At 43.9% G+C, this 72,089-nt stretch overlaps 1 pseudogene across 1 annotated transcript; it reads left to right on the forward strand.

Moving 5' to 3' along the window:
* The first annotated feature begins 25,163 nt into the window (after window positions 1-25,163).
* On the forward strand, window positions 25,164-53,283 carry LOC306777507 (protein arginine N-methyltransferase 8-B-like; annotated as a pseudogene). Its single transcript has 9 exons — window positions 25,164-25,229; window positions 29,976-30,216; window positions 31,875-32,103; window positions 42,581-42,723; window positions 43,372-43,459; window positions 44,651-44,766; window positions 47,721-47,871; window positions 50,715-50,836; window positions 51,334-53,283. The product of its transcript is annotated as a protein arginine N-methyltransferase 8-B-like (transcript).
* The last annotated feature ends 18,806 nt before the right edge of the window (window positions 53,284-72,089 follow it).

A 72,089-nucleotide genomic window follows, 5' to 3' on the forward strand; every position in this document is an offset into this window, starting at 1 on the left:
GCTCTTGAATTCTGGGTGCTGAGCCGTGAAAAAGGTGTAGGCATTCAAGGTGGCGATGTCAATTATGTTGTACCACAGCACCATGGGCCACCACAAACCCAGAAGATCTTTAGGCCGTACTTGGCGGGCTTGCTTGGCATGTACTGTAGAAACTTGCACCTACCCCTGAATGGCACAAGCTGTTCGTCCACAGTGACACAATCACTGGGGATGAATCGCTGTCTGCAGTTGACCAGGAACAGGTCCCATACATAGCGGAAGGCTGCCATATGGTCTGTTTCCAGTCGGAAGGCTCTGGTCCTCTTATCATCGAAGCGCAAGGTACGGCGAATGTCTTCAAATCTTCCAACAGCCATAGTGGCCTTGTACATGGGATTATGTAGAGGACTCCCAAACAGCTCACAGACTGATACATCCCAGTTCTTCTCACTTCCTGCAAGCAGGGTCAATCCAATGAAGGCCATGAATTCATCTTTGGTGACATTTTTCCATTATTTTCCTCTAGCTGTTGCTACTCTACGTCCTTCCAAGTTTGTGCACTTCATCACCTCTTGTATTATATCATCGGTGATAAAGAGCTCCCATGCATCTTTTGGTGAGACAGTGGTGCTAAGCCCTTGTGCAGGCCCTGACCAACTTCTGAGGATATTGTGACTCTGTGTTCTGCCCGCGGTGGGAGGTAACTCGCTCCAGTAAGAGCCCTTCCGACTCATTCTGTTGGACATGATTTGGACACTTTCTTCTTCAGAGGACACAGAAGAGGACTCTTCTGAGTCAGATGGATCCTGTTCAGTTGGATTTCCAGGTGGACGACTGCCACTGCCACTGCCACCTGGACAATAGTCTTGGTCCTCATCATCAGAAATTTCAGACTCTGAGTCCAACCCCATTACTGCCTCTCCATCATCCAGCATCTGTAGGACTATTTCAGCTGTGTATCTAGCAGCCATGACACCTTGGATGAGGAAACATAAGAGTAATGTTTTCAATAGATCAATATGTAGCGATATAAATAAATACACACACACACACTACATATAGGAATGTTAGCTAACTTAGTTAGCTAGCTAGTGTTAGCTAGTTATAAAGTATGCTAATTTGTTGATAAATAATAATAACAGTCACGAAAGACACACACAATATTATATGAAGATAATACTTACACGTATCAGCTCTTGCTGTGTAAAATAATCTTCCTGAGGGGTGACACTTCTGATATAGTCTGTGTGGTCCACAGTTAATTTATTCCTGACAGAAACAGTTGATAAGAATCAAAGGTTCCCATTGGATTCCATAGAAAATGCATGCGGGTCATTTTTGACCCACTTATGGAAGCTTGGGGTAGTAATACAAAAACTACAATTTCTTAAAATGTATAAAAGGTAAGTTAAAAATGTAAATGGAATTATATCAAAAACATGTTTTTTGAGGAATACCTGGAATATGAAATAACAATTTTTCATTACGAAGATATTTCAAGAAAACAACCTCACCGGGTCATTTTTGACCCACTTATGCATCTAAGGGTTAAAAAACATGCCAACAACCGCGTGCAACATGTAACGTTAAACATGATGCAGTAGAAGAGTTCCAGTTTCACATAACACGTGTAATAAGATAAAAGTCAAAAGTCCACTAATTCCCTGTATTGACACTTTCCTTTACTGTGAAACTTCCTGTGACAGATAAAGCCTCATTGAAACTGTAGTAAGTAAACATTTTAGATAAACTAAGCTAAGAAGGACCTTCCTTCAACGTTAACATTACCATTTGATAACTTAATGGTTAACAAATCTCGTAACGTTGAGTCCCGGTTTAGTGCTACTGAAGGCTCGTGAGCGGCTGTTGGGGAACAAAAGTGAACTTTACGTACCGGTGAGTGAAAAGTCAAATTCAAGGCGGAGGAATTCATTGACTTGGTTTGTGTCAACCTCATCCGCGCTTAGTTTTAACAAGCCCAGACTCATTAGGCTGTGATTAGGAAGTGACGAGTTGCTGACGCTGTGCTGCTGTTTTCCCTCCAATTTGCCTGTCACCTGATCCAGCTCACTTGTGCATAGTGTCTGCTTCACCCTCTTTTTTCTAGTTTTAATTGATCTACTAATAGTACGATGTCAGCCAACACGTACTAGAAGTTTTTTAGAACTTTTTTATAACTAGATCTGTTTTTGCATTGATCTGCTATGGCTTCACCCACCCCTCCATCCGACTGTGTCAGCTGCGCCCGCCTGGCGGATAAAATCACAGAGTTGGAGGGAAGAATATCCACGCTCTACAGCAGGGGTCCCCAAACTTTTTCCTGTGAGGGCCACATAACTTTTCCCTTCTCTGATGGGGGGCCGGTGTCAGTTTGTAACAGAAAAAGTGTGACGATCGTAGGGGAACTTAAAAAATGTATTGTTTTCCAGAAAGCCACACATCACCAAATAACCCTTTCCAGGTTCTTTACAGAAAAAAAGTCAGGAAACAAATAATAACACTATTAATGAAATAAATAATAACTAAATAACCCTCTCTGAGTTCTTCACAGAAAAAACAGGAAATAAATAACACTATTTATGAAATAAATAATAACTAAATAACTCTCTCTGGGTTCTTCATAGAAAAAAAAGCCATGGAACATTAACTTTCTGTTGTGCCATGCACAATCTTAACAGATAAAAGTTCAGCTCAGTTGTCAGAGCAGAATCTCTCTGACACATATGAGCAGTCTCTTAAAGTTCTTGTGTTCCTTCCTTATAATCCTTTTGTAGGTTCCAGTAGGCTTGTAGACACGGCTGGTTGCAGCTCTCTCTCATCAACTTCCCTGTGAAAACCACAAAGGAAGCAGGTTGAGAAACTGAACTAAGTGATACAGCACCTACACAGCACAATACATTTCACTACCAGTATGGTTGTAAAGATGGATTTTATCCCAGTAGATTTTATTATGATTATATTTGTTTATGCTCAGAATGACTCATTCAAGTCAGAAAAGTGAGCTTACCTATGTATGTTCATCAGTGTGAACTGTGGGCCTGCATCTGGCTGGTGAGAAGTTGAATATCAGGTTCCATTCTAGTTACAGCCAGTCTCAAGCACTGATGCAAATGTTCATCTGTCAATCTTGATCTCATCGGAGTTTTCAGCAGTTTCATGCGAGAAAAGGTTTTCTCGCAGATATACGTGCTGCCAAAAACTGTGGACATTTTCATTGCGTGTTTTTTGATGTTTGGATATGTGTCGTTTGGGAGGGCGGCATAGAAGTCAATGAGACTGTTGGGCTTGAATGCGTCTTTCAGAACATCACAGTTCTGTAACTCAGCCAACTCAAACTGATATGAAGGCTGGGCTTCATCAATGTCGGCAACAAAGGGGTTCTGAAAAAGACGGATTTCTTTTGCATGAACATGTAGTTCACGGAATCGCACACCGAACTCCGCCTTCAGCATTTCCAGTGCTTCCACGCACTTTTCAGCTGGGAACGGGACCGCTGGGTTCTCTGTCGACAGGTTTTGGGTAGCAGGAAGATGGACGAAGTTGCGCTTTTTCACTTGTTCCAAAAGCAGCGCTAATTTCACCTCAAATGTTTTTATGTGTGAATACATGTCGCAAATGAGTTTCCCCTCGCCTTGTAGCTGCAAGTTAAGGCTGTTAAGTATTTCTGTCACGTCTGTTAAAAATGCGAGGTGCCATTTCCATTCTGGGTCGATCAGCTCTGGGACCGTTTTGTCTTTTGAAAGAAGAAATGCGTTAATTTCGGGTAGCAGCTCGTAAAAACGCCTCAAAACTCTGCCCCGGCTCAGCCATCGGACCTCTGTGTAGTACAGCACATCTCCGTGCGTAGACTCCAGTTCAGACAGGAATTCTTGGAACTGCCTGTGTTTAAGTCCCTTTGCTCTGATGAAGTTTATGCACGACACCACAACCTTCATTACAGAATCCCACGTCAACACTTTGCAGCACAGTGCTTGCTGGTGAATTAGGCAGTGGACTCGTAGCGGGGCGGTGAGACCCCTTTTTTCCAACTCCCGGTTCATGCGTCCTATTAGACCGCGAGTTTCGCCCACCATGCTAGGAGCCCCGTCAGTCGTGATGCTAGCCAGCTTTGACCAGTCCAGGTCCAACTCTTCCATGGTTTGGCACACTTTGTCAAAAATATCCTCTCCCGTTGTAGTCCCTTTGAGACTTTGGAGGGCTGCCAGCTCCTCGCATATCTCAAAGTTTGCGCTAACTCCACGAATAAAAATGAGCAGTTGCGCTGTGTCTTGCACGTCCGTGCTCTCATCCAGTGCTAATGAAAAAAAGTCAAATTCTTTCGTCTTCTGCTGCAGCTGGGCATATACATTACTCCCGATTTCTTCAACGCGTCTGGTGATTGTACTCGCCGACAGACTTACGGCATTAAATGCATCTTTCTTCTCGGGACACACCACCTCCGCGACAGCATCCATACATTTCTTAACAAACTCTCCGTCAGTGAAAGGCTTACCGCTGCTTGCTATCAGTTTAGCAACCCGAAAGCTGGCCCGAACGGATGCCTGGTTCAGCTGAGCTTGGCGTACAAATGTATTCTGCTGAGATAGTAGTCCACTTTTTAGCTTTGAGAGTTTGTCTGCTCGTATTTGGCCTTGCAAGCTATCGTACTTGTCTTTGTGACGGGATTCATAGTGTCGGCGAAGATTGTATTCTTTGAATACCGCCACCGCCTCTTGACAGATGAGACAAACAGCCTTTTCTTTGCATTGAACAAAAAAATAATCGTTTGTCCACTGCAGGTTAAATACCCTGCATTCTGAATCAATTTTTCTCTTACCTAACCTTTTCGCCATTATTCCGTTCTCTCTTTGACAGGGCCGGGCCTAGGATTTTTTTTCTGAAGGCCAAATAGGAAAAAAATCCGATAGCGTCTCTGGTATTGTTCAGAGGGCCGGGCCAAATGTGCTGACGGGCCGTATCCGGCCCGCGGGCCGTAGTTTGGTGACCACTGCTCTACAGGATCCAGTATGCCGAGAGCCTCATGGACACCATCATTTTCGGTCCATCACAGACTGACACAGCCAGCGACCGCGTGCATGAGTCCATCGCTTCCAGTCCTGCTGCCGCGGCACCTCCTCCGGTCGCAGCTCCTGAGGCCTCCTGGCTACGGCTCGGAGCTAAGCCCAAAGCCCTGGTCAGCTCTACTCCATCACATCACGAGCCCTGGTCCCTGGTCTGTGCTCGCGGCAGCCGGAGAGGGAGACGCTCATCTCCTACACCCCATGGCTTCGATGTCCAGCTGAAGAATGGATTTAACGCCCTTGCCCTGCGCGAGTTCCCTCCTCTGACTACGGACTCCCAGCTTCCTACATCATCCCAGCTGCCGCCTCGGGGGACCCACAGCCCCGGGTCCACCGACATCCCTACGCCAGTCATTCCTGAGCCCTCCTCTCGCCCCAGGACACGCCGCTCCATACCGTGCTTTACACCAGCACCGCGGCGAGCTTCGGTCGCCCGTTCTCTCAGTCCTTGCTTGTCTGCTCCGCCACCACTGGTTGAATCCTCGCCTCCATCCACGCGTATTACACGCGCAGTGTTGCCGCCTCGTCCCCTCTTCGCCCCGACGACGCTGATAGTCGGGGACTCAATCATCAGGAACACCCGTTTCTTCAACGCGGAGACACACTGCTTCCCCGGAGCAACGGCTCCAGACATCCTGCTGACACTGCCTGGCCTGATGCGCGCCCTCCCGTCTTCCATTCGGCGAATTATCGTTCATGTGGGAATCAACGATACAGCCCTCCACCAGTCCGAGTTGACCAAGATGGATTTTACAAATCTTTTAAGCTTTTTAAACAGCTGTGGACTGTCTGTTTTTATCAGTGGTCCAAGTCCAACACTCGGCCGTGGATCACAGCGGTTCAGCAGAGTCCTCAGCCTCCACACCTGGCTCCAGGCCGCCTGCAGGACCAACAACGTGAGCTTCATTGACAATTTTAATCTGTTTTGGGGCCGCTCTTCCGCTTTTAAGAAGGATGGTATTCATTTTAACAAGCTGGGTAGCCGCCTGCTAGCGGCTAATTTACAGTATGCTGTTCACTCCCATTCACATGATTGACTGTTTACACCTGGATCCCCTGTCCGCTGCCACTCTTCCTCTACGATAATTCATCAGCCGCATTCATCCCCTACAAGCAACACCAGCTCCCCCTGGCGGCATGGAGGATCTCCAGCCTCTAATGTAACTTCCACTCCACGACCCATGAGCATTCCCGTGAGAATCACAGACTCGCGCTCACGCCCTAGTTATGGTCGGTTTCGAGGTGCTGCACGAGTGATCCGTCCTATTGCACATACCCCCAAAGCTTCCTGTGCTGATGACGACACAGTGTCTTCCCCCATCAAAATGTGTCTGATTAATGCACGCTCTATAACAAACAAGGCTCACATTTTAAATGACTTGTTCACAAGTCATAATTTGGCTTTTTTATTTCTGACCGAGACCTGGCAACGGAATATGGAATGCATCCATTTCAATGAACTCTGCCCTGTGGACTGTTCTTATGTTGGGACACCGCGTCTGACAGGCCGCGGTGGAGGCCTCGCCGTGGTCTGGAAGAATCAGTTTTCCTGCCACTTGGGGAGCACAGAATCCTATGCTACTTTTGAACTACAGCTGACTAAAGTGGGCCGGCAAAAGCCGTTTTACTGTTTTTTAATTTACCGACCTCCAGGTCCTGCAGGTCAGTTTTTATCAGAATTCACAGACTTTCTGACCTCTATTATCAAGCTAGACAAAGTGCTTCTGGTTGGTGATTTTAATCTGCATGTCAATGATACCACAGACTGTATAGCTACTGAGTTTCTCAATATTACTGAATCTTTTAATTTCACGCAACATGTTTCTGGCGCCACTCACAGGGGTGGTCACACCTTGGACCTTGTGTTTTCTCTGGGTCTTGATATTGATAATACCCGTTGTGAGGACCTATTGATCAGTGACCATAAATGTATTTTCTTTGATCTTTCTGTCAATGCTGACCCCTTGTGTCTGAAACAAACATTCCACTCACGCATTATTACTCAGAGTACAGCTGATCAGTTCTCGATGCACTTCTGCTGTGACTTTTACACAAATCTCAATGATGTTGAACACTTGATACAGTCATTTAATGAACATTGCACCACTTTGCTGGATAAAGTGGCACCTCTTAAGGAAAGGACCAGGGCTGCCTATAACACTACTCCGTGGATGACAGAAGCTGTGTGCAGCGTGAGACAGAAGTGTCGCAGGGCAGAGCGGCTCTGGAAAGCTACTGGGCTAGAAGTGCATCGTTTATATCTCAAAGACCTAAGAGTTTCTTTTAATACCACAGTAAAGGAAGCTAGAACTGCTTATTTTGCCAACCTAATCTCTTCTTCAAAGAAAAATCCCAAGATTCTGTTTGACACAATTAGAGGAATTGTTTCACCACCTGTCTCCACTGTACCATGCTATTCTGTTGACGATTGCAACAAATTCCTGATCTATTTTAATGATAAGGTAACAGGTATTAGGTCTGGCATTTGGCCTGGGATCTGTTCGGCTACTTGTAGCTCCTCGCAATCTCCTTCTGTTATGGGCTCTTTCCAGCCTATCAGCCTTCAAGACCTGATGGACTTAATTAACAAAACAAAGCCATCATCTTGCCCTCTGGATATAATTCCATCCTCTCTATTTAAGAACGTTCTGTTAACTATTGGCCCTGCAGTAACATCTATTGTCAATTCCTCATTGTCTACAGGAATTGTCCCTTCCTATTTCAAACATGCCACTATCCAGCCCATATTAAAGAAACCTAACTTTGCCCATGAACTACAGGCCCATATCAAAACTGCCTTTCCTGTCCAAACTTTTAGAGAAAGTGGTGGCCAAACAACTTACTGCTGCACTGGAGAGGCACAACATGTACGACAAGTTCCAGTCTGGGTTTCGTAAGCAACACTCTACTGAAACCGCTCTCCTGAGGGTTTCAAATGACATTCTCATGTGTGCTGATGCAGGTGACTGCTCTGTGTTAGTTCTTCTGGACCTCAGTTCTGCATTTGACACTGTAGACCATGACATCCTGATTAAGAGGCTACGTGATTGGGTGGGCATAACTGGCACAGCGTTAGACTGGTTTACATCTTACCTCAGTGACAGAAGTTTCAATGTCTCTGTGGGTGCTTTTGTGTCTGTTACCTCTCCACTGTCTTGTGGTGTACCGCAGGGCTCGGTTCTGGGGCCTCTGTTATTTTCCCTTTATCTGTTACCTTTGGGACCGATCATAACTAGCTATAATGTGTCCTATCACTTATATGCAGACGACATCCAACTTCATCTGTCATTCAAACCCAGCGAGGCATTCACATTAACTAGGCTCCTGGACTGTGTCAATGCCATCAGAGACTGGACGGCAGAAAACTGCCTGCAACTCAACGACTCTAAGACGGAGGTCCTAGTTATTGCTCCAGAGGAGTTTGTCCCCATGATCAGGCAGATTATTAGTCCTCTCTCCTCTGCTTCCCATTGCAACCTGCGCAATCTTGGGATTTTCTTTGATCGCTCCATGTCATTTGACCCTCATGTTAAGCAGCTGTCCAGGTCATGTTTCTTCCATCTAAGAAATATCAGTAAACTGAGATCTGTATTATCAACGCCTGAATTAGAAATGATCATACACACATTTATCTCCTCTCGCATTGACTACTGCAACTCACTTTTCACATCACTCAGTGTATCTGCTCTTAACCGTCTGCAGGTCATCCAAAATGCTGCCGCCAGATTACTCACCAGGACAAACCGACGGTCTCACATCACCCCCGTACTCCGATCTCTCCACTGGCTTCCTGTAGCATCTCGTATACACTTCAAAATTCTCACCATCACTTACAGAGCACTTCACGGTCAGGCCCCGACTTATGTAGCTGATCTACTTCGCCCCTATTCACCCGCCCGCACTCTCAGGTCAAATGCTCTAGGTCTTCTGTCAGTCCCACGCACACGATTTAAGACCCGTGGTGACCGAGCCTTTGAGGCAGTGGCCCCGAGGCTCTGGAATGCTCTGCCTGCAACTCTACGCCTCGCAGATACTGTGGATACTTTTAAAAGCCAGCTAAAAACCCACCTGTTTAGGCTGGCGTTTGTGTAAAAGTAAACCCATGTCCTAGACCTGCTCTTAACATTTGTTTTACATTTTTATTTTATTTTAATTTTATTCTTTAACATTTTTTATTCACTCTGTGTATGTAATTTATTGACCCTAGGGTCACATTGTGTTTTTTATGCTTTTAAATGTCTGCTCTGTTAAGCACTTTGTGATAGTACTGTCTGTGAAAAGCGCTATATAAATAAAATTCATTCATTCATTCATTCATTAGTTGCCCTCGCTGTTTACAAGGCAACTTGTGGAGTGCAGGAATTTGACGGAGCACCGACGAGGTAAACCCGAGGGGGAGGGGCTTCAAGAAGTCATCGGTAGTAACCGTAGCAACCATTTACCAGGAAGTCCTTTCTTTTCTTCCCAGTGTCAGAATTCACATGTTAAAAATGGAAAACAAAACTTTGTTTCTTTTATAGACATTTGGACACAATCTTGTTCTGATGACATATTCTTTGTGAGCGCACAGTCACATTTTATGTGACATTGTTTCATTCTTTTCTCAATTAAACACACATGTGACATGTAGAGGCTTTCATTTGTTCGGTTTATTGAGTAAAACATGTTGCACATCTTCCATGACCTTTATCTTTGTTAGTAACACATAAGGAAGTACCAGAACAAATTTCAACATAAAGCCTGTAGATATCAAGTTCTCCCAGTATAAGAACACAGCATGCAAAAACAGATTTTTGCCTGAAATGAAATCACATAAAGGATCCACGGCATTGAGTGGATGAGCCGACTGCACTCTGGTTTTGTACTATACTGTACACTACATATTGTACACTGACATGTAGGCATCATGCAGGACAGTTACTTGGAGTATTCTGAATACAGGCTTCAAACAAGCTGAACCGGATGAACAGGAAGCAAAAATCCAACGATAAGCCCTGTGATACCGGACAAAAACAAGCAGGAAACAGTTTAAGACCACATATGCAACACATCTTTACTCACCATAAAGGCTGCTTCCAGCTTTGGTGGAAGTATTTAGATCCTTTAATTATGTAAAGTAACAATTCATTTTTTTTTTATTAACACCTTTTGGTTCTTCCTACCATGAAAAGTCCAAATATCTGTTGCAAAAACGGTCTAATATCACGTTATTGTTATATCATGCACCGTTTATCATGATACTAAATATGTTTGTAAATGTGTAAGCATCATTTTAACGCTGTAGCTGGTTGAGGTGGAGTTTATCAGATGTTTGTCTATGTGAGGTTGTGTCCTGATCCTCTCTCTGTGCAGAGTGTGCTCATTCAATAAACCAGCTGTGTAAAGTTACTTGTTAGTTCAGTTAGCTTGACAGTGCAAAGTAATAACATCCACCAGTTGCTGTTTTAATGACTCATATTGTTGCACTTTATGATCTGATATCTAAATCATTTTATGGCAATAAAAAATATGTAAATCTGGAATATTTAGTTTTGATTGAATGAGGAAAGTAATCACGTAAAAAGTGATACACTGCGCTGGTAATAGATATAGTGTGCAGTAAATTGTTGTGCAGTTGTAATACCAATGACCGTCAGATGAGGGCAGTAAAGGGCCGTTTATGAGTTCATTGAAATTAAATTAATTTCATTTCCACTTTCCCCCCCCCCCACTATAAAACAGGAAACTCATGTTTAATCAGCTGCTTTTGGAAAAGTCAATATTATACTTATTGAACTTCTAACATGCTGCAACAGGTTTTATGCTGTCCATCTGGACGGATATAGTGTAATAAATGGCACGGATGAGCTTGGACCCTGTCTTGTAACAGTTGGGTTGAATATACAGGGGGAACGGTCTTATAATGTCTCATACAAATTGCGTCTGCTCCATTGCACAGCAGCCAAGCTGGTGTAAAAACTCTCCCATGCCACAGGCAGGCAGGTCTGCTGCAGTTTCCCCTCTTCCTGGACTAAAAACCACATGGATGCTCCACAATGTGTGGCGGCGATGAGGACCCTTGAGCTTCGACTGTCTCCTTGTCAAGTTGTTTTGTAAAGGCTGATTTGCAGCAAACAGATGTATGCGAGGCGATGCTCCAGCTGAGATTTCGGAGCCAGATGTGTTTACACTTTGAGACACTGAGTGATGGTCTTCGGAAAAGCACTCATTTCTTGCATGATTGAAAGCAGACAAGCAGCAAGAAAATTGTTGTGATAATTCTCTTTTTGATCCCACTGATTTTAAATTCCATATTCAGGGATTGTGATATTTTTCGCGGCACAGTCGGTACAGTATCGAGTAGAGTAGCAAGGAAGGGAGAGACATACTGTACCGAGCAGGGTCACCACACTGCTCTGGTCGAAGGCCTTGGAAGGACTGACATCACACTTGGAGAGTTTCGTTCTGCTCTGCATTACAGAGTAGGCTACGGTATGGTTGGGGGCTTGGAGTCATCTGTGGCGCTGCTTCAGACGTCTTTCAGTGCCCTTGGGATCACGCTCTGTGGCTGGGATTTTGTGCCAAGGAAAACTAAGGAACTGGAATGAAAATCTTTATGAGGAGTTGCTAAATGTTTTGTCATTGCACCTCGGCATTCTGGGTAAACAATTAAAAACTTTCATGTAAGTCAGACTTCGAAGGGTTGTTGTCACCGACAAGGTCTCAAAATGTCGGCCATTTCCGACAGCTATGACACAGTGTGTTTGCTCTTATCTTCACCTCGACGTTCCCAATTGGCTATATTTACTTGACTGCCCCTTTTGTTAAGGTTCACCGACAGTTGTTCTGTCGCAGCCTCAGGACGACTTTAGCCTAAATGTCTTTTTATTTTTTGCATATAACCTATTTTTTGTACCTTCGTAAGAAGAGATTTGAATGTGAACTTTAACAAAACTAAGCTAATAAGTTTTTCCATCTATAATTTCCTTTAAAGGAGATTTTTTATTTATTTATTCAATATTCAGATCACTGGTACATGAAACATGATAAAGATAGACTCAGACAGCCTGAGTCTGCAACTTCTTATATTCAGATTTGTATTATTTTACACTGATCTGTGACATTACACTGTAGAGGAGCTACAGTGAAGAAATTCAATCACACTGATTGTCTGCAAGCAGTCCAAGTCCAGACATTCTGAAAACATCCACTCCAAATACGAACACAGCTAAAGGTGCTCTCTGTTGCACTGCTGGGTCTACCAGGTGGCACCGCGAAGAAACTGATCAACTATAAGGTTCAAACCCGCTTTGGGGACGGGTCGGGAGAAGGCTGGAGAGCTTGTGGACAAAATGTTCAAGTAGAAGCAAACCAATCAGGGATATAATATTGAAATTTTTTTTTTTATTTGACTAGATTTCTCTCCTGATGGACGAACCATCTCAGCTGTAGCTCACCAGCCAATGTTCTAATACCAATAACGAATAACAGGGTTTACTAAAGCCCGACCGTGGGGCGACCGTGGCGCACTGGATTAAGAGGGTCGGAAGGTCAACGGTTCAATCCCCGACTGGGACGTGTCACGTGTCGAAGTGTACCTGAGCAATACACTGAATTCCCGGGCGCCGATCAATGGCAGCCCACTGCTCCCTATATCCAGGGATGGGTCAAATGCAGTTGTCAAATTTTGTGTATGTGTAAATGTATATGACAATAAAAATGGTTTCTTTCTTTCAATACTGGATGTTTAGTGCTGAACGGTGTCGATATGAGACATATCAGCTGATACTCATTTTTTTTAAACAAATACAAATGCTTTCATCCATCTATAGCCATGTTTCCATTCAATTGTCCGGCAAACGTTTTGAAATGTTGCAACAACAAAAAAAAGAAATGCAAGAAAGGGTCTATCAAGTGGTTTGGAGCCAATAAACTAGGCTACAGCGTAGTTTGGTCAGACTGTAGGTTACGCAATGCTGTAATCCTCCAGTTACAGAATAGAAGATGTAAAGGTTGGGAACCAGCAACAGAACAAGACACCGTTGTCATCTATGAGAGAACAATGGAAAGAGGTCTTCAGGAATAATGTTGTCAAACCAATAATTCTCCCTCACATTTCTTCTCAGATGGCTTGGTGTCTCACCAGTTTGTGTTGTTGAAGAGAACAACAGCGGCTGATGGCGTTGCTAAGAGCAACAAGGCATCAATTCATCAGTCACAGTGAATTCTACAAACTCGCCCTGCTGGAGTAAAAGAGGTGGGATTGTGGGACTGCACAAGTGTATTCCTTCACTACTTGCTAATTCAATATCGATCAATTGAAAAACTAATTAAGATAAATAAATAAAGATTTAAAAAATATGAACAAGCCAAATAAAAATTCAGAGCAGAGGGATTGCCTCCACAAGGCTCTCAACATGGCGACAGCTGAACCAGTGGCTAGGAGCTAACAGTGCTAACAGCGCTAACAGTGCTAACAACAGCAACATTTTCAGACGAGCTAACAGTGTTTACCTGATGAGGAACCACAGGTTGGGTGCCACGCTTTGGCGACAATGGTGTTCTCAGCTGTAACCGCCGTATGAGAGCAGTGCACAGCGCCGGCCGTGAGCTAACCAGTGGGGAGCGCTCACGTGCACTAACATGCACTTAAAAGCACATGTGACCAGTGGTCCGGCTATGTGAACAAATCAAGGAGAAGCTCTGACAACAGCACACACAGAGGGAGAGAGACTTCATTCTCTGCTCAGGTAGATATTACTACACTATATCTGTACATAGACAATAGTTATTTACTATTGAATGCTCTGATTATCATAGAGAATCTTTAAATTTGGTCATTAAAGACTGATTAAGATATGTGCAGTATAAAGGAACTAAAGTAACCAGTGCTCACTAGAGAGCACTGGTTACTTTAGTTTGGTTTTAAATGACCTGGATGTGTCTTTGGTGTGCCTGTGCTGCAGTTTATTCAGCGATAGAGAACTATCTGGGATAAGCTAAAACCAGCCAATAATATCAACCATGCCATGTATTGGTAGGGCTCTCGGGGTGAATGTCGAGATGCACGTCACGTAGTACTCGGTTGGTTTGGACTAAAAAGATATCAGGTCGGACTTTTATTTTTCCAAGGTTTTGCATGCCATCTTTGTCCAAAGATATCGTAAGGTCAACGTCATATATTGTTGTAGGAACACAGTGCAGTTTGTCTTTTTTCATCAGCTGGGTATGCCCCGCCCATTTACTTCTGCACTCACACATGTTGAATACTGAATCGCAGAGGAAAATGTCACGCTGCGTCCCGTGAGGCTGTCGTCATGCGCAGGACTCGGCCAGCTTGGCTTCCGGTGGGTTTTTTGCCACGGCCCGGAGAGCTGGGGTTGGACGCTGACGTTCGGACACTCCTCGCTCCATGACTCACCATGGTGGGGAGGAGGGAGGAGGATGGGGAAGGAGGGGAAGAGGAGGCGGGGGACAGAGAGGAGGAGGAGGGCGAGGATGAAGAGTAGGAGGATGAGGAGCTGTGTTGGGGTGTGTCTGTGTGTACTTTTGCTGCTGAGTATACTGAATGTCCAATAGTGTTGAGCTGAACAGCAGTTGCTCCATTTGTGAACCAGTCACTCCCCTCCACGCACACCGAGTGTCACACATACAGTTCATCAACCTCCGTAAGTGTATCAGACACAACCATGAATATTCATGTGTCTGTGTGCACCCAAACACACAGGCAAGAAGTCTACACTCTTCAGCAGAGGTTAAAAACAGGAGACAGGCATGGACGGACTACGAGACAATGGCCCCCGGGCACAGACACGCAAAAGGGCCCACCAGCTGTCTTTCATAGGAGCAAGACGCACAGACTTTATAGTTGTTTATCCTCTTTTTGTTGATATATTATGTCTCCATATCGTCGTTGCGTATCTCTCTGTGGTTTTGTGTGTCTTTGTGGGCCTTTTGTGTCTCTTTATAGTTGATTTGTGTCTTTGCAGTCTTTTTGTGTCTCTTTGTAGTTGATTTGTGTCTTTGCAGTCTTTTTGTGTCTCTTTGTAGTCGTCTTATCTTTATTTGTGGTAATTTTGAGTCTCTTCCTGGTTGGCATGTGTCTATTTGACTGGCATTTTGCACTTTGGGTCCCTGGGCCTGTGACCCAATAGGCCCATTCAGTTATCCATCCATGGAGACAGGACATGACATGAAGGGACAGGATAACAAGAAAGCTTCTTCTTTTTTTTAGAGGGAAGGAGAAGCAACGAGACCAGAGGAGATGCTGACATTATATGTCCAGAGACAGAACTGTGCTCATGAAGGCAAGGCGACATGAGAGGAAATGAAAGGAAGGAATGAAGAAGATCAAGCGGGGAAGCTGACAAGGGACAGAGCATTAGACGTTTCGTTACTTCCTCTGAGAGGTAACAAAAAAGTAACAAAAATCTTGAGCATTCAGGTGAATACATCCTACAGACAATCCAGACAGAAAAGCTTGTCACTGATCTAGCAAAATACTTCCATTCATGTTGGACGATTCCTTTAACAAGCAAAGCTGGTGTAACCTTTGCAGTGCCTTTAAGTTGGTCAACAATAGTGCTCAATTCATTAAAGATAACTCCTAATGTTTATTTAGCAGCGATGCACAGTGAAAGGAGGATCACCCTTCTTGGGTCATTTATTTTCAGTTAAAGGATAAATTGCACACTTGGTTTAGAGATATATTTTTATAGTATTTGTTTCATGTTATGTTGTTATTTGATGTTTGATTAAAATTTGTGAAAGACTCTATTTTTGATAAATAAGTCATCGGAAACGTTTATGGACATCTTTTTATTTGGGTGATAGGAGAGCCGTCTAAACCCCCGAACTGCTGCATCGAGGGCAGCACAACGATTGACGTTGAACTTGCAGATTATCAATTTTGTCACTGAACTCTCTCAGAATTTGAGTAATGGGGGATGTGTTCTTTTGGCTGCCTACTAATTTGAATGACAGACCTATCAGTAAGTGTGATATGACAAGATGAGCGTGTCATATCATCATTTTTGATATTGTGCAATGACTCAAATGTTTCAATGCTCTATTGAGGCCAGCAGTATGAACCTGGCAGTACTCTTGTCCCTCTATCTCCGTTTGTTGCAAAAACACAAATGTACCTTGAAGTTATTTTCTATACAGTTCCTTATTTTGTTGTCATCTGTGGCTCTCCACTGTTGGTCAGTTCTCTTTGATCATTTTGAAATAAACTACAGCAGTGTTATAAAAAGTGACAATAATTCATAAAGTTCCCACATTGTTTCGGCCTTATTCATTAACGTCACTGTGACGAAGGACGACCTCAGACGGGTTTCGGAGAAGCAGCGGAGCAGGAACCGCACTACGCCCGTTGCGGAAGAGGACGGCAGTCAGCTGCTCGCGGACTAATATTAACGGCGTGAAGGAAGTGAAAAGGCTTGAACGAGCTAGGCGGCGCGAAATGACGGCTGTGTCTGTAAATAGATTAGTTTAAGTTGCTGTTCGGAGTTTGACTCTCAAGACTGTGTGCGTGCAAACAACCAGTAAGTAGATGTAAAGTTTGGTGTTAGGCTAATGTAGTTATAAGTGTTATATTGTGTAATTTGCACGGCAAGCTATTCTGATAGTTAGTAGCTCGTTCCTTGTTTGCTAATTGGTGGCTGTAGGAGTCCCGGACCTGTTTATCACTGCCTGTATTCTGTCCTTGTATGTCCTAATTAGAAACCAATGTTGTATAGAGGTATTTACTAATTATTATTTCATGTATGTCTGTTTCAGAACCACACACAATTGCTTGTTTGACTATTGTCAGTAAACCTCTCAAAAGGAACATCTTGTCTGGAGTGCATTCTGATCGATGCCCCCTGGTGGCCACAACGTTTAATGAACCACAGTAACAATATACAGTCCTTTCCCAGTCAATACAACAGTCACATCTTGTTCCCTTGCAGCTACAAGTATGTATCATTACGTTTTATGTTATCAGTAAAGATTTCAATTATTTATGGTTTAGTTTGAATTCAATTGGGAAGAATAATGCTGCACGTTGCCTGCCGGCTGTAATCGAAAGCTTTCACCATTTTATTTATATCAACACGTAATATTATGATTATCAATACTTATGCTGCGTTCACACCGGTCGCGTTGATTTTTTGACGCACTGCAAAAAAGCGTCCAACGCACTGCAAAAAAGCGTCCAACGCGCCGCCGGTCGTGTTCACACCGGTCGCCGCAAAATCTCGTAGCGCCGGAGAGGGGGCGTGGTTTATCGTCCTGGAAGCCTCCATCTGGCCGCCATTTATTTCCGCTGTCAACCGTGAAAGGAATAAGGACAATTGCTGCTTTGTACGTGTTGTGGAAGTCCCTCAAACATCGGAATGCCAAACGCCGTCATGTCTGGTTCATAATATTGTTCAGAGGAGCTCCGTGGATTGTATCGAGCTGTATTCACTGTCTAGCAAGCCACCGGTCGCTGTTTACTACAGCTGTAGGAACACTAAATAAACTGATTTGGCTGTGATTCAACGGCAATAAACCGACAAAAAGGGACTCCGAAATAACTACGTAATGATGCCGATTTGTACTTGTCTTCTCCGACAAAAAGGGACTCCGAAATAACTACGTAATGATGCCGATTTGTACTTGTCTTCTCCGACAAAAAGGGACTCCGAAATAACTACGTAATGATGCCGATTTGTACTTGTCTTCTCCGACAAAAAGGGACTCCGAAATAACTACGTAATGATGCCGATTTGTAGGTTACTGGTCTTCTCAATGGAGCTCTGATGGATCGGTGCTAGGCTATGCCAACATCGTAGCAGCTCCACCAGCACTCAATAACGTCACGTAGACGTAAATACGGCAGCGTCTATTCATTGTTTGTACCGTATGGTTTACACACACACATGCATACACATAGTTTGGTCCGGTCTCTATTGATATGAGGTATCGTAGCGCTCTGGGTGAACACAGACGGCGACAGGATTTATTTCCTGATTCAACAACGGCAGGAAGTCAGTGACGACAGGGGGAGCAACTCAACGCTGATAGGCTATCGCGCCACAGCGTCACGCGATTATGTCGCTGAAGTTGAAAAATTTCAACTCGCGCGTTGGCGATTTTGCGGCGTCCAACGCCTCCACCGCGTCCACCGCACTGCAATAACGCGTCCAACGTGCAGCGCCATCGCAAAATCGCGGCGCGCCAGTCTCATCGCGTCTGTGCATAGACTTTGTATGTAATCTCGACGCGCGTCAAAAAATCAACGCGACCGGTGTGAACGCACCATTACAGTACCAACAGTAATGCCTTTGAGTCAAATGAAAATCAAAAAGATATACAATTATCACTTGCAAGATACTTATTGTATTTTAATTGTCATACATTGGCAGATTTTTGAATTACATTAGAAATATCATGTTTACAAAATACAAAGACATATTTTGAATGTAGTTCTCCGTCCTTCTCATCTGGTCCTGTGGTGGTCCTGTGGTCCTGTGGTCCAGAGTGACCACATCCTCTCTGTTGTAGGAGATCCTGGATGTTGCGTCCTGTGTTACAGCCATCGATACCTGAGTAAAAGACTTATTCTCAACATTAGTAATTTTTACCATACCGCTGTCTGGTTCAGCCATCTTCACCTAACTATAAAAAAGAGAGTGAGTAAAATGAACAATCTTTGAATAACTGTTAATTAACTGTGTTAATGTTGTTATTAAGTGTTGACTTACCTTGATCTGGTAAAGACATCTAGACTTTAGAAATAAAAAAAACAACAGAATAACAGGCATTCACTGTTAACTTACCTCCAGTTTCTGCATCTAGCATCGACTATTACTCAAAAGAAAAATCCATAAAAGAGATTTAAAAGCCCTGCTGCAGGATGCTACCTATCGCCAACCCCGCCAGACGCGAGGGAAGGCTGTCTGGTGCTTTATCAGTCCTACCAGACACAAAGGTTTTACAATCCTGCAGCAAACAGGCTGTCGGTCTCAATCTGAGTCGCTGTCTTCAGCCGACTGCCAGTATCTTCTGTGTGAGGGGAAGATGAGGCCTTAAGTGGAGGGTGCTCCGTCCTCTTGGTCATCCTCACCGTTCCTCTGCTTCTTCACACTTACCTGCTCCGTGCGGTCCTCTTCCCTGCTCCTCTTGGTGGACTCTTCTGACCCCTGGAAGACCGGGGGCGGAGCCTCTTCAGGATGCTCCACACCAAAAGGGAGGGAGAGACGATGGCCAGCGGGAAAGGGACCACGAAGCAGCCGTCGCATCTTCTCCAAGCATCAACAATTAGTCAAAAGAAAAATCCATGAAAGAGATATTTAAAAGCCCTGCTGCAGGATGCTACCTATCGCCAACCCCGCCAGACGCAAGGGAAGGCTGTCTGGTGCTTTATCAGTCCTACCAGACACAAAGGTTTCACAATCCTGCAACAAACAGGCTGTCGGTCTCAATCCGAGTCGCTGTCGTCAGCCCACTGCAAGTATCTTCTGTGTGAGGGGAAGCCGATGCCTGAAGTGGAGGGTGGAGACTATCTGTCGTCATCTGTCCGGCTCTTCTTTGTGGAGGGGCCGAGGCCTGAAGTGGAGGCTGCTGCGTCCTCTTGGTCGTCTTCACCGTTCCTCTGCCTCTTCAGACTTACCTGCCCCGTACGATCCTCTTCTGACCCCTGGGAGACCGGGGGCGGTGGACGATGGCCAGCGGAAAGGGACCACGAAGCTCCTCTTCCTCTTCTTCTTCTTCCTCTTCTACATACCTGACGCCTCCGTCCTCCTCGGGCCAAGGCCACTGACCTGCAGGGAAGAGCGCATCCCAATCCCGAAACGCACCTTCCACTACCTCGTCGATGGGGAAGAGCATGAAGACTTCTTCTTCCTCCTCTTCTACATACCTGACGCCTCCTTCCTCCTCGTCAGCAATGTGCCAAGGCCACTGACCTGCAGGGAAGAGCTGATCATCACCAGCCTGGAACTCACCTTCCTCTCCCTCGTCGATGGGGAAGAAGATCCCGATGATCGGTTCTGGTGCAGGATGTTCGAGTGGAGGAAGTGCTGGTATGAAGGCCAAGGGGTCCACATGCGCTGAGAGGGGAAAATTAAAACTGTAAGGATTTCTCATAACATGAAATATTTCTGGATTACATTGAGCATTGATCAAAGATTAAATTAGAAAAAAGACATATATAAACTAACTATGACTGCACTACAAGTGTCACCAACACACAAGAGGCTGTGCCTTTTAATATTTTAACAATAATATCAAACATAGTGCAGATACGCGCAGATGCAGTCCCGTAGTTACTTAACAGATCGCTCTCTTATCCCTCCAAAATAAAATACCACAGCAACGAGCAAAGCGCATCTCAATGTTAAATGTTAAAGAAATAGTTGATGTAATATGATGAAGTAAAAGGAGCAGATGTTTTTTCTACAATAATTCATGTTTCAACAGTGAAAATAAACCCACTCAGGGTCTTGGCCGGTTTGATTACGTAGTTACGTCTTGACGTACGTTACCATGGTGCCCAATGTAAGCATGTATTTAGCATTGTATGAAAACGTTCTATTTTCAGAAATAAACATTTTAATGTTAAAATAACCAAATAAGCTAAAACCAGCCAATAATATCAACCATGCCATGTATTGGTAGGGCTCTCGGGGTGAATGTCGAGATGCACGTCACGTAGTACTCGGTTGGTTTGGACTAAAAAGATATCAGGTCGGACTTTTATTTTTCCAAGGTTTTGCATGCCATCTTTGTCCAAAGATATCGTAAGGTCAACTGCGAGGGGTTAAACACTGTGTATTGCCAATTTACATTATATTCATTTAATTTCTATTTTATTACTGTACACCTCACTCTAGATTCAGAAAGCAGCTATGTTTTAACACAAGATAGTTCAGTTCACTGCAACTTTAGTATGCATATGAATAGCAAAATAAATCCAACATTTGCATAGATATGAAGGAACAAAAAAAACTTTTAAACCAAAGGAAATTGTCCTTAAAAGGAGCTTTGTTTGGTGATCACCTCCAGTCGTAATGTGTATTTCTCCGTATGTGGGGTTTCATAATTATGACTTGGACGTTGACATTAACACCATTCAGAAGCGGAAACTGGTAAATGCAATAACTGTGATACATGACGAGTTTATGCATTTTCCCTAAACATAACACCATGTTCCTTAGCCATTTAATTACTTAATAATGCACATTTTAATGGCATCATTAAGGGACAATATATTACAGAAAGGATTTTCAAGCTTTGATAGGGGACTTACAAATTAGAGAGAGAGAGAGAGAGAGAGAGAGAGAGAGAGAGAGAGAGAGAGAGAGAGAGAGAGAGAGAGAGAGAGAGAGAGAGATACAGTTTGAATATTTATTCAATTTGAACTGAATGAATAAGTGAAGCAGCAAATACAACAGTGCTGATCTTTTTTCAGCTGCCCGAGCTGGAGAATAAACTGTGAGCACATAATTAAACAACATCTGACAGTTGTTCCTGTAGCTCTCGCTGTACATTGGAGTTAATGAAGTCCAAGCCATTTGCTGCCTCTGGATGTTTGTAAGTGTGTAACTGCAATTCAGAAAGTTCATGTTGCAATGAAAGAGGCAGTATTGCCTCATTAAGCTTCGCAAGGCTGCGGTATCTTCTCATGATAATATTGCTATTCATGCACACACGCACACAGAGTCAAAACACATCCCCCAACTACATCAGAGAGGAGGAAGACATTGTTACTCTGGATAATTACCATTGTCAGAAAAAACATTCAATCATTCAATCAGTGTGATGATAAAAGAACAGAAGATACACCTCAGAGGGAAAATTTGGTACATTAATGCAATTTCAGTGCATCTGATCCTCTCACTGCTAGACTGAAGAGGAACTAAGACCGAGTGAGAAATCCAAGCCATCCGCTGCCATTGTCAGAAATGATATACCACAACACATAGCAGAGCAATGACTGAGATCAAACAACTTATCTGGAATATGCTTGATCAATTGTCTGTGTAGTGAAATATTGATCCTCGTGCTCTCGCAAGACCCCGACTTTGTGGGCTTGTCAGGTGTTTTTAGCATGGCTCTAAGGATGGCTATGTCCTCTGTCCATCCCTTTGTTCCACACTAAAATACCTCAACTACTATGGGATGGACTGCCATGACATTTTGTGTAGACATTCATGGTTCCCTAAAGATGAATCCTGCTGACTTTGGCGACCCTCTTGACTTTTCATCCAACGCCACCATGAGTTTAACATTTGTGGTTCGGGTGAAATATCTTCACACCTATTGGATGGATTGTCAGAGTTTTCATCCAGGTACTCAAGGAGTCAAGAAGGGATGCAAGATGACATTTTCTGTGGAGCAACCCCGGAATCTAGCATCACACTGTTCCTCTTGACAACAACCCAAATGGGATTCCACTGGATTATTGCTGAAAATAAGCTATGTGAAAAAGCACAAGTTTGTGATACCGAGTTTTGTTCAGCAAAATGAACACTTTTATGATTTGTTTTTAAGCTTGAATGCAATCACTAGAAGCAAAAAGCTAATGCTGGGATATAAAGAATCTACACCATTGTTGCATGAGTGTGAGGATACACAACGAGGCTGTGGAGGTGGACTAGTCAGCATGATGACGTTGTGTGTGTTCTAATTGAACAGCTTTTTAGCAAATGACATTTTTAAGACGCTTAAAAGCTTTAAAGTCACAAGTGGGGTATTTACTGACGTATTTTATATCGTAAAACAAAGCGTTGAAATGTATTAAGCTTACCGCAGACCTTATTTCAGGCATCTAACTAATGCAAATGTTAGCATGCTACCATGCTAAAATATAATAGTGAGTATGGTGACAAACCTGTACCACAAACTGGCTCAGGGAATGTGATGAGGGAGTTGTGACGGTTCACGGGGTTCACTGTGGGTTTAGGTGTGGAGCAGAGACTCAAGCGCAGACTCAGACACGGGAAACAAGGTGAGGTGAAAAACAAGGCTTTACTGGGCATTTAGCAGTCAAAACAAAAAAACACTCCAACCGGGAGCGCAGGAAATCAAAACTGCAATAAAAGCAAAGTCATAAAAAGGGCTTGGACAGAAAAGACCTAGTCACAAACCGTGAAACGCAGAGGGTCACCACGAGAGATAACCACTGGAGATGTGACGAGTCCACGGGGAGGGAAAAGGAACAAATGATAATCCGGCAACTGGAACAGGGCAAGCAGGGGAGTATAAGTAGGTGAGGGGTGAAGAGCGGATTGCCGGCAGGTGGGTAGAGATGAGTGGGGTTGGCAGAGGGAAAAGCCAGGGGCAGGTGATTGGGCACAGGTAGAGAGAATGAGCATGATCAGGAGACACACACACACACACACACACATGGCAAAGCCCAACCGTGACAGGATTCAACGCAAGAGATTCACTTAAAGTAAAGGATGTATTCAACTAAGGTTAACATAAAGCAACCAATGGAGTGGGTAGATCAGCCTCATCAGGAATGAAAGAATGCATGGATGTGAGCCGTGTGTGCTGTGGAGGTTGTGAAAGTGCTAAACCAAAAAGCAATGCAGGGCGAAGAGTAATCATCTGACGACCCTCCATTGTCCGCCTCTTGACAGCGGCGGTCGGCCAGGACATCCTCCAAGACAGATGGAGGGGCGCCAGCTAATTACCGACATGTGCACATTATCTTTGTGAGCATGTTAGCAAGCTAAGGTTTGCTCAAAGGTCTAAGAATAGCGTTACAGAGCCGCTAATGTGAATGGACACTTTGTCTTGTTTGCTTCGATGCAAAGTACATGACTACCTGCGCAGCTATCATGTTAATTCGCCCAGATTATCTTTACAAAATGTACTTATCCAGGTTTTCTTGCATTTTGCGGGTAACAGGTATTTGTGCGTATAGCTTTATAGGTGTGGGCACCAAAAATAGGATCTTGGCAGGTTCCTGATGCCTACTGGTGCCAGGAGACAGTCTGCATACCCTCTCTACTGAATAATGTAACAAGTGGTGAGTGGTGTGGGTGGCAGCGAGGGATGGCCTCTCCTCAAATAAATTCCGGGGCAAAAGCAGAAGACTTCAGAGAGAAGATAGCTCACGCTTCGTTATGAAACAGCTCTGACTGCAATGCCATCCTGCAGCCATTAAGAAAACCACTGCAGTTTAGCCAGAATCATGTTTTTTTTTAAATTCTGACAAAATATCTCAAGAGAACAGCTGTTAGGCACATGTGTCTAACAGCTGAGAGAGGAAAGAGAGGCATCAGAGGGGAATGATGTCACGTGAATGTGTGTTTGTTGGGGACGTTCTGCTGCATCCCCGGACAGAGCAGCAAGTGAAGCATGTAAACAGCAAACAGCAGCCAGCACTGTCACTGCCCCTCTGGTCAATCAGACAGGAGTGGTCACTTCCTCACACTATCCGTGTGTGTGTGTGTGTGTGTGTGTGTGTGTGACCTGAGTACAGAGCGTCCTCGCTCTTCAACAGGGAGTGAACCAAACTCCAACTTTCTCTGGGCAGGCAGCGTTCAGCACTTTGCGAGGATGGAGAGCAAAAGCTTCCAGAGGGGTTCCATGTAAGATAAGATAACAATAAGAAACCCGTGGACACGTTTTAAGAGTCATCAGATTTCCGTGCATGTAGGCTCTCTGTGGCACTCTTGCGAGGCAGCAGCGGACGAGGCGCTATTTTTAGAAACGCGGTAGAGGAATCAATCAAACTGCGACTTAACCGGTGTTTTCATGCCAATCTGCTGCTTTTAGTGGCGCACTCTTCTGGGACTCATGTCTGCGCTCGCAGGGTCAAGGGGAGGGGACTGTGCATTTCCATCAGTCTGATCTCTGATGCCAATTGATGCTTTTTTTCTCTCGTGCTCTCCAGGAATGCACACCGGTGGACCTCAAACTTTTGCACCATGGAATCCGCTACACATGACGGCAACAGCGGCGGCACTGCTTTTGGGACCTCGCGTAGTTTCGTGTCTTTTCCCAGTCTTAGAATGTCTAAAGAACACTGCAGTTTGGGATGTGAATGACAATTGTTGTTGAACGACACAGAACTAAGGAGAACATCGTTGAGGCGCATACTATTTCCTCATCCTCTTTACTTCTATCAAGTGTTGAGCGCAGTCTTTTTTTCTGGCTCCTATGGGAATCAAACACTCCCGCTGCACGCTCCTCAGGAGAAAAATGGCGGAGTCTGAGAGCATTGAGGTAAGTGTGAGAGAGACACCTTATTATAAAAAAAAGGTATATGATAAGGCTCTGTCAGAGTCCTGCCAAATGTTTACCTTTAGTAGAAGTTGCATCCCGGACAAAATGCAGATTCCGTCCGGATAGTGAGACAGCAGCCTGAGTGATCAAATACAGGCTGCATCTCTGCAAGGATGTTGAAATAAAACATTTTGTGCAGAGCAGGCTTGATGCAAATTTGTATTTCCAACATCGAGTACAAAAAAAAAAAAAATCAAAGCATATTTTTACTGGTCTAGCTTTTTTTAACCGTGTAGCTCCCAATGTTGCGGTGTGATTTCACTTATGTTTCAGAAGATGGGACAGTGGCAGGACGTTAGATCCCCCCCCATGCCCACTCGTTTTGTTGGATAGGAGAAATAAATCTAAATATATTACAATGGATTTGCATGAAGACAACCCGTTTAAATCAGGAAGACGCTGTGAGGATGATGAGGCTGAGCGGGGCAGAGTGTGCTGCTGAGATCAGGATGACTTGCGCTGTCCAAGGTGCTGCAGCACCCCGCAGACCAGACGACAGGGAGAACGCTGCGACTTGTATGGAGCAGCTTTTATTTGGGGGGGGGGGGGGGGAGCCAAGCTGAAGACGTGATGAATCCACTTTATTGGCTTCCTGGTCGCCTTATAGGGCCCTCAATAGGGATCCCCAGGATGCAGGAAATAGTTTAGGTCAATGCATTTTCCCAAATGCACATTATATGATCGACATTATTTCACGTTTCATTGAAGAATTCATCCAATGTAGCTTTTTTTTGTTATAAATTCAGAGCAACACCACATGGGCCCAATTTTGTATTAAGTGCACTGCTGAGGGATAACTAATGCTGAAGAGATACAAACACCTTGTGAAGTTGGAGATGGCCTCATGTTGCTGTATATTAATGATGATTCATCAAAAGAAAGAAAAAAGTTACCTCAAAGCAAGTTCATTCATGGGTAAAGCATCCCTCAAGCTCTCAACATGTGGTCAATGCGCTGACGTGGGAGGGCAGCAGGCAGCTGACATTATACGATAAGAAGACACTGGATGGATGGATGGATGGATGGATCTCTGCCTTCCTCTGCTCTCTGCTGCTTTGGAATGTGTGTTCTCAGAGGCACCTAAGTGCCGTAATGGCAGAGGACCAAACAGATTCTCTTTCCTGACATTGATGCTGATTTCCTTCGACTTTAGTAAAAAAGCTCTTCCTGCTGTAGGCCATTATCGCCTTTAAGTCAGCTATCTGGTACTTTTCTTCAGATATGCATTAAAACACCAATTTCCGACAGAGCATTCCCCACGTATCCACCTACTGACGTTATCACTGACTTCAGGACTAACAAGCAGGCGCCAACTTTAACAGCCAAACAATTACAAACACATAAGTGCCAATTGAATGCCCTTCTCAAATAACAATTCTCACCTCAGTGTGTGGACGAGGATCCAGTCTGAAATGCAACCCCGTGCGTTTATCTGTCTGCGGGGTCAGAGGCAAGGACGTGTCTCAGTTACACTCACTGCAGCTGCTCTCCTCTGATCGCACCCCAAATCTACTTTAATCTCTCCGTTAATGATGGCCAGGGGCAATTTCGTTTCACTGCAACTTTTAGAAAGTTCTCATTGATTGAGTATTGAACTTGGCAGCCTTAATCACTGCTTCTGTGGCCCTGTCTTGTAATTATTGACTATTTATGGGACAGCTATCAAATCCTGCGTTTTGTCTTTCACTGTTGTCATTTATTTTTAGAGATTTCATCTGCAGTCTTTAGGAGAGTGTGCATATCATGACTGAACGTGGGAACTTGTGTTTGTCATGATCACGGAGACATCTCTCCATCATGCTCCCTGCTGTTGTTTCATGAAATACTGGTGCATCAAGTTTGTTACTTGGGTTGAATGCTAAATGCTCAGAATTTGTTGCTCAGAAGACAGTTTGTATATACAGATGCTTCATCACAAACATAATTAGTATCAATCAACTTCAAATCCATTAAAAGAAGGCAGCACTCAAATTATTATTACTGAGCCGAACAATTGCTATTCTAGCTCATTTTGTAGTATTTTATTTTATTCCCATGTAAATTTAGCTTTAGATTTTGAATGCTTTGATTATTGATTGAATGATTTATTCAGTAAGTCATGTGTGGATGTTCCAGGTGTACTAAGGAGACAGCACTCGACATGTATAGAAGGCTAACTGGTATAGCTCTGAAATGAGCTGCCATTCACAGTACATGAGAGTCTACAACCAGCTGCTCCATAAATGGGTGAAATGCTAATGTTAGCATGCTAACATGCTGACAATGACAATGCTAACATGCTGGTGGAATAATATTCACATGTTCACAGTGGGTCAGCATGTTTACATTTGCTAATTAGCATTATTTGACACACCACTGAGGCTGGTTAGTTTTGGTCATAAACCAAAGCCAAATTAAAATCTCACAGAGAGCAATGCTCTCTTTTCCAGGAACGCACTGATCTGTCACAGTCTGATCTATAGCCATCAGCCCCACTGGAGCTCAAGGGTACCTCGTTGGTGGTAATGAGGGAAGGCCATGAATGTCTGTACAAAATGTCACGATCCATCCAATAATTGTGGAGAAATTTCAGTCCGGACTAAAGTGGTGGACTGCCCGAGATTATCGTCAAGAGCAGACCGTGGCGTTGTACGGCCACCAGGCCGTCAATGGGAAATTAGGAATAAAACGTTAAATAAGTGTACATCATGCATGGAATACAGCTGCACTGCTTTTATTTACGGACTTCAGTACGTTCGTGAATGTGTGCGAGCAGCAGCGTCACTGCAATGTGTTGGCGATGCAGCGCGGGCACCGACATCTGAGGCTTTGCTGTAAGCTGCAAAAGCAACGTGCTCAGAAGATGTTGGTTCTCCTTGGATCGAGCTACATATGTGAACAAACATTTTCCGGGATGAAGTTTGACAAATCCAGATCCTCTCTCACTGACGATCACCTGTCAGCTGTCCTTCACATCTCCACCTCAGACATTCGACCTGACTTCAGTGCACTCGTTCAAGCCCAACACAGACTACATTTCTCGCACTGAACTGAAAAACAGAAAGTGAGGTCACTGGACTGCAAACAATAGGAATAAAAGTACTAACTTTGCAGAAACATGATCCCTGTCAGTGTTTTACTATGATATATGGATATTGCATGATGTATATATTTCATTATTCCTGCTGCAGATGTTTAAGGTGGAGCTCATTTTAACTCCTTTATACTCTGTTGTTCAGTTTGGGTAGTTAGGAAGGGTTTGAGAAATGATGTTTAAAGTAACAAGTAACTAAAGCTGCCAAATAAATGTAGTGGAGTTAAATATACAATATTTCCCTCTGAGATGTAGTGGAGTGGAAGTACAACGTTGAAGAAAATGGAAATACTCAAGTAAAGTACCTTGAATTTGTAAATAAGTACAGTACATAAGCAAATATACTTCGTTATATTCCACCACTGATCATAAGCTTATCACAACCAAACAATTTACTGCTTTTTATAATGAGGTGGAATAATATTGAGCAGGATTGAGTTCAGTCCATTGATCCGGCCCTCCACAACAGTCCCTGGTCTAGAGCCATGAAGCTAGCATGGTTAACGCCTGATCTGTCAGCTTTAAAGTAGGATATCAGTCGGTGACATTGATTTTTTACCTTGTTTGAGAGAATCAATCATCCTCCTCCCACCTGTATCTTTCCCTCTAGGATGGCCATCATATTTATCTTTGTCCTCTCCCTTCCTGCTGGGCCTAAATGCCATGAACTGGGACATATTGACTGGTCACACTGTTGCCTTAAGTCCACTAGATCCATGTTCCACACAGCGCTGTCGCTGTAAGTCACAACAGCACGACTTCATCCATTAGTAAGGTTCTCCGCCGTATTGACTCTGTTACATGCCAGCCTTATTACATTACATTAAAGGATGCAGGACAAACTTCAAAGTGAAGTTTATATTGGAACAATTATCTGAAGTGACGCCCATCGCCTCAACAATGAAGACGGGGAAACAACCTTCTTTGAAAAGCTGAACGGCCTTGGAGGTTGGAGGTGAAGCTCTGAAACCTTTTGCATTCCTGAGACACAAGCCTCTCAATTTTCTCTTTTCTTTCTTCTCCGAGATCAACAAAAAGATACACTGAGCATCGCCGTCAACCTAATTCCATCCACCTTGCCAACTACTTATCATTTATTCTTAGAGGGCTGAAAGTTGGAATGAGTACAAACACCAGAACGGCTTACTGGCTCAAAACTGAGATCCTGGGAGTCCGTTTCTTCATCTCTCTCTCTGTCTCAATCGCAAAACCAACACACACTCACACACACACCATGGCTAGGTCTTCCCAGCTGGCCTTACAGGTGATAATCAGGGCATTATGGATGTACCGTCTGTGCAGAACTGAGCTTTCTTGCCATCTGTTCTGTTGACATACAGGCTGACTTCATGTCAGTAGTCAGAGTATTCTCCCGACTCAATAGATTCTTCACGGCTAGCCTGCGAGTTGAGCTGAGAGGGACGAGAGCGGATGAAATGATTAAGGGGAATGGATGACGAGACAAGCCAATCGTTGCCCGAACCATGTAATGCCGAGTCGCTTGCTGCCTCCATGTTTTGTTTCTTCCTCGGAAAGTGATTTGAATAACAAACACCCAGAGCCCTCAGCCTCAATGAAGTGTTTTTCCTCTTCTTCTCGCTCTCTCTTTCTAGCAACCACAGCCACAGCCGCGGCCGGTCCGCATTATTTCATCACAGACGACACAGCCCACCTCGTTTCCCAAGCCGGTGCCTTCCATCCGGCATGCCTCACGGTCTCCTCTGCCGCCACACACGCCCCATGCTGCCAGCCTTCCGAGCTGTCCCGGGCGGGGGAAGATGTCCAAGTTCCTTAGCCCAGAGGACATGACCTCACGAGACTACTACTTTGACTCTTGCATTTGGTATACATGAGGTATGTTGTTGTTTTTATTCTGTTTTCTTGGTCCTGTGTCTGCTCTGGTTTATATTCATCGGCCCAGGTGTGTCCCATGTCCCCCGATTAACAGGTCTGCAGCTCGGGAGAGAGAAAATGCAAAACAGCAAAACCACCAACTGCCCAAGATGTTGCTGTTCGGCATCTGATGCCATCATCAGTGAACACCAGGCATCCATCCTTTTGCAAACCTGGATGTAAAACACAATTACGTTTGGAGATGCAATAGATCAAAATTGAAACAGGAAATATCTTGTTGACGTTTAAATGGACAGTTGCCTTTTCACTTCCCCATAAGTGCTCAGAAAATATATCGTCAAACTGCAGACTTCCTGTTTGATGGGGGGGGGGGGGGGGGGGGGGAGTTATCCAAAGGAGGAATAGTGCTTGTAAATAAAAGAAGAAAAAAAACATCTTATGATGACTCATAGGGTCAAGTATCATAATACAGTTGCTGTTTACTTACTGACTTTCTTTGCAAGCCCATATAATGCATAATAAACATACTTATATTGTGTTTTATTACTACTGTATATGATTATAATGCACTCATTATATTTCCGTTAAAGAACTCTAAATCGTTTTTCACGTCATTCATTTGGTCTGAAAATTGAAATGAAAAATCAAGCAAAGGAAACTCACCTCAGTGAGTCGTGGACTAACGACTAAAACCACGAAGTAACTTTACGAAGCACAGAAAGCCAGAGTAAACGAGTCAAATTGAACAACTTTGTGCTTCATCCACACACTCGTGTCACAGTGTAGGAAAACACATGGCTATCAGCAGATCAGTGACAACAGTGGCCGGGCAGAAATCATGAATTGGCTTTCATGGTTACTTTTGTTCTGCTCAAATCGGTCTCCATCTTTTGCTTCTTTTTTTTTCTCTTCTTGGACCTCATCATCTCAGACTCCTCTATTGTGTGTTGGTAAGCCTCTTTAATGATGATCACGTGTGACATTTGAAAAAACGAAACTGGGTCTCTCTCAGCCTCCTCCTGCTCCGGACTACAACCTACAACAACTCAATGCTTTATGTCATAGACGGGTGGAACCATGGCTGGGCTTACGCGCAGCCAAACCCACCAAAGGACATGAGATCTGAACCCTGCCTGGCAGAAATCTCTGCCTTAAGCTTAGCTCAGCTGAGCTCTGCTCAAAGGCTGGACTTGATGGCGAATGGAAGAGGATTGGTGCAACTTTCCTTTAGCAGCTATTTTTAAGTCTCTTTATGTGGCTCATATGATTTCAAGAATTGAATATTGTATTGGTTCAGCTGCGTTGCATGCGGAGGAAACATAACATAAAAAAAGCATGACCTGTGAGATGAATCTTGAATGTTTTTTTGGAAAGGAGGACAGATGTGTTCTTTTTGTCATTTCTGACTATTCTTCACACTCACACATATGCGTGCACTCGGTAAGAAATGCAGACGGACTGAGCCTGGAGGCTCATGGTGATTATTCAGTGACTAAGACTAGACTAAGGGTGGGCTGTGTGCTATTTGTCACCGCTTCACTGCGGATATCACAGCAAATCCAGACCTCCGTGTCCATCCAACATTTTCAATTCAACAAAACAAAATATCCAGCTGTGTCAACATCTTCTTCAAATCATTCTGTCATATGCTAAACCAGGAGATGCTGAAGGACGAAGTGAGGACGCTCACCTACCGCAACTCCATGTACCACAACAAGCACGTCTTCAAGGACAAAATCGTGCTGGACGTGGGAAGCGGGACAGGGATTCTGTCCATGTTCGCGGCCAAAGCGGGGGCAAAGCACGTGTATGGGGTAAGACCTGTTTTCATTTCAGTGGAGCGTTATCGTGCTGAACCACCAGGGTCCAATCACTGCATGTCCATGTGTGTGTACGACTGGCCCCCAGTTTGGGATAACCACGTGGAACTTCCAGACAAATGGAAGGACGGGGATGGTTGGGGGGGGGGGGGGTGATTAACTTGGAATTGCCAAGAGACTTGTGCTGAGCTACTGGTTGACATTCTGTGTTTATGTGTGACTTTGCCTCGCATCCCATATTTGTTTTCCTTCCCTCTTCTGCAGTCTCGCTCAGTTCCTCTATCTGTCTTTTTGTACTTTAAAGTTCACTTCACGCTTCACCACACGCTAGCGTTACTCCTGCCCATCTGGAAAGGCTTTATCATTGATCATGGGGCTAATATTTCAGGGATTTGGTTCACCTTTGACTTGGATGCTCTCAGTTTGAGTTCTGCACCAATGCCCGATGCCTTTATCATAACTAAAGCTGGTAAAGCTCCATGTGAAAGATGGGCTTGAGAGGTGGAAGGGCTGGGCTCTGGGCCAACAATAGCTTCACTCTGTCATATGGACCTCGTTACATAAAAAATAAGAGTGATAACCTCTATTCTGGCTCCACAGAAACCATAAAAGACTCTCTGCTGAATTCTATACCTATCAGAGTTATATAATCACCATAAACTGAGCTCACACTTAACAGACGTTCATTTTGAATTTAATATTTTTCTCCCTGAAAATGTTTTAGGGAGACAATTTTTGAAGAATGTAAAATTGCACAGACCTTTAGCAATAAAGGAATGGTTACTGGCAGGAGAGCAGTGTGTGGGATTTTATTTAAACCCCAACAAGTACAGGAAATAAAGAGTGTGTGGTGTGGTCAGTCCATGAATCATTCCAGCTCTCAACAACCCCTGGTATTAAACTATTGGTGGCAACTTCAGTCCACCAGCTCACACGTGCAGATTGTAAAGTGCCCGCCATGCAATCACAGAGGGCCGATGTAAACTAGATCTTCCAGCAGATATATCAGGGTCCAAACACCCAAAATCATGGTGGAGTAGGGCTGTAACAGGTGGTTTGATATGTGCGGGGTTAGCAGCAGTCACAGGATCTGATCCAGGCTTCGGTCACATGGATTCAATAAATGTTGCATCTCATGCACGAGTGACAAAGAGTCTTGTAGTTTCGATAACTGCTCTCTGCATTGCGGTTAAAACCTAAAAGACAAAAGAGGATTTAAATGCAAATTGATGAAAAATAATAATAATAATAATAATGACATCGAATGATGAAGCCAGTTAGAGTCAGATACGTATTCGATGTAAGAACACCCCCAAAAAAAACTTTTTCATTTTGTTTGTACAGTATGTAAAAAATACACAGGGATGCAAATTAGCTGATGTGACATTTCCATGAGGCTTCAGCTACGTTCCATTAAACACACTTTTCTTAGAATTCGACAGACCGTAACATTTGGGCCAGAATGTGTTGAGTTGAATGCAACAGCTGTTTCTCCCTGACGTAGCAGCACTTGCTAAACGTTATCTCGTTAAGTTAATCGTATACAAAGCTTGTTCATGTGATGATTGTAGAATTTATAATCAAAAAAGCTTGAGACGGCTTTACATTCTTACAAAACTAAAGAAATCAAACTGCAACCAAAATCAAATCCTGCATATGAATAAACAAAGATGAAGTGTGGCTCATCTCATTCCTGACTCACTGTATGAGTCTCAAGGGCTCCGACAGAGGGGAGCGCTGCATGACACCTGAGCGAAGTCAGAAACTTACACTTTGCTGCGACTCCAGAGAAAAGGACTCGTGGCAGCACTGCAGCGACAGGGACTCTTCCCGACACCAGTGAGAGTGTGTTGACTGCAAACACGCCTCAGCGCTCCCACTGAAGCATGGCGCTGATGGACACATGGCTAATGGCTGTCTCCTGTCGCAGCGATTCAGAAAAAAAGACGAGGAATCGTTGCCAATTAGAGGGCTGACGTTGGCAGCCCTATTCTCACAACAATGCACTGGGATGCGTACACCTAGTGCAACATGTGGAGCTCCCGTTTCTTTTTGCAGTTGATACAGTCTGGTTTTTAATAGGTGTTGTGTGTGTGTTGACGGACAGAAGACCGTGGGCGCCACCAGCAGCATCTTGACCAGCCCTCCACTAATAGGCAGCAGAGAACAGGGCTGCTCCAGGGAGGCTGTTCTAATGTCAAGCTCCTGCACTCAGTGGGGAAACTGAAGACCTCAGCTAGAAAGCAGAAGCCAGGATTTAATTCCAGTCTGTGTGTTATACTGCAACGACAAGAAAAAGAAGATGGTATCTCCTAATTTGTCCATCTTTGGTGTGTATAACCCTTTTTTCTGCCTCTAAAACAAAAGACTTAATTCTTCATGAGAGTCCAAGGCAACAGCTGAGTGCTTCTATTTTTCAGCCGGCTCCCTCCACAAGGGTCCCAGCATGGGTTTGCCATGAGTTCATTCAGGTGTCCCCTGCTTGATTGCGAACAGATGGATCTCCTGCCGCATGAATAAGCGCGCACACCTCTGACAAACAGAGTCCCAGGGGAGGTGGAAAAGAGTGCACACACTCAGGTGGAAATCTATACTCTCAGACTCCCCCGATGCTGACAGAGATTGGTATGGACAAACGCCTCCTGCTGAATTATGTTCTCATTTTGATTGGGAGCTGCTGACTAAGAAGTGTCCGGGGTTCATTCTGATGAATGATGGAGGCTTTATTACGTTGTAACTCTGCTATTGGTGGCACCTCAATAAATCAGCCATGAGTCCTGCATTGGTGGGCGGAGGAAGTACAAAATATATCAAGCAAGGAGCTGTTGACTCAGAAAGTATAACAGAGGCAGCATAGAGGAAAATGTGACAGAAATGTGGGTATTTCAGAAGGAGAGCGATGGGACAAAAAAAGGCAGCGGGGTAGAAGATAATTTAAAAGAATTAAAAATGTCAAAAGACTAATTAAACTACAGGTTGAAGCTTCCACTGGAGCTAAACGACTGGTTGCAGCTGAGTAGTGACTAATCTTCACCCGAATTACTTAAAGTAAGATGCCCTGGCAGCGTTCCAGGGTCTGGTCCCCTTGCAAGTTCTATCCCGTCTTGTTCCTTTGTCCTTCACAGTTTCAGCTCGACCCCTGGACGTCTCTTGCAAAGCAAAGTTAACCGAAGTGCACAATGTCAGATGATAATCCCTCCCTAGTTAGCTACCTTCTGCTGTCAAGCTCACTGTCACAAAATACTGCAAGTCACTTAAAAGACGTTACTTTTTTGCTATCGAACTCTGCAGACAGGAAAGAAAATCCCTTTGAGAGAATGCCTTCACAAACTCTCAGCTGGTTAGCTGTTGTATCTCGCCCAGTTTTCAATTTTCAAATCTGTTTGCAAGTGGTTTTGTATTCGGGACTGCGATGGAAGCCACCCACACAGAGATACTAAACAAAGATGACCTTGTTTGCCACCCCAGAGAGCAACTTATGGTGGCCGCACTGTTGGAGAAGCTTTCATGCAGGAAGCAATACATCAAGAACAAATGTTTCAATTCCGGACTTGTCTTTACTCCAAATAACAGAAGGAATTGGAGTTCACTGTGATGAATCCCTGGAGAGGTAGAGCAGCCAGAGGAACACACAGTCAATGATGGTCACGCTTCCAGTAACCTCCTGAGAAGAAAATATATTGCATCCTGGTATTATAATAAAACAGCACGATTGTTCTTTAGCAGGGGGGGGGGGGGGAGTACATTTCCACCACTGTTAAAAGTAGTTTCCAACATTTTAGGCGTGTGATCTCCCACAGTTTGTAAAGCAGAGCGTTTTTTTGTTCTCCTTCCGTCTCCCAATAATCATCTTGTGACCCGCCAGATTTACCTTGTGACCCCTTTAGATGGGACTCGACTCCTTGGGTGTGAACCACTGGACTAAAGTTCACTGTACGTTCAGTACATTGTGCTGCTAATACTTCTGGACATTTAATTAGGGCTTCTCATGCAGGACTTTTACTTGTAATGGAGTATTTTCTACATTGCTGCATTGGAACCTTTACTTAAGTGAAGGATTTGAATACTTCTTCCACCAGTGGTCTTTAGTGACTACCTGTTACAACCACAGCTAGCCATTCCAAATCTCGAATGTTACAAAACATCTGGATGAACTTCAAATTTGAGGATTCAAACAATGTAAAGCAGTATGAGGAGCTGTAAGAAATTTGAGCAAAAAACTGTAGTTAGTAGATATAATAAGATTCAGAAGACGGAGAATAATGGGCTTTTGGTGAAACTAGACAGACTGGGTGAGTGGTTGTGGCGTTGGCAGTGAATAACTCGCGTTTCATATACGTAACAGTGAACTCAGGTCCGGATGAGCCATTAACCTGTTAACCGGAGGTTTAAGGTATAATAAAACCGGACAATAAGTCCAATATACGTGTGACTAGTCTGTGTTTTAGCAGCGTGGAAATACGTTTAAAATGATGACTAAATAAGTCCAATAATACGTGTGACTAGTCTGTGTTTTAGCAGCGTGGAAATACGTTTAAAATGATTAATATTGCATGATCGCGCTGTGGGGAGCTAACGCTAGCTACGTGTAGCTCCGGTGTTGCGGTACTCTGTATGAAAAATAAAAGTGCTTGTAAAGAAAATAACTGCTGGATTGAGAGAGGAGACAGAAGGCGTATGAGTGGAATTAAAGTGTGGGATTTTGGTGATACTTGTGTGTGCGTATGCTTTATTAGAAGCTCCGTTTTTGTCGTTAGCATATCTGTTACAAAAAAGCCGGTTTCAGGACAACTTCCGGTTCGGCGCAGGACAACTTCCGGTTCGGCGCAGAAGGCAATGCAAGGCAAGTTTATTTGTATAGCACATTTCAACAACAAGGTAATTCAAAGTGCTTCACATAAAACCATTAAAAGCATCAAAACATAAGGCAAAAGAAAAGGAGATTTAAAAACAATTAAACAGAAGGAGTAACTGCAGATAACCGTAAAGAAGTGTTTAGAATCTGAATTTTTCAGAGATTCATTGTCTAAGAGCTGTGAGCTTATATCCTGACCTTAGTTTTAATTAAGCATTATAACTTTAGTCGATGACTTTGGTTTTAATTCAGCATTTTAACAAAGATTAATGGTTTCAGTTGTTCTTCAATTCTTGAACTTAATTGTGATTCATTCTTGTGCAGACCAGAGTGTAAGTGCAGTTCAACAGTTTGACTTGCATTGGTATTTCTGATTGAATATCTTTGAACACCGTTATTGATTTTAAAGTTGAATTTAATATTTAATTGATTAATTATTCATTGTTTTTTAATTTCATTTTACTTCCAATTTTAAACCTTTCGAATTCTGATTTGGAACTGGATTGTGATTGTGATTCTGATTTAGATGTTGAGTTTGATTTCGGAATTCCAGCTTCAATTTTGGATTCGAGATTCCTTCACATATCCAGTATTGACTAATTTTGGTACACTTACTATTTTACATAGTTCCTAAGAATCAATTTTGACACGGACGGCGCAAACATATTTGAGAGATCGTTGACCTCTCTTACACTACAGACGTATGCTAACATTTACTGCTGAACTTTTGGCAGTTCTGTGTTTGTTTTAGTCAAGGTGCGTGGTTGAGTGGGTCCAGATCTGGGAAGTGGAGCAGCGGATCCCAGTTTTGGAGTCAGCGGCCACACGCCATACAGCACAGAGGGTGAGTTGACTTTGATTCATGTGATGACAAGCGTGCACATTTAATACACACATTTGAATACTCCTAGGCTGCATAATGTTTACATTAAAGAAGCAGAGTAAGGAAGTAGGAGAACTGGTAAGAAGACTAAAATGTGAAGTAACAGAAGTAGAACGCATCAGAAAAGATTTGCAACAGCAGATAGAGGAAAGACGAGCAGAAAGTAAAGAAGACGAGGAGATAAGGAGAATGCAGCGGCGGCTGCTGAAACTTCAAGTAGCAGAGATCGACAGAGAAATCAGTAGAAAACATCTGGCCAAGAAACAGATGGCCGTAGCCAAGGCTCAGGCCTCACAACAGCCCCAATATCCAGCTGCACCCCCGACCTCATACCAACCAAATCCAGCAGTACCAGCCCACACAGTGGTGTACTACCAACCTCCACCACATTACAGAGGCAGAGGACGTGCACGAGCATCTAACAGAGGGAGAGGTAACTACAGAGGAGGTTATGAAAGACCTGTAGGTAGAGGGAAGTGCTACGTATGTGGGAGAGAGGGTCATTGGGTGAGAGATTGCCCACATAAAAGGAGAGGAAGACAGATCAGTGCAGCACCACAACATGCTCCGTTCCCACCACAACATCAGCAGTACCTACGACCAGGTCCAGCTGGACCTCCTCCCATGAGACATCAACAGATGCCCATGCTGTCACCAGGACCATGAGGAGGTTCACTGTATAGCCAAGATACATAGATGGTTGCCATGTGATCCCTTACAGCAGAGATATCGAGGTGAAGGGGGGATATGGTAAGGTGTCAAACATTTATGGTAAGGTGTCAAACATTTTTTGTAGATCCACATTTAGAATAGTTTTCAGTAAAGGTGCTACTCACAATTTTTGAGATTTAATGACGTCATGATAAACCACAACTAGACTTGCTAACTCTAGAAATTGAGAAATATACGGGAGCTCTAACTAACATGAGCCGAGTGTTGTTTTCTCAGGTGACAAACGCAGAAGCAGCAGCTGACGAAAGGAAGCAGGCTGACGTGTCACCAGGCAGTCTGGTGTGGATAAGAGTCCATGAGCGCAGGTGGAGTGAACCAAGGTGGACCGGTCCATGGGAGGTAGTATTGGCAACCTCACATGCAGAAAAGGTAAAACTGGAGCAACTTGGCACCACCTCACTCACTGTGCAGCAGCGAAGGTAACGAGTAAGACACTCGCAGAGACAGGAGTGAACATCAGACAGGAAAATTTGAAGCCAAAGACACCTCAAAAGAGGGGTTAGACAGTACTGAAGATGACGTTTTCCCCACAGTTTAAGCGAGGGCGTCCAGTAGGAGACTCTAGGTTCAGTGGGTTATGGAAGTCTGTAATTATTTTATTCCTGAGTTCAGTAGCTTCCCTCTTAGTATGTGGAATTAACCACAGACAGGAACCAGATCACATGCATGACTACATCAGGATTCGACATTTAGCCTCAGTAGCTAATCAAACCGATCTTAGACCACGTAGAGAGGCTTCTCTGACGACACTCACCTATGAAAATGTAACTCTCACTCTTATGTTCAAAGAAGGTACAACATCAACGGTCCAGTTCGACTTCTGTGAAGTAGTCTCCTGTCCCAAGTATGAACACACCCACGGGTGGATGTCCAAAACCTTGTGCATCATAAACTGACGAGTGTGGGCCTGCCACACATAAGTATGGGAAGCTGTTATCATATTATGCCTGTGATGTGTACAAAGGGGGTGGGTAGATGTAATCCTTTAGGAGTCAGTAGTACAGATTGTATTGTGTGTTCAGGACCGAGCAACCCCTAGCAACACCAGTTCCTTCAAGATTCAGACTCATAAGTCCTGAATTTAGTTGTATTTTAACTCTGTTTACTGATGACACTTTGCCCCTCCATCACACTTGTCAGAGGCTACACTGAGATTACCCACCTGTATAATATAATACCCCACCTCTGTTCAAGGTTACAGAGGGTCCATTTGATTGTATAGTCTCAGATACAGCTAAGGGGCCCAATGTAGGTAGTAGTATTGCAAATTATTGCAAATTGTAGCAACAGTCACAACGCTAGCGACTATCTATATAACAGTGTGTTAAGACAGACAGCACCTAGAGCTGATTTATGGTGATGGTGTGGAGGAAGAACCATACATCCAATCCTGCCTAAAGATTGGACAGGTGCGTTGGTGCAACTTATATTGTCATTCCATATCTTGCCTGTCACTGATGCAACTTATGGAGAACTCATCTCTCCACGCCCACATGCTAACAGAAGATCCAAAAGAGATGCCGGTGGCCCGAAGGGAGCCTTTGATGACCAAGTGTACATAAGATGTCATAAGACTGCCAAGGGGGGTGTCTAATGACTTTCAAGCCAGAAATCAAATAGCAGCAGATTTAGAATCTGTTTTCTCTCAGAGGGTGATGATTAATAAAAATGTCGATTGGATCAACTACATTTACTATAACCTACAGCGTTTAGTAAACTTCACCAGTGACGCCATATCAGGACTGCATGCACAGCTGGCGAAGACTAGTTTTATGACCTTGCAGAACAGAATGGCATTAGATATAATTTAGCAGAGAAAGTGGCGTGTGCCAGATGTTTGGGTCTGCGTGCTGTACTTTCATTCCAAATAACACAGCTCCTGATGGATCGGTGACCAGGGCGCTGGAGGGACTGACAGCACTCAGCCTAGAGCTAGCAGACAACTCTGGTGCCACTGATCCATTCACCGACTGGTTGGGAAGTATGCTTGGCCAGTGAAAACATACAATTTTGGCAATCGTAATTATTCTGTGTGCTGTCATCATAGACCGCCTAGTTGTCTGTGGATGGGGGTTCCCTTGCATCCGTGGACCTCTACAGGGGTTATTGCTTCACCGATGAGCCAGACACCAGTCCAGGCAACCAGTTATGTGACGAGGATGAGGACGAATTGGAGCTTCTGATGGCCACAGTCTAGATGAGGCCACCAGCGGTGCCATAGCGGAACTTCACAAGCGGTTCCTGACCATCCTCTCGGAGATCCTGAAGGACCTGATAAAGGCCCAGGTGGACTTCTAAAACATCCAGTGAGATGTTGGAAGTTTGGGAAATAGACGGATTGTTTTGGATGAGTATTTGGAGATTAAATTTTTTGTTTAATTGGGTTATAAAGGGATTTTAGGGTGTAAAGATTAAGAAATGTAATTTTGTCACGTGTAAAAGAACAGTCAAGGCTTCTCAGTATGTGTTCTCTAGCCTACAGGCTGTATCCTGATCCTGCCAGCCCCAAGACATGGAAGGCAGTGACTTTCAACGCACTCTATCTTGAAACGAACTGAACAGAAATACTTGAAATGATATCTGTGTGCATGAATTCTTTGCCTCTGTTTAGATAGATAGGGAGCCTCTCCCTGGATTGAGTAGGGGGGAGGTCTCCAGGGACATTTGAATAACCAACTACATTTGAGTAGCTAACTCACAGTGAACTGTGAGTTAGGGGGGAATTGTAAGAAATTTGAGCAAAAAACTGTAGTTAGTAGATATAATAAAAGTGTTTAATAATTCATAATTAATAATTCATAATTAGTCATAATCATAAGGGTTTTGGGAATGCATAATTAAGATAAACATAAACATGCAGAAGCATGAAACTTCTGCCAAGTTGCAGAAGTTTAACTTTCATTTTGAAGGATTATTATAGATGGGATTAAACAATAACTGACAATCATTGAATGTGTTAGCTGCTCAGGAGAGAGAGATGTGAAGACAGGCGTTTGATGAGGTGAGGGTGGGTAGCCAATAGAAATTGAGATAGACGGAAGGGAGGAGTCGTGAATTAATATGTGGGCGAGTTAGAAGCGTTTTTTCTGCCTCTTTTAGCTTGTGAATCTGCTGGACGGCTGTGTCCTGGGACCAGAGGTAGTTTTTTTCCAAATGGGGTTTTATTGTTTTAATATGTCATAGGAGTGTATACTCCAATGTATTACTGTAAATGTACTTACATCAGTGGAATTAAATTCTTTATAATTGTAAACCAGTTTTGGTAGCGTTATTATTGCAGTGTGTCGACGGCACAAGGAAGCCGGCCACATGGCTCCGGCCTCCTCTTTGTTATGAGGTAAAAACTTCTATCTTAACAAGCAGAGAGGGAAGGCTGGCAGATACGCATGAGGATAAGAAGAAGGAGATTTCATGTTCACCATTCCGTACTGCACTGGGCCAGCTCATTTATATTCATTTGCACGGACACGCTGCCAACTTATGGCACTTCAAAGCATATGTTTTCAATCATAACACCTCCAAAGCTACTGACTGTGCATCTACCAAATGATAGCTCCATCAACCAACCTGTCGGCCAATGTTCCGTCTAGAAGCCTATGAATATCAAGTATGCACAAGTAATTGAAAGGACAGTGAACACTAAGTTTCAAGCAGGAACACATCCCCGGTTGGAGTAGCAGGGCTCGCATGTCATTCTGACAGACATATTTTTATTACCAGGTAGACTCTTCAATAACTTATTGGCAAAGCAGAAAAAAAAAGCTGAAGTCAGCGAATATGTGGAAGGGTAATGAGCCACTCCTCCACTGTAAACCCCAGCAGGCGTGATTTCCATAACAACACCCTGGCTGCCATGGTAGCACATACTCTATCTACCCGTATCTTTCTGTCTCACACTGCAGTGTATTTCTTGCACACAGTGATACAATATTGGCACGTACTGTATATGCATAATTGATGTATTGACTTCTATAGGCATTGTCATTCCTATATTTCAGCGTTAAGACACTTTTCTGTCCGCCAAAATACAAAAAAAATTGATTATGACCTAAAAATACGTGTCGTGTGTTGCAGTGATCACCATCTTCAAGGGCAAGGTGGAGGAGGTGGAGCTTCCTGTTGAGAAGGTTGACATCATAATATCCGAGTGGATGGGCTACTGCCTCTTCTACGAATCCATGCTCAACACCGTCATCTTTGCCAGGGACAAGTGGCTGGTAGGATGTGCGTTGATGTGTGCATAGACATGATATGTATCCTGCATTAACATCAGGCATCATATCGCTAAAGTGCAGTATCTAGAGCAGTGGTTCTCAACTGGTCTGGCTGCGGGACCCACCATCACCCCTTAATGACAAGCCGGGACCCACGACCTAAATGATGTAATTTGTTATATATATATATATATATATATATAAACTATATAATATATATAATATATATATATATATATATATATAATATATATATATATAATATATAATATATATATATATATATATATATAATATATATAATATATAATATATATATATATATAATATATATATATATATATATATAATATATATATATATATAATATATATATATATATAATATATATATATATAATATATATAATATATATATATAATATATATATATATATATATATATATATATATATATATACATACATACATACATACATACATACATACACACACACACACACACATACACACACACAATCACTGACACCTCAATAATTTAAGGTTGGTACTTGGCTGAGGAATTAAATGCCCCCGGTGCTGTGATGTCGACCTTTTATGATGTGTTCAGGATTAATTGCAGAGTTATTTCTTTGCCTCGTTTGTCAAACAGAAACCCGGCGGATTAATGTTTCCTGATCGCGCCTCTCTGTACGTGGTGGCCATAGAGGACAGGCAGTACAAAGACTTCAAAATACATTGTGAGTTCAGTGTGAGTGTGTGTAAGTGTGCATTACCTGAACCTGGACTGTGAAATGACACACACTTGTGCTGTCCCTGGTGTCCTCTGCGTGGCTGTAATCAGGATTATGTCTTTGCATTGTAAGTGAACCGCAGGTGTAGAACGCCGCCCACACCTCCGCATTGCACTCACACGAACGTGGGAAATACTCACACACACACACGACCTTTCCAGCTCTGCAAATGATTTTGAACTTTTCCCTCAGACATAACACTGGGGGTGATAATTGAGTTAGTTTTTCTGCTGTAGTCACTGTGAAGCCAGTGCATAACTTAAAACAGTCATGCAAAACACAACAATAGCCAATAGGCCTCCTACTCACACTCCCCCATACATCTGGGAAATTATGAAAACCACACTGCACCATGAGAAAGTCATATCACATTGGCTCACTGCTATGCAAAGCTTTTCAATGATGTCTGGAGACCATTATTCTGTATTTGAACACAGACTGAGTGGTGAGACAAGCGCATATATTGACCAAACACTGTTTCTCTGCTGGTCAAGATGACCTTTAGACGGAGTTAGAAGTGGCCTTCGGAAGCACTCCAGTATTCTAAGAGCATCCTGTGGACATTAGTGCGACTCTGGGCTGAAAACGGCCTTTGTTAAGTGGGCAGCATGATATTCAAATCGAGCTCATAACAATTCCGTGGGGGTCAGCGACCTGTTCATTATCACCAGCTTTCCTGCGCTCTAAAGTAGTTCTCTTCCTTTTGGGTCATGGTGGAGACATTTGCTCACACACTATCTTAAGGAGCTTAATGAATAATGTATGAAATGATTTTAGCCAAAAGCTGCAAGGATATTCAAGGCAAGAGTGTGGGTTGCGTTCAAGGAGGATCATGTTTACAAATCATCCCCGGGTACAATGTGACTTTCATCCGTCAAAATGAAAATGGGGGTCTCACTCTGGGGGTCGTATATCAGATTATCCTGGGAAGCTCTACGAGTGAGACTGCAACTATTGTTGTTTTACAGCTGCAGCCCAACTGTTTGCATCTCCTGTGGCTTTTTTCCCACCCTAAGAACACTGAACTAACTGAATCAAAACTTGGAAAGAAGAAAACTTTTGTCATTTGTGTTCATTTCACAAAAAAATAATTGAGAACATGCTGGCAAAGTAACTCAATCATGCTGTATTTACCAGGGTGGGAGAACGTGTATGGCTTTGACATGACCTGTATCCGTAATGTGGCCTTGAGGGAGCCACTGGTGGACGTAGTGGACCCCAAACAGGTGGTGACAAACGCCTGCCTCATCAAGGTTGGTAACATATTTTAGCTAATGGCAGAAAATGGATTCATCACAGAGCCTGACCAACTGTCAGCTGTAGAATCAATGCAGTGCAAATGGGAGTTGACGTTGGTGTATACAGTTGGATGGATTGGCTTGGAATTGGGTACAGATATTCATGGTGCCCAGAAGATGAATCCTGATTGATCGCCATAAATTGTTGTGCACACATTCATTTTCCCCTCAGGAGGAATTTTTCCATAAGTTTGGGGATTCCTTAACTTTTCATCTGGCATCCTCTTTTTGATCAAGATGAGTCCAATACTTTGGATTACGACTAAATACATGCAAAACAAATGAAATCCCCATCAGCCTCAACTGAACTTTGTGTTTGGTGTTAGCATGTTAGCATGCTAAGACACGAAACTAAGATGGTTATCATGGTAATGATTGCACCTGCTTAGCATCAGCACGTTAGCATTGCTGACATTAGCTTTTAGCATCAAGCACCACCGTGCGTAAATAGTATACTGCCTCACGGGCAATCGTCAATGTTCAGATTAAAATATTTCCAGAGCCCTTTTAGAACTTTTGTCCACTTCAGTTGCGTCAGTGACAGCCGTTGAGAAAACTACATGGTCCATTTAATAGCTTTACTGGGGCTTTCAGTCATATCCCCATAAGTTTTGAGCTTACACGTACATCAAAGACCTTACAGTGCTCAGAAGAAATGTTAATCTCAACATGTTGAGGGCGAACTCCATCTACTGATGAAGATCATTTCATATAAAAAGCCCAAGAATGGCTACTAAATGGACCTTTGCGGTGAGATTGTTTTCTCACCTTTACATTACTGATTAACAAGGTATTCTGATTGTTTCATTATATTCTATACAATATCAATACATTAGAAGTCGTCCCATAGACAATGCTGAGTAAGATGGCTGCTATAAACTATAATGCAGAGGTGCCAGCATGATTGCAGTGGTAAAACCCTCCCACATTAACTGCAGGTGAAATAATTGGTAAACATACTGTATGGAATGCTTTGGCTGGTTTGAGTACAACCTTGATGTGTGGCTGTTGGCCTGTCTGTGCCTCTCACTGCGTGGATTACACTGATAAAGCTGCTGTGCCATGCATGTCAATGGCAGCCGGCCTAGTCCTTCTAATTGTGGTCTTTGTCATACTGACCTTCTTATCGCTGGTATTGATTGGACGGCTCTGCCCCGTCTCGCCTCTGTCTCGGTGAAAATTGCTTTGTGATCACACCTTGACTTCAGTGTTGCTGATTGTCAAGCACCCACTTTCTTTCCCCCTCTGATATCAGACACCCTTTCATTTTAAAATGCAGCGAGATATTACACAAATCACGCAACGCGATCAGTCATGACATTTTAATAAAAATATCTATGAAGCTGATGAGAATGCTGCTTGTCTTGGGATCTGGTGAAGAAGAAGAAAAAAGAAGCCTTACCACAATGATACCCTGCAGACAAGCTTTATTGTCTTTAAATGGATTACTGACCGACCTCATTAAAGTTGTATAGCTGAGGAGTAGCACACATAGGACCTCATGTTATTAAACTGTTGCTTGAAACTTTGGTAGCAATACTCACTGAGGATCAAGACCAAGTATCATCCTGCAGAAATAACCACCTGCATGACAGGGCTCTTAAATCTGTTATTTTGCATTCAGAGTAATTGCGAGGGTGTAAACATTCGACTGCATTATATTGCAGTCTTAAACTTTGAAATGTGACTTTGAGAAGTGTATACCGCATGACTAGAGTAAATATCTGGTAAATGTGTTTATGGGAGTGATTATTGCCTAAAGACAGCAGGGGGAATCTGACATTAATATTGCATTGTGTTTTTATGCCAGCAAACATAAGGCTCATTCCTCCACAGCCACTGTGGCATCTGGCACCAAAGCTATAGCAGTGGATGTCTAATATAGCCGATGGCAGAAGAAACATGGTGATCACACCTCTGCCTTACCCCTGCAGGGCACTGTGTGTTTTCGGGTGGGCTGCACTCCCCTGTGTTTCTCAGTGTTCAAAGCTACATGATATGTTGGCGCAGTGCCATTCAGCCGACGGGAAACCAGGATCTGGAACAACATGTTCTTCTCTGAACCGGGCCTAGTGGGACGATGGGTTATCAGATACCCTGTTAAACTGACTGGAATCAGGGGACATTTACAGATTTTGGGTCGCTAGCACCACGCATGAATAACAACTGGAGCCTCACAATAGTTAGAGCTCCCAGGACGACGCCAGTCCCCCTATCCTTGTATTCTTGATTGTCATTTAGGATCTTGGCACAGTCCCACTGACTATAACGGTGACCCTATATCGTTCTGCAGGTAGAAGCTGTACTGTATTTCTTGGAGTTGTTTTTTGGTCTCCTCAATGTCATGTATTTGGCAGTAGGCTACATATAACATTTTCTTGGTTTTTAGATTGTTGTAAGGTTGCAAGATCATTAGTTTGAATGGGGAAAGGGTCTGGTTGAAGTCAGAACTACGACATTGGCATTTTTGGAAACATGCGTGGACATGTCTGCACCCTAAATCCAGCTGACGCCAGCAGCATGGTTGAGTCCAAAGGCTGGAAACAGGGGAACACAGCTAGCTAGGCTCAGTTATTGAAATGTGACATCTTGGTTGTCGAATCCAAAACATGTTTCAACACTTTAGTTTTTGTGCAGTTTTCAAGCCAGCGAGCTGTTACTCCATTCTCAGTCTCAGTCTGCTCAGCTAACCAGCTGCTTGTGGTAGCATCATACTTAACACGCAGGCATTAGAGTGGTATCTTCTCAACTAACTCTGGGCTAGCGAACACATATGCATATACTGTACTTCCCAAAATGCCCTTTAAAAAAGAGAACAATAGGGAGAGTTGAATGTGATCAATGGCTTGTGGTGTCAGTTTTGTTCATGTGCTACAGATATTCAAGAGTTCATCTCTTTACTCCCGCAGGAGGTGGACATCTACACAGTGAAGCTCGAGGACCTCTCGTTTACCTCAGCATTCTGCCTGCAGATCCAGAGGAACGACTACATCCATGCACTGGTCACTTACTTCAACATCGAGTTCACCAAGTGTCACAAGAAGACTGGTTTCTCCACCGGTAGGATGCCTCACACACTGTTATTTTATATACAGGGATCTGTGTGTGCGCGGGTGTGTGTGTGTAGCTTTAAAGCATTAGAGCTTTTTCTATCACCAGCCCTGACAGCAATAACACAGCACCACCCAGAGGTCAGGTTCAGTATTACTCTATTCTGACGGCACAGCAGAATGGATACTTCACTTATAGTTGGCAAGTTTATTTGCCAATAGGCAACTGGAGCATCTGGCATTATGTTGTAGGTGAATTGTGGGGTATGGCTCATGCTGGTAGTCAGCACTTCACACACTACTGCAGGAGGAGGCATAATGTGAGAACAAGGGAGGCTGTTGCTGGACGTGTTTCATACAATCTGGAACCGCATTTCACTTCAGTGGACAGACAAAAAAACATCCAGAAGCAAAGTTGATGTAGAACTGAATGCTCCAAGAAGCATGAAATCAAAACCATCAGTTGGGCAGGTTGACTACCAGACCGTTGCAGTGTTGATGTAGCCAAAGTCAAAGAGGAGTCCAAAGCTCTAATGTGGTCTGTGTTGAGACGTTGAAGGCATCTATCACAATAATAAGTGTCATTGTCACTTTACATTCAGATCAGGCTGGTTGACATGATCCAGACAGAGCTGGACTGGAGTGAGCAGGGGGGACGTTGTGTCAACATCTGTGTGTGACTGACCTCTAGTGGTAGTGGTGAATACCGTGCATTGACAGGATATGTACAGCAGAATGTATTACTCTAAAGTTGGTTTGAACAGTATATCTGTCTGGCCTCTGGTGCTGATAATCTTTTATTCATCAAACTATGGTATCATCACAACCTTGCATCTTGTCCATAAAGAACTATATTTATATACAATCATTTCTTAACCGAAGCTTTCTCTGCCCTATAACCACTTGCCCTCGATTGATTTTCTGTAAGTTTGTCTATCAAGTAAGTTTTCCAATGTCAGACTCAGGTCTGCCAAAACTTTAAGACACAGATCTAAACTTACACACAGAGAGCCAACCGTGCAATCGAGTCCCCGTTTGACATTCACATCAGACACACACAGACCCTAAGCAAAAGAGAAAAAGGCAAGCGGGGGGGGAGGTCAAAGATTGCAACACATGCTGGTCAGTAGAAATGCCATGTCATCTCCTGAACTAGCATAAGAAACGCAGCTTGTCAGTGTCTCTTTTGAACTCTGCCCAAAAAAAAACGGCGAGCCCGGCCTGTGCAGCAGCCATGGTGATTGGCTCGCTATGGACTCACAGAGAGCTCGTCTTTGAAGGCAACGCCAAGCTGGCAGAAATTCAATTTTAAAGGTTACCGACCTTTTGAGCCTCTGCAAAGCCATCGGTAATGTTCAGGGCACTGGGGGATGCTCGCACTTATTTTGGGGGCTGGGGTGTCAGATTTTACCTGTCTGTGTTTCCACACACACACACACACACACACACACACACACACTTTTAAAATGTAGAATTGAGAAGAAGATTGACTCGAGCAGAAGCGGAGAGATCAAGAATGCAGTCGTGCATTTCCTGCCTTTTACTTCCACTCTTAGTCTTGAACTCAAGTGGATCTACTTGCTCTTTTCGCACCATTGCTTCCGGACGCGGACTCGGTTCAATGCCTCGGCTCTTCCTCTCTTTGTGCTGAGTCTCATCCTGACAATCACGCCAGGTAGATAGAAGCCCATATTGCTGTAAATCTCTGGTAGCCCCATGACGGACTGACAAGCTGTCCATGGTGTCTCTGTGCCTTCTGCCCAGCGTTTGCTGGCATAGACATCAGATCCTTGGGGATACTGAAGAGGGTAGAGAAATAAAAGACAAGAGGATGACATATCTACTGTTCTCAGTCGTTTAGTTGGTGTGTTGCCAAAGTTTAAACCTTGTTGGTTCAACTTTCTTATCAGGAACACACAAGTTTAAGTTGGCTGGACTGCTGCTGGCTTGCTTGTTGGTTTTTAGCCCGGTGGCTAGGCTAGCTGGTCGCTATTGAAGAAAGAAAAGAACGAAACATTCCTTTATTAGTCCCACAGTTGGGAAATTATTCTCTGCATTTGACCCATCCCTGTATATATAGGGAGCAGTGGGCTGCCAATGACAGGCGCCCGGGGATATTGGTCTGGTCTATTATGATTCTTAAGCTTTTTCACACTTTTAAAGGACTTTTATTGTAGATCTAAAGAAGATGTTGGCACTTGATGTACTTTGGCGGACTGCACGTGTGATGTCCGAGTGTGGATCTCGCCATCTTACCGTTTCTAAACTGAAGGAAAGCGTCGCTTGACTGGAAGCCGAGCTCAGAGGGAAAGACCAGAGTTGATTAATATTATAAAGAATTCGAATGTAACAGGCTTTCTTAATGGCTAAACAATGATTTACTAATGCTTTGTATGTCAGTTTTATGCAATTAACAAGAGCAACCTTTGGATAGCCAGATAGTGGGAAAACCCTATTATGTCTCTTAAATTCCAATGAATCAGTAGTTACAAATTTCAAGTCACCAATTAAGAATTTATCGTTTCTCTGCCTTTGTAAACGTAAATAATCTGTTAAAAACGAAGTTTTGATTCTCTGCAGCCCTTTACCAAAAGGTAAGTTGTCTTTCAGTCATTGTGGGCTGAAGACCAGCCAAAGGGTTATTTCACAACCTGGCAACCAGTAAACACTTTTTATAAATGGCTTATGACTGATCTATAAAGCATCAATAAATTATTTATAAACCATGACTAACAACTAAGTTACAACTTCCAAATAATTTATAAAGGCTGCTTTATTAGACTGTGGTACCAATTTGTTAGAATATTAAAATGACTGATGTACATTTTAAAAGTGTGTGTGTGTGTGTCCCAGCACCAGATGCTCAATACACCCACTGGAAGCAGACGGTGTTTTACCTGGAGGACTATTTGACGGTGCGGAGAGGAGAGGAGATAGTCGGCAGCATTGACATGAAGCCCAATGAGAAAAACATTGTGAGTGGTGTTCAGTCTAATGTCCCTGATGTGTAGTGTGATATGTTTGGTAACGACATCTGCCTATAAGTGATTTATCGTGTGTATGTATGAGAAAATATAGAATGGGAGAAAATAAATAATACAAATATAATATGAAAAGTGTTTCACAGTCTTATTTGAGCTCTTATCTTTATACCCTGTACCCTAGCTAAGCGATGACTCATTTCCTCCCCTGCCTGCCCACGACAGGTTGTTTACTCCTCAGTGCTGGCAGTCAAACAGGCAGCAGCACTGCAGACAAACAACTAATTCTAAGCGGGGTTCGCTTCCTCCTGTTGTCTCACACAAACAGTCCGTGCTTACTTAACACCACGTTCTGCTGTCAGGTCAAAATATGGAAAATCTGCGTCCCCGGTCTTATTATTTTTTCACAGTTTCTGCCACGTATTTGCTTACTCATTGCCTCCCGTCCCTCTGACAGCCATCTTTCTTTTCTCCCTCTCTTTGACCTGCAGCGCGACTTGGAATTTACCTTCGAGCTGGATTTCAAAGGGCAGCTGTGTGAAGCGGCCATATCCCACGACTACAAGATGCGCTAAGTTCGGCCGGGGGGGACGATGGTGCCGAGTACAACCCCCGAGCACCAGAGGGAGACAAGAGACACTCCCACGTCCAGAGACAGACACAATGTGTGATGTAAGAAGGGGGGGGGGGGGCTAAGACCAAGCAGAGTTGGCCCCTATTGGCCACTATTGTCAACACAGTGTTTGATGAAAGCAGGAAGTTACTCGTGCTCGCTGTTAAACAAATCTGAATGTAACACCAACAAACAGAGGTCAGGATTATCTCCTCGTCATGATGAATGTTATTGATTGTTGATGTGCGTACATGTGAGATGGAGTGACGTACTTGTGTTTCGTTGTTTTCCACAATAACCTGGAACCTATGGAGGGATAGTCGTCATGTTTTGAATTCCAGTAGAGCTCATGCAATCAATGACTGTGTTGTCCACATTCTGCTGTAGGTAGACAATACAGTCAAGGTGTAAATCTTATGTCACATTATGTACCGTAGGGAATGATGTGAGAAACACTTTCATTTAAAGTTGTATCAATTTAGCAATGTTGGAAAACTGACAGCAACCGAACGCCGCGGCCAAGGACGAACCTGCGTATATGTGCAACGTGAAAGGTATAGCATGTGTTTGCAGAGTCATTGTACCAGTAGCTTTCTGTGAGTGTGTAATAGAGGGCGTGACACTGTTGCACAGCTTGGACTACCCAGATGTTCCTTGTGTTGTCAGTTTGAGCAGTGATGTTGACATGCCAATAACATACCTTCCCCATCCTAAATGCCTTGACCAAGTGCCGAAATGTTCTTTTCCGCACTGCTGCATTCAGATTTTTTTTTCGTCTTCCTTCTATATATAGATGCTATTCACTCTCTTTCTAATAGTTTAGATATTAGAGATTGCTTCAAACAGTCTCAAGCCATGAAGCTTTTTGTTTTACTACATCTGATCCATGTCAAGCAATCGAACCCCACATCTCTAAATAAGTCTTAGCAAACCAGATGACCTGCAGTAACCCTGTCCCAACTACTGGGTTTGAATCTAATGAGACTGAGAAGAGGTTTTCTTCCAACATGCATACAAGTTCCTTTAGTATCGTCACACGATGTGGTACCAGACTTTACAGACTGTAAATGCATCCACTTCACATGTGCTCTTATAAGGTCAATGCCAACCAACCACCGGAGGAGTTTCTTCACTCAAGACGTGGATCTAGGCAAAGATTCCCTCACGTTAATATTCCTCGTAAAGCTTTAAACTCCTGCTACTCTCAGCTAAATACGTTTAAAAGCCATTTGGTAACACATTATCTTTCCCATGTTAATCCCAGAGTGTGCTGAACGCTATTGTTGACACAGCTAAGCCACTATCCCTGTGTCTTATATATATCGTGCAGAGACCCCGATGAATCTTTTTCAGGGCTGTTACCAAAGTGTACAGTATGAGCACTTGGGACCAACAGGAGGAAACTATATTTATAAAGCATGCAACTAATGCCAGTAACAATCAACACATAGTGCAGTATGCTGCCTTCTCAGAGCACACACTGGCTGGCTGGTACTAATAAGCAATACACTGTTATGAGTCATTAATGCTCACAATCAACAATACATGACAAGTCATATGTATTTAGAACAATGCTGGTGTTGAAAGAGCATCTGCCAGTTACACTTTCAGAAAACATTCTGAAAGCCCGCTGCTCAAATGACACCCCAAACTATATAGTTTAGATGTCACACTAACTCCAATAAATACAGATGAATGGATGCGCAGTAACATGACTATTCTCGAGCAGCATTATGATCAGGTTATAACAGCTTGCCTGCAGGACCTTCCTCTTTTCGATCAAGTAGCCTGTGATAAAGCAATCGCCTATGGCAAAGCAAGGTATAAAACACGACTACTAGCCTCGTCCATTTCTGCCTTGAGATCGCTAGCGCAGGGTGGGCCGAAGCCTCCATTGGAGTGGGTCGACTCCTGTCCGGACTCTGCTGGGGATGATGAGCAATTTCCAGAGCTGACGATCCATAGTACCGGCTCTGGCCCAGGCCCTAACCCCAGCTTCAGTCTTGAGTCCAGTTCGCATCCTAACCCTGACCCTAATGCTGGTCCTAACCCCAACCCTAATTCCTGTCCTAACCCCAAATCCAACCCCCTACCCCAACCCACTTCCTCCATCTTGGGTGAGATTGGCCCCAGTGGGATTACAGCAGAGAGGGTGGATCCTGAAATGATTGTGCAGGCTCAGGTACGCCTTAGGCAGGATTTAAACTGTGAGGAGAGGGCCCAGCCCATCCCACTTGAACCATCTAATCCTGAGGTGGACTGTGCTGCACTCTACTTTCACCCCACCCTTGACCTGGGGCCACTGGATAACATCTTACCTAGCCCACCTAGTGGAGTGAGTGGCTTGGTAACAGAGAACATTCCCAATTTGGGTATGGGGATGCCAGTGATTGGGCGGGTATCGCTTCCCCTTGATGCTGCGGAACCCCCTCTGTCACAAAGGCCGACCCGGCATGGGGACGCCTATCAAAAATTAATGAAATGGTCCTTGAAGGTGGAAAAACCAGTGCTCGTGTTAGGTGACTCTAACTTAGGCAGAATACCAGGTTATGGTCATCCACTGGTGCAGGTGGACAGTTTTCCGGAGGCCCAAATTCATCATTTAAAGGGAATCCTGGAGAAATTGGACCCTTGTCCCCTTGCCCAAAAGATTGTGCTCTCCATTGGTATGAACAACTGTTTGAGAGGGAATTTGTTTAACACCATCAAGAAACAATTTCGGCAATTAATGGCAGTGATTGGCAGAGTCTTTCCCCAGGCGGAGGTCTCTGTATCACTCATGCCATTCTCAACAAAACTCCCACCGAGAACACAGACCCTGATAATAAAAATAAATCTGTTTTTGGAAGAGAATTATAGGGTATTGGACGGTGTGGAGGGACATCTCTTTGGGGTACTACCGGATGACCCAGCACAATGGACGCCAACAACTGCCTTGGAGATGCTAGAGTGTTGGCTCAAACAGTTGATGTAGGAGTTGGGGCGCAGAGAGTATGTAGTTACATATTAATGGACAGATCTCTGCCAAACATAAGGGTACTTACTCTCAACTTACCTGATTTCAGGACTGGACTTTGGGGAGGGGTGATCCGCGGGTGGACGCCGGAAGGAAAACTCAAAAATGTTGTCCAGCGGCCTAAAGGAAAAACAAAAATAGTCATCTTATTTGGAGGCGGAAGAGGGAGCAGGATACACTGTATGTGCCCGTGCTCTCTGCCTACCCCTTTGGTAGGCAGAATTACTTTTTTTCCCTTACCTAACCTGCCAGCGCCATAAGTACATCTTCCCTCTTGCTTTATAAAAACTCCAAAAACACAGAACAATAGCTGAGAACCTTATTTTTTTCTGGGGACTATATCCCTGAAAACTACACCTCATAGGGGAAATTAATTGGTGTAGAAAGGTGTGTTTTAAGATTGTGTCTGGGTGATATGATGACTCTTTGTAAAACAAACCCCCCCCCCTTTTTTCCTTAGTAAGAGGTACTTTCTGCAACCTCTGGAAATAATAGTTTTATCTGAGATTGGCTGCTAAGATCTTTTTTGAAAAATAGCATCATTAGCCCCCGTTTGTTTCTCTCTAATTGGAGAAAATAGCATGCAGGTGTGATGATGTGATGAGTATGTCCAGGTGTGTTTGAATACAGCACGGGGCCATTCATCCCTACCAAGGAATCGAAAAACAGCTGGTAGAAACGATAATTTTTTAAAAAATTGTTCCAAACAGAAAAACTTACCTTTAACCAACCTGATGTCAGGCCTTAATAAAAGGCATTTTTTGCAACCTCTGGAAAGATTTGTTTGATCCGAGATGGGCGGCTAAGATCCTTAAAGGGAAAATTATTAGTCCTTATTGCCCTCTCTCTAATTGGAGAGAATACAATGCAGGTGTGATGTGGTGGTGATTATGTCCAGGTGTGGCTAGCGAATCAGGAGCTCTCTTTTAAACTCCTCCCCCTGGGTTTTCTTATATATTGTGTGTCTTGTTAGTTTCCCTATCATTCCTCTGAAGAAGCCACAGAGTGGCGAAACGTCAGGAGCTCTTTTTATTGCACTTAACTTTTAGCCTTGCTGATTTTTAAACATATGGCTTTTAGATCCATGTTTTTACAATTATTTGATCCCTGCCCAGGAAAGTAATTTGCACAAGAAATTGCACTTTACTGCACTTAAATAGCACTTTGACACCTTCTGGTCTTCTAGCCAACGGCCAAAGGCCTCGAGAAACCAGCCACCTTAGAGAGTGTGTGTGTGGGGTGGTTTTGCACAGTTTGCCAGTGTGACGTGTGTTTTGACACCTTAAATGGGGTTTTGAGTGTGGTTTGACACCGTGAAGCACATTGTGCTTTTTTAAATAAACTGGCTTTTTCTCGGGTTCTTTGAAAGCCTCAAAAATGAAATATTTATGTGCTAGTGTCCCAGAAACGTGCTAAGTGCGCTCTAAATACTCAGGTATTTTTATTTTAGGGACCTAGAGGAAAAACAAATGACTTCTTAAGGCCGATTAGGATCAATTTGAAAAAAACAGTAGGCAACTGTTGGACAATTATTTGCACTTCAGTTTTTAGCCTGACTGACTTTTAACATATGGACTTTTTATCCATGGCTTTTTTTTAAATTATTTGATCCTCGCCTGTCGAAGTTGTTTGTATAAGAGTGCATTTGATTGTGCTATTATACCTTAATAATCTCAGGTCGCCTATGAATTAGACCTAGAGAAAGGGGGGAAAAAAAACCCTTTTTAATATCAGGGAGGGATCAATCTGAAATGATCAGAAGGCAATTGTTAAGCAATTTCCTTTCCCCTTTTGTTTGTTCGTTTTTTTTAAACCCAGGATCTGTCAGGATCCAGGATTCCCCTGTCTGTTGTGGTGTGCCATGTGCTCTGTTTGTCCTCTGCCTTCAGACACCTCCCAGGGCCGCACCCTTAATCGTGCACGGCTGAGGACACTCAAGCTGATCACCTCCTGCAGCCTGACACACCAGACTCAGGGCCCCTTAATGAGTAGCCTGCCACTATATAAACTCTGGTCCTGCAGTCTGGGAGTGTCAGGTCGTACCGTCTTTAACCCGCTGAAACCCCGTGGCATCCTCTGCCCTCCTTGTGTTCGTGGATACACTTCGCCGCTCTGCCCTCCTTGTGGTCTACGGATTACACTCTGTCGACTCCAGTATCGAGCCACGGGACTTCACGCCGTCAACTCACCAGCCCTCCAGTGTCGAGCCACGGGCCTCACACCGTCGATCTGCCGCTCGGGTGTCGGACCACGGGCTCCACACCAGCAACCCACCTGTCTAAATAAAGCCTGATTAACATTCACTTCTGTCTCCTGTGGTCTTGCGTTTGGGTCCTATCTGTGAACTCCCGTGACAGGATCTCTATTTATTTGTCCACTTACCTGGCTCCTTATGGGGTTAGACCATGGCCTCTGGGAATCATGAACAGTCGTCGTCCCGTATTCATGTTGACAGGCCGTCTAGGAGCGTGGGAAACACTAGACCAGCTATCCCTGCCAATGAATCTGAAAATACATTAAAGAAAAGATATTTCAAGCTATTACAAGCAGTCCATCATGCAGAAGTGGTAGACAGGACCTTTTGGACTCAGATGTTCCCAGTAGGGATGCGGAGACAAGTCAACAAGTTGACCTCCTTTATTAAACCCTCGTCCCCTAATGCTGAGACCACTGCAAAGATAAAATTAAATACAGATGAATGGATGCGCAGTAACATGACTATTCTCGAGCAGCATTATGATCAGGTTATAACAGCTTGCCTGCAGGACCTTCCTCTTTTCGATCAAGTAGCCTGTGATCAAGCAATCGCCTATGGCAAAGCAAGGTATAAAACACGACTACTAGCCTCGTCCATTTCTGCCTTGAGATCGCTAGCGCAGGGTGGGCCGAAGCCTCCATTGGAGTGGGTCGACTCCTGTCCGGACTCTGCTGGGGATGATGAGCAATTTCCAGAGCTGACGATCCATAGTACCGGCTCTGGCCCAGGCCCTAACCCCAGCTTCAGTCTTGAGTCCAGTTCGCATCCTAACCCTGACCCTAATGCTGGTCCTAACCCCAACCCTAATTCCTGTCCTAACCCCAAATCCAACCCCCTACCCCAACCCACTTCCTCCATCTTGGGTGAGATTGGCCCCAGTGGGATTACAGCAGAGAGGGTGGATCCTGAAATGATTGTGCAGGCTCAGGTACGCCTTAGGCAGGATTTAAACTGTGAGGAGAGGGCCCAGCCCATCCCACTTGAACCATCTAATCCTGAGGTGGACTGTGCTGCACTCTACTTTCACCCCACCCTTGACCTGGGGCCACTGGATAACATCTTACCTAGCCCACCTAGTGGAGTGAGTGGCTTGGTAACAGAGAACATTCCCAATTTGGGTATGGGGATGCCAGTGATTGGGCGGGTATCGCTTCCCCTTGATGCTGCGGAACCCCCTCAGTCACAAAGGCCGACCCGGCATGGGGACGCCTATCAAAAATTAATGAAATGGTCCTTGAAGGTGGAAAAACCAGTGCTCGTGTTAGGTGACTCTAACTTAGGCAGAATACCAGGTTATGGTCATCCACTGGTGCAGGTGGACAGTTTTCCGGAGGCCCAAATTCATCATTTAAAGGGAATCCTGGAGAAATTGGACCCTTGTCCCCTTGCCCAAAAGATTGTGCTCTCCATTGGTATGAACAACTGTTTGAGAGGGAATTTGTTTAACACCATCAAGAAACAATTTCGGCAATTAATGGCAGTGATTGGCAGAGTCTTTCCCCAGGCGGAGGTCTCTGTATCACTCATGCCATTCTCAACAAAACTCCCACCGAGAACACAGACCCTGATAATAAAAATAAATCTGTTTTTGGAAGAGAATTATAGGGTATTGGACGGTGTGGAGGGACATCTCTTTGGGGTACTACCGGATGACCCAGCACAATGGACGCCAACAACTGCCTTGGAGATGCTAGAGTGTTGGCTCAAACAGTTGATGTAGGAGTTGGGGCGCAGAGAGTATGTAGTTACATATTAATGGACAGATCTCTGCCAAACATAAGGGTACTTACTCTCAACTTACCTGATTTCAGGACTGGACTTTGGGGAGGGGTGATCCGCGGGTGGACGCCGGAAGGAAAACTCAAAAATGTTGTCCAGCGGCCTAAAGGAAAAACAAAAATAGTCATCTTATTTGGAGGCGGAAGAGGGAGCAGGATACACTGTATGTGCCCGTGCTCTCTGCCTACCCCTTTGGTAGGCAGAATTACTTTTTTTCCCTTACCTAACCTGCCAGCGCCATAAGTACATCTTCCCTCTTGCTTTATAAAAACTCCAAAAACACAGAACAATAGCTGAGAACCTTATTTTTTTCTGGAGACTATATCCCTGAAAACTACACCTCATAGGGGAAATTAATTGGTGTAGAAAGGTGTGTTTTAAGATTGTGTCTGGGTGATATGATGACTCTTTGTAAAACAAAACCCCCCCCCTTTTTTCCTTAGTAAGAGGTACTTTCTGCAACCTCTGGAAATAATAGTTTTATCTGAGATTGGCTGCTAAGATCTTTTTTGAAAAATAGCATCATTAGCCCCCGTTTGTTTCTCTCTAATTGGAGAAAATAGCATGCAGGTGTGATGATGTGATGAGTATGTCCAGGTGTGTTTGAATACAGCACGGGGCCATTCATCCCTACCAAGGAATCGAAAAACAGCTGGTAGAAACGATAATTTTTTAAAAAATTGTTCCAAACAGAAAAACTTACCTTTAACCAACCTGATGTCAGGCCTTAATAAAAGGCATTTTTTGCAACCTCTGGAAAGATTTGTTTGATCCGAGATGGGCGGCTAAGATCCTTAAAGGGAAAATTATTAGTCCTTATTGCCCTCTCTCTAATTGGAGAGAATACAATGCAGGTGTGATGTGGTGGTGATTATGTCCAGGTGTGGCTAGCGAATCAGGAGCTCTCTTTTAAACTCCTCCCCCTGGGTTTTCTTATATATTGTGTGTCTTGTTAGTTTCCCTATCATTCCTCTGAAGAAGCCACAGAGTGGCGAAACGTCAGGAGCTCTTTTTATTGCACTTAACTTTTAGCCTTGCTGATTTTTAAACATATGGCTTTTAGATCCATGTTTTTACAATTATTTGATCCCTGCCCAGGAAAGTAATTTGCACAAGAAATTGCACTTTACTGCACTTAAATAGCACTTTGACACCTTCTGGTCTTCTAGCCAACGGCCAAAGGCCTCGAGAAACCAGCCACCTTAGAGAGTGTGTGTGGGGTGGTTTTGCACAGTTTGCCAGTGTGACGTGTGTTTTGACACCTTAAATGGGGTTTTGAGTGTGGTTTGACACCGTGAAGCACATTGTGCTTTTTTAAATAAACTGGCTTTTTCTCGGGTTCTTTGAAAGCCTCAAAAATGAAATATTTATGTGCTAGTGTCCCAGAAACGTGCTAAGTGCGCTCTAAATACTCAGGTCTTTTTATTTTAGGGACCTAGAGGAAAAACAAATGACTTCTTAAGGCCGATTAGGATCAATTTGAAAAAAACAGTAGGCAACTGTTGGACAATTATTTGCACTTCAGTTTTTAGCCTGACTGACTTTTAACATATGGACTTTTTATCCATGGCTTTTTTTTAAATTATTTGATCCTCGCCTGTCGAAGTTGTTTGTATAAGAGTGCATTTGATTGTGCTATTATACCTTAATAATCTCAGGTCGCCTATGAATTAGACCTAGAGAAAGGGGGGAAAAAAAACCCTTTTTAATATCAGGGAGGGATCAATCTGAAATGATCAGAAGGCAATTGTTAAGCAATTTCCTTTCCCCTTTTGTTTGTTCGTTTTTTTTAAACCCAGGATCTCTATTTATTTGTCCACTTACCTGGCTCCTTATGGGGTTAGACCATGGCCTCTGGGAATCATGAACAGTCGTCGTCCCGTATTCATGTTGACAGGCCGTCTAGGAGCGTGGGAAACACTAGACCAGCTATCCCTGCCAATGAATCTGAAAATACATTAAAGAAAAGATATTTCAAGCTATTACAAGCAGTCCATCATGCAGAAGTGGTAGACAGGACCTTTTGGACTCAGATGTTCCCAGTAGGGATGCGGAGACAAGTCAACAAGTTGACCTCCTTTATTAAACCCTCGTCCCCTAATGCTGAGACCACTGCAAAGATAAAATTAAATACAGATGAATGGATGCGCAGTAACATGACTATTCTCGAGCAGCATTATGATCAGGTTATAACAGCTTGCCTGCAGGACCTTCCTCTTTTCGATCAAGTAGCCTGTGATAAAGCAATCGCCTATGGCAAAGCAAGGTATAAAACACGACTACTAGCCTCGTCCATTTCTGCCTTGAGATCGCTAGCGCAGGGTGGGCCGAAGCCTCCATTGGAGTGGGTCGACTCCTGTCCGGACTCTGCTGGGGATGATGAGCAATTTCCAGAGCTGACGATCCATAGTACCGGCTCTGGCCCAGGCCCTAACCCCAGCTTCAGTCTTGAGTCCAGTTCGCATCCTAACCCCAACCCTAATTCCTGTCCTAACCCCAAATCCAACCCCCTACCCCAACCCACTTCCTCCATCTTGGGTGAGATTGGCCCCAGTGGGATTACAGCAGAGAGGGTGGATCCTGAAATGATTGTGCAGGCTCAGGTACGCCTTAGGCAGGATTTAAACTGTGAGGAGAGGGCCCAGCCCATCCCACTTGAACCATCTAATCCTGAGGTGGACTGTGCTGCACTCTACTTTCACCCCACCCTTGACCTGGGGCCACTGGATAACATCTTACCTAGCCCACCTAGTGGAGTGAGTGGCTTGGTAACAGAGAACATTCCCAATTTGGGTATGGGGATGCCAGTGATTGGGCGGGTATCGCTTCCCCTTGATGCTGCGGAACCCCCTCAGTCACAAAGGCCGACCCGGCATGGGGACGCCTATCAAAAATTAATGAAATGGTCCTTGAAGGTGGAAAAACCAGTGCTCGTGTTAGGTGACTCTAACTTAGGCAGAATACCAGGTTATGGTCATCCACTGGTGCAGGTGGACAGTTTTCCGGAGGCCCAAATTCATCATTTAAAGGGAATCCTGGAGAAATTGGACCCTTGTCCCCTTGCCCAAAAGATTGTGCTCTCCATTGGTATGAACAACTGTTTGAGAGGGAATTTGTTTAACACCATCAAGAAACAATTTCGGCAATTAATGGCAGTGATTGGCAGAGTCTTTCCCCAGGCGGAGGTCTCTGTATCACTCATGCCATTCTCAACAAAACTCCCACCGAGAACACAGACCCTGATAATAAAAATAAATCTGTTTTTGGAAGAGAATTATAGGGTATTGGACGGTGTGGAGGGACATCTCTTTGGGGTACTACCGGATGACCCAGCACAATGGACGCCAACAACTGCCTTGGAGATGCTAGAGTGTTGGCTCAAACAGTTGATGTAGGAGTTGGGGCGCAGAGAGTATGTAGTTACATATTAATGGACAGATCTCTGCCAAACATAAGGGTACTTACTCTCAACTTACCTGATTTCAGGACTGGACTTTGGGGAGGGGTGATCCGCGGGTGGACGCCGGAAGGAAAACTCAAAAATGTTGTCCAGCGGCCTAAAGGAAAAACAAAAATAGTCATCTTATTTGGAGGCGGAAGAGGGAGCAGGATACACTGTATGTGCCCGTGCTCTCTGCCTACCCCTTTGGTAGGCAGAATTACTTTTTTTCCCTTACCTAACCTGCCAGCGCCATAAGTACATCTTCCCTCTTGCTTTATAAAAACTCCAAAAACACAGAACAATAGCTGAGAACCTTATTTTTTTCTGGGGACTATATCCCTGAAAACTACACCTCATAGGGGAAATTAATTGGTGTAGAAAGGTGTGTTTTAAGATTGTGTCTGGGTGATATGATGACTCTTTGTAAAACAAAACCCCCCCCCTTTTTTCCTTAGTAAGAGGTACTTTCTGCAACCTCTGGAAATAATAGTTTTATCTGAGATTGGCTGCTAAGATCTTTTTTGAAAAATAGCATCATTAGCCCCCGTTTGTTTCTCTCTAATTGGAGAAAATAGCATGCAGGTGTGATGATGTGATGAGTATGTCCAGGTGTGTTTGAATACAGCACGGGGCCATTCATCCCTACCAAGGAATCGAAAAACAGCTGGTAGAAACGATAATTTTTTTAAAAATTGTTCCAAACAGAAAAACTTACCTTTAACCAACCTGATGTCAGGCCTTAATAAAAGGCATTTTTTGCAACCTCTGGAAAGATTTGTTTGATCCGAGATGGGCGGCTAAGATCCTTAAAGGGAAAATTATTAGTCCTTATTGCCCTCTCTCTAATTGGAGAGAATACAATGCAGGTGTGATGTGGTGGTGATTATGTCCAGGTGTGGCTAGCGAATCAGGAGCTCTCTTTTAAACTCCTCCCCCTGGGTTTTCTTATATATTGTGTGTCTTGTTAGTTTCCCTATCATTCCTCTGAAGAAGCCACAGAGTGGCGAAACGTCAGGAGCTCTTTTTATTGCACTTAACTTTTAGCCTTGCTGATTTTTAAACATATGGCTTTTAGATCCATGTTTTTACAATTATTTGATCCCTGCCCAGGAAAGTAATTTGCACAAGAAATTGCACTTTACTGCACTTAAATAGCACTTTGACACCTTCTGGTCTTCTAGCCAACGGCCAAAGGCCTCGAGAAACCAGCCACCTTAGAGAGTGTGTGTGGGGTGGTTTTGCACAGTTTGCCAGTGTGACGTGTGTTTTGACACCTTAAATGGGGTTTTGAGTGTGGTTTGACACCGTGAAGCACATTGTGCTTTTTTAAATAAACTGGCTTTTTCTCGGGTTCTTTGAAAGCCTCAAAAATGAAATATTTATGTGCTAGTGTCCCAGAAACGTGCTAAGTGCGCTCTAAATACTCAGGTCTTTTTATTTTAGGGACCTAGAGGAAAAACAAATGACTTCTTAAGGCCGATTAGGATCAATTTGAAAAAAACAGTAGGCAACTGTTGGACAATTATTTGCACTTCAGTTTTTAGCCTGACTGACTTTTAACATATGGACTTTTTATCCATGGCTTTTTTTTAAATTATTTGATCCTCGCCTGTCGAAGTTGTTTGTATAAGAGTGCATTTGATTGTGCTATTATACCTTAATAATCTCAGGTCGCCTATGAATTAGACCTAGAGAAAGGGGGGAAAAAAAACCCTTTTTAATATCAGGGAGGGATCAATCTGAAATAATCAGAAGGCAATTGTTAAGCAATTTCCTTTCCCCTTTTGTTTGTTCGTTTTTTTTAAACCCAGGATCTCTATTTATTTGTCCACTTACCTGGCTCCTTATGGGGTTAGACCATGGCCTCTGGGAATCATGAACAGTCGTCGTCCCGTATTCATGTTGACAGGCCGTCTAGGAGCGTGGGAAACACTAGACCAGCTATCCCTGCCAATGAATCTGAAAATACATTAAAGAAAAGATATTTCAAGCTATTACAAGCAGTCCATCATGCAGAAGTGGTAGACAGGACCTTTTGGACTCAGATGTTCCCAGTAGGGATGCGGAGACAAGTCAACAAGTTGACCTCCTTTATTAAACCCTCGTCCCCTAATGCTGAGACCACTGCAAAGATAAAATTAAATACAGATGAATGGATGCGCAGTAACATGACTATTCTCGAGCAGCATTATGATCAGGTTATAACAGCTTGCCTGCAGGACCTTCCTCTTTTCGATCAAGTAGCCTGTGATAAAGCAATCGCCTATGGCAAAGCAAGGTATAAAACACGACTACTAGCCTCGTCCATTTCTGCCTTGAGATCGCTAGCGCAGGGTGGGCCGAAGCCTCCATTGGAGTGGGTCGACTCCTGTCCGGACTCTGCTGGGGATGATGAGCAATTTCCAGAGCTGACGATCCATAGTACCGGCTCTGGCCCAGGCCCTAACCCCAGCTTCAGTCTTGAGTCCAGTTCGCATCCTAACCCTGACCCTAATGCTGGTCCTAACCCCAACCCTAATTCCTGTCCTAACCCCAAATCCAACCCCCTACCCCAACCCACTTCCTCCATCTTGGGTGAGATTGGCCCCAGTGGGATTACAGCAGAGAGGGTGGATCCTGAAATGATTGTGCAGGCTCAGGTACGCCTTAGGCAGGATTTAAACTGTGAGGAGAGGGCCCAGCCCATCCCACTTGAACCATCTAATCCTGAGGTGGACTGTGCTGCACTCTACTTTCACCCCACCCTTGACCTGGGGCCACTGGATAACATCTTACCTAGCCCACCTAGTGGAGTGAGTGGCTTGGTAACAGAGAACATTCCCAATTTGGGTATGGGGATGCCAGTGATTGGGCGGGTATCGCTTCCCCTTGATGCTGCGGAACCCCCTCAGTCACAAAGGCCGACCCGGCATGGGGACGCCTATCAAAAATTAATGAAATGGTCCTTGAAGGTGGAAAAACCAGTGCTCGTGTTAGGTGACTCTAACTTAGGCAGAATACCAGGTTATGGTCATCCACTGGTGCAGGTGGACAGTTTTCCGGAGGCCCAAATTCATCATTTAAAGGGAATCCTGGAGAAATTGGACCCTTGTCCCCTTGCCCAAAAGATTGTGCTCTCCATTGGTATGAACAACTGTTTGAGAGGGAATTTGTTTAACACCATCAAGAAACAATTTCGGCAATTAATGGCAGTGATTGGCAGAGTCTTTCCCCAGGCGGAGGTCTCTGTATCACTCATGCCATTCTCAACAAAACTCCCACCGAGAACACAGACCCTGATAATAAAAATAAATCTGTTTTTGGAAGAGAATTATAGGGTATTGGACGGTGTGGAGGGACATCTCTTTGGGGTACTACCGGATGACCCAGCACAATGGACGCCAACAACTGCCTTGGAGATGCTAGAGTGTTGGCTCAAACAGTTGATGTAGGAGTTGGGGCGCAGAGAGTATGTAGTTACATATTAATGGACAGATCTCTGCCAAACATAAGGGTACTTACTCTCAACTTACCTGATTTCAGGACTGGACTTTGGGGAGGGGTGATCCGCGGGTGGACGCCGGAAGGAAAACTCAAAAATGTTGTCCAGCGGCCTAAAGGAAAAACAAAAATAGTCATCTTATTTGGAGGCGGAAGAGGGAGCAGGATACACTATGTGCCCGTGCTCTCTGCCTACCCCTTTGGTAGGCAGAATTACTTTTTTTCCCTTACCTAACCTGCCAGCGCCATAAGTACATCTTCCCTCTTGCTTTATAAAAACTCCAAAAACACAGAACAATAGCTGAGAACCTTATTTTTTTCTGGGGACTATATCCCTGAAAACTACACCTCATAGGGGAAATTAATTGGTGTAGAAAGGTGTGTTTTAAGATTGTGTCTGGGTGATATGATGACTCTTTGTAAAACAAAACCCCCCCCCTTTTTTCCTTAGTAAGAGGTACTTTCTGCAACCTCTGGAAATAATAGTTTTATCTGAGATTGGCTGCTAAGATCTTTTTTGAAAAATAGCATCATTAGCCCCCGTTTGTTTCTCTCTAATTGGAGAAAATAGCATGCAGGTGTGATGATGTGATGAGTATGTCCAGGTGTGTTTGAATACAGCACGGGGCCATTCATCCCTACCAAGGAATCGAAAAACAGCTGGTAGAAACGATAATTTTTTAAAAAATTGTTCCAAACAGAAAAACTTACCTTTAACCAACCTGATGTCAGGCCTTAATAAAAGGCATTTTTTGCAACCTCTGGAAAGATTTGTTTGATCCGAGATGGGCGGCTAAGATCCTTAAAGGGAAAATTATTAGTCCTTATTGCCCTCTCTCTAATTGGAGAGAATACAATGCAGGTGTGATGTGGTGGTGATTATGTCCAGGTGTGGCTAGCGAATCAGGAGCTCTCTTTTAAACTCCTCCCCCTGGGTTTTCTTATATATTGTGTGTCTTGTTAGTTTCCCTATCATTCCTCTGAAGAAGCCACAGAGTGGCGAAACGTCAGGAGCTCTTTTTATTGCACTTAACTTTTAGCCTTGCTGATTTTTAAACATATGGCTTTTAGATCCATGTTTTTACAATTATTTGATCCCTGCCCAGGAAAGTAATTTGCACAAGAAATTGCACTTTACTGCACTTAAATAGCACTTTGACACCTTCTGGTCTTCTAGCCAACGGCCAAAGGCCTCGAGAAACCAGCCACCTTAGAGAGTGTGTGTGGGGTGGTTTTGCACAGTTTGCCGTGTGTTTTGACACCTTAAATGGGGTTTTGAGTGTGGTTTGACACCGTGAAGCACATTGTGCTTTTTTAAATAAACTGGCTTTTTCTCGGGTTCTTTGAAAGCCTCAAAAATGAAATATTTATGTGCTAGTGTCCCAGAAACGTGCTAAGTGCGCTCTAAATACTCAGGTCTTTTTATTTTAGGGACCTAGAGGAAAAACAAATGACTTAAGGCCGATTAGGATCAATTTGAAAAAAACAGTAGGCAACTGTTGGACAATTATTTGCACTTCAGTTTTTAGCCTGACTGACTTTTAACATATGGACTTTTTATCCATGGCTTTTTTTTAAATTATTTGATCCTCGCCTGTCGAAGTTGTTTGTATAAGAGTGCATTTGATTGTGCTATTATACCTTAATAATCTCAGGTCGCCTATGAATTAGACCTAGAGAAAGGGGGGAAAAAAAAAAAACCCTTTTTAATATCAGGGAGGGATCAATCTGAAATAATCAGAAGGCAATTGTTAAGCAATTTCCTTTCCCCTTTTGTTTGTTCGTTTTTTTTAAACCCAGGATCTCTATTTATTTGTCCACTTACCTGGCTCCTTATGGGGTTAGACCATGGCCTCTGGGAATCATGAACAGTCGTCGTCCCGTATTCATGTTGACAGGCCGTCTAGGAGCGTGGGAAACACTAGACCAGCTATCCCTGCCAATGAATCTGAAAATACATTAAAGAAAAGATATTTCAAGCTATTACAAGCAGTCCATCATGCAGAAGTGGTAGACAGGACCTTTTGGACTCAGATGTTCCCAGTAGGGATGCGGAGACAAGTCAACAAGTTGACCTCCTTTATTAAACCCTCGTCCCCTAATGCTGAGACCACTGCAAAGATAAAATTAAATACAGATGAATGGATGCGCAGTAACATGACTATTCTCGAGCAGCATTATGATCAGGTTATAACAGCTTGCCTGCAGGACCTTCCTCTTTTCGATCAAGTAGCCTGTGATAAAGCAATCGCCTATGGCAAAGCAAGGTATAAAACACGACTACTAGCCTCGTCCATTTCTGCCTTGAGATCGCTAGCGCAGGGTGGGCCGAAGCCTCCATTGGAGTGGGTCGACTCCTGTCCGGACTCTGCTGGGGATGATGAGCAATTTCCAGAGCTGACGATCCATAGTACCGGCTCTGGCCCAGGCCCTAACCCCAGCTTCAGTCTTGAGTCCAGTTCGCATCCTAACCCTGACCCTAATGCTGGTCCTAACCCCAACCCTAATTCCTGTCCTAACCCCAAATCCAACCCCCTACCCCAACCCACTTCCTCCATCTTGGGTGAGATTGGCCCCAGTGGGATTACAGCAGAGAGGGTGGATCCTGAAATGATTGTGCAGGCTCAGGTACGCCTTAGGCAGGATTTAAACTGTGAGGAGAGGGCCCAGCCCATCCCACTTGAACCATCTAATCCTGAGGTGGACTGTGCTGCACTCTACTTTCACCCCACCCTTGACCTGGGGCCACTGGATAACATCTTACCTAGCCCACCTAGTGGAGTGAGTGGCTTGGTAACAGAGAACATTCCCAATTTGGGTATGGGGATGCCAGTGATTGGGCGGGTATCGCTTCCCCTTGATGCTGCGGAACCCCCTCAGTCACAAAGGCCGACCCGGCATGGGGACGCCTATCAAAAATTAATGAAATGGTCCTTGAAGGTGGAAAAACCAGTGCTCGTGTTAGGTGACTCTAACTTAGGCAGAATACCAGGTTATGGTCATCCACTGGTGCAGGTGGACAGTTTTCCGGAGGCCCAAATTCATCATTTAAAGGGAATCCTGGAGAAATTGGACCCTTGTCCCCTTGCCCAAAAGATTGTGCTCTCCATTGGTATGAACAACTGTTTGAGAGGGAATTTGTTTAACACCATCAAGAAACAATTTCGGCAATTAATGGCAGTGATTGGCAGAGTCTTTCCCCAGGCGGAGGTCTCTGTATCACTCATGCCATTCTCAACAAAACTCCCACCGAGAACACAGACCCTGATAATAAAAATAAATCTGTTTTTGGAAGAGAATTATAGGGTATTGGACGGTGTGGAGGGACATCTCTTTGGGGTACTACCGGATGACCCAGCACAATGGACGCCAACAACTGCCTTGGAGATGCTAGAGTGTTGGCTCAAACAGTTGATGTAGGAGTTGGGGCGCAGAGAGTATGTAGTTACATATTAATGGACAGATCTCTGCCAAACATAAGGGTACTTACTCTCAACTTACCTGATTTCAGGACTGGACTTTGGGGAGGGGTGATCCGCGGGTGGACGCCGGAAGGAAAACTCAAAAATGTTGTCCAGCGGCCTAAAGGAAAAACAAAAATAGTCATCTTATTTGGAGGCGGAAGAGGGAGCAGGATACACTGTATGTGCCCGTGCTCTCTGCCTACCCCTTTGGTAGGCAGAATTACTTTTTTTCCCTTACCTAACCTGCCAGCGCCATAAGTACATCTTCCCTCTTGCTTTATAAAAACTCCAAAAACACAGAACAATAGCTGAGAACCTTATTTTTTTCTGGGGACTATATCCCTGAAAACTACACCTCATAGGGGAAATTAATTGGTGTAGAAAGGTGTGTTTTAAGATTGTGTCTGGGTGATATGATGACTCTTTGTAAAACAAAACCCCCCCCCTTTTTTCCTTAGTAAGAGGTACTTTCTGCAACCTCTGGAAATAATAGTTTTATCTGAGATTGGCTGCTAAGATCTTTTTTGAAAAATAGCATCATTAGCCCCCGTTTGTTTCTCTCTAATTGGAGAAAATAGCATGCAGGTGTGATGATGTGATGAGTATGTCCAGGTGTGTTTGAATACAGCACGGGGCCATTCATCCCTACCAAGGAATCGAAAAACAGCTGGTAGAAACGATAATTTTTTAAAAAATTGTTCCAAACAGAAAAACTTACCTTTAACCAACCTGATGTCAGGCCTTAATAAAAGGCATTTTTTGCAACCTCTGGAAAGATTTGTTTGATCCGAGATGGGCGGCTAAGATCCTTAAAGGGAAAATTATTAGTCCTTATTGCCCTCTCTCTAATTGGAGAGAATACAATGCAGGTGTGATGTGGTGGTGATTATGTCCAGGTGTGGCTAGCGAATCAGGAGCTCTCTTTTAAACTCCTCCCCCTGGGTTTTCGTATATATTGTGTGTCTTGTTAGTTTCCCTATCATTCCTCTGAAGAAGCCACAGAGTGGCGAAACGTCAGGAGCTCTTTTTATTGCACTTAACTTTTAGCCTTGCTGATTTTTAAACATATGGCTTTTAGATCCATGTTTTTTCAATTATTTGATCCCTGCCCAGGAAAGTAATTTGCACAAGAAATTGCACTTTACTGCACTTAAATAGCACTTTGACACCTTCTGGTCTTCTAGCCAACGGCCAAAGGCCTCGAGAAACCAGCCACCTTAGAGAGTGTGTGTGGGGTGGTTTTGCACAGTTTGCCAGTGTGACGTGTGTTTTGACACCTTAAATGGGGTTTTGAGTGTGGTTTGACACCGTGAAGCACATTGTGCTTTTTTAAATAAACTGGCTTTTTCTCGGGTTCTTTGAAAGCCTCAAAAATGAAATATTTATGTGCTAGTGTCCCAGAAACGTGCTAAGTGCGCTCTAAATACTCAGGTCTTTTTATTTTAGGGACCTAGAGGAAAAACAAATGACTTAAGGCCGATTAGGATCAATTTGAAAAAAACAGTAGGCAACTGTTGGACAATTATTTGCACTTCAGTTTTTAGCCTGACTGACTTTTAACATATGGACTTTTTATCCATGGCTTTTTTTAAAATTATTTGATCCTCGCCTGTCGAAGTTGTTTGTATAAGAGTGCATTTGATTGTGCTATTATACCTTAATAATCTCAGGTCGCCTATGAATTAGACCTAGAGAAAGGGGGGAAAAAAAACCCTTTTTAATATCAGGGAGGGATCAATCTGAAATAATCAGAAGGCAATTGTTAAGCAATTTCCTTTCCCCTTTTGTTTGTTCGTTTTTTTTAAACCCAGGATCTCTATTTATTTGTCCACTTACCTGGCTCCTTATGGGGTTAGACCATGGCCTCTGGGAATCATGAACAGTCATCGTCCCGTATTCATGTTGACAGGCCGTCTAGGAGCGTGGGAAACACTAGACCAGCTATCCCTGCCAATGAATCTGAAAATACATTAAAGAAAAGATATTTCAAGCTATTACAAGCAGTCCATCATGCAGAAGTGGTAGACAGGACCTTTTGGACTCAGATGTTCCCAGTAGGGATGCGGAGACAAGTCAACAAGTTGACCTCCTTTATTAAACCCTCGTCCCCTAATGCTGAGACCACTGCAAAGATAAAATTAAATACAGATGAATGGATGCGCAGTAACATGACTATTCTCGAGCAGCATTATGATCAGGTTATAACAGCTTGCCTGCAGGACCTTCCTCTTTTCGATCAAGTAGCCTGTGATAAAGCAATCGCCTATGGCAAAGCAAGGTATAAAACACGACTACTAGCCTCGTCCATTTCTGCCTTGAGATCGCTAGCGCAGGGTGGGCCGAAGCCTCCATTGGAGTGGGTCGACTCCTGTCCGGACTCTGCTGGGGATGATGAGCAATTTCCAGAGCTGACGATCCATAGTACCGGCTCTGGCCCAGGCCCTAACCCCAGCTTCAGTCTTGAGTCCAGTTCGCATCCTAACCCTGACCCTAATGCTGGTCCTAACCCCAACCCTAATTCCTGTCCTAACCCCAAATCCAACCCCCTACCCCAACCCACTTCCTCCATCTTGGGTGAGATTGGCCCCAGTGGGATTACAGCAGAGAGGGTGGATCCTGAAATGATTGTGCAGGCTCAGGTACGCCTTAGGCAGGATTTAAACTGTGAGGAGAGGGCCCAGCCCATCCCACTTGAACCATCTAATCCTGAGGTGGACTGTGCTGCACTCTACTTTCACCCCACCCTTGACCTGGGGCCACTGGATAACATCTTACCTAGCCCACCTAGTGGAGTGAGTGGCTTGGTAACAGAACATTCCCAATTTGGGTATGGGGATGCCAGTGATTGGGCGGGTATCGCTTCCCCTTGATGCTGCGGAACCCCCTCAGTCACAAAGGCCGACCCGGCATGGGGACGCCTATCAAAAATTAATGAAATGGTCCTTGAAGGTGGAAAAACCAGTGCTCGTGTTAGGTGACTCTAACTTAGGCAGAATACCAGGTTATGGTCATCCACTGGTGCAGGTGGACAGTTTTCCGGAGGCCCAAATTCATCATTTAAAGGGAATCCTGGAGAAATTGGACCCTTGTCCCCTTGCCCAAAAGATTGTGCTCTCCATTGGTATGAACAACTGTTTGAGAGGGAATTTGTTTAACACCATCAAGAAACAATTTCGGCAATTAATGGCAGTGATTG

The sequence above is a fragment of the Melanostigma gelatinosum genome (assembly GCF_949748355.1).
Source record: "Melanostigma gelatinosum genome assembly, chromosome: 1".
Lineage (NCBI taxonomy): Eukaryota > Metazoa > Chordata > Actinopteri > Perciformes > Zoarcidae > Melanostigma > Melanostigma gelatinosum.